This window comes from Amblyomma maculatum, chromosome 8 (genome assembly GCF_055883805.1).
Source record: "Amblyomma maculatum isolate TAMU_Amacu chromosome 8, ASM5588380v1, whole genome shotgun sequence".
Classification (NCBI taxonomy): domain Eukaryota; kingdom Metazoa; phylum Arthropoda; class Arachnida; order Ixodida; family Ixodidae; genus Amblyomma; species Amblyomma maculatum.
This window is the reverse complement of record NC_139351.1, coordinates 91,793,244-91,854,191: the sequence shown is the minus strand read 5'-3', so window position 1 is coordinate 91,854,191 and position 60,948 is coordinate 91,793,244. Positions and strand designations below refer to the sequence as shown.

At 46.5% G+C, this 60,948-nt stretch overlaps 2 protein-coding genes across 4 annotated transcripts; both read right to left on the bottom strand.

Annotated features, from left to right (window-relative positions):
• Positions 1 to 366: 366 nt before the first annotated feature.
• On the bottom strand, positions 367 to 12,165 carry LOC146181801 (uncharacterized). Its single transcript, XM_084575849.1, has 8 exons — positions 12,098 to 12,165; positions 11,025 to 11,406; positions 10,332 to 10,693; positions 8,296 to 8,455; positions 5,213 to 5,442; positions 3,801 to 3,962; positions 2,475 to 2,813; positions 367 to 679 (listed from the first exon to the last, which is right to left on the bottom strand). Exons 1-8 carry the CDS (start codon positions 12,163 to 12,165, stop codon positions 367 to 369), a joined length of 2,016 nt encoding a protein of 671 aa, XP_084431975.1.
• A 25,965-nt stretch (positions 12,166 to 38,130) lies between these two features.
• Positions 38,131 to 57,475, bottom strand: LOC146181800 (uncharacterized). 3 transcript variants are annotated; one of them, XM_084576800.1, is made up of 7 exons: positions 57,412 to 57,475; positions 57,028 to 57,271; positions 56,796 to 56,961; positions 55,815 to 55,871; positions 55,642 to 55,741; positions 42,899 to 44,217; positions 38,132 to 41,496 (listed from the first exon to the last, which is right to left on the bottom strand). In XM_084576800.1, the coding sequence occupies exons 5-7, from the start codon at positions 55,668 to 55,670 to the stop codon at positions 40,832 to 40,834; spliced, it is 2,013 nt and encodes a 670-aa protein (XP_084432926.1). In that variant the 5' UTR covers positions 55,671 to 55,741; positions 55,815 to 55,871; positions 56,796 to 56,961; positions 57,028 to 57,271; positions 57,412 to 57,475; the 3' UTR covers positions 38,132 to 40,831. The 3 variants fall into 3 exon arrangements, with proteins under 3 accessions (XP_084432925.1, XP_084432926.1, XP_084432924.1); XM_084576798.1 differs by having other exon boundaries at positions 38,134 to 41,496; positions 56,803 to 56,961; XM_084576799.1 differs by lacking the exons at positions 56,796 to 56,961; positions 57,028 to 57,271; positions 57,412 to 57,475 and adding an exon at positions 55,967 to 55,980 and having other exon boundaries at positions 38,131 to 41,496.
• Between the last annotated feature and the right edge of the window lie 3,473 nt (positions 57,476 to 60,948).

Sequence of the window (60,948 nt, the reverse complement as noted above, 5' to 3'; positions counted from 1 at the left end):
TGTAGCAGTTGAGAGGGAAAACGTCATGGCTGTTTCTAATGGGCAATTTCCAAGACCCATTGCGCAATATCTGTGGCTCTAGATATATCTGCGAAAGGATAATAAATAGATGATTCAATATCTGCCAACAGGGTAGCGGCTTTCCTTGCCCTTGGTGGACACCCTTTAAGTTACCCCATTTCTTTGACTACAAAACGCTGCATCGTATTGTGGACGCACACTGCTACAACCTGGTTTCGACGTGCACTTTCGAATTCATGCACACAAAGAAAACTCTCCACCACATGACTACCTACCTAACGGTTAGTCACCTTATAGCGATGACGGGTCGCTAATTGACAACACCTGGCCACTTCATGTGATGTCTTAGTTCTTCCACTGTGGGCTCTGCTCAAATGCTAAAATGCCAGGACACCTTAGGTGCCGTGCTGCGGCTGCAACAGGGCAGGTGTGTATATCTACACAACAGATGCGCACCTTAAGACATCCGACCGTGTAAGCCATCCTGTGCGGGCTGAGCGTGGGCAGACGTGGAAGACGAGGCCCGTCGCTTGCGTTGACTGCGACAAGTGCTGACTCGATGCACTCGTACGCCAGGACGTTCTCGACCACGCCGTCGGTAGGTGAACCTGCCGGAGCCCGGCATTCGGCGGGGATGTCGGCATCAGACACCAGGTGCCTGAACCGCGCCGGTTACAATGGCAGCCATTATTAGCGTTCGTCACTGTCACTGTAATTGGCTACAATTACAGTTCTTTAAAGTTTTTTTTTTTTGTTCGAGATAATCGTGTTCTCCGTCTTTGGCTAGAGTAACCACACAACAGAGTTCATTTCTTAGTTGTGTCGTGGACCTCTTTTAAGCCCTAAATCTCTGTAGGGAAAAGCGAACTCTTGTCCTATACCTTTCGAGATCTTGTGGTGTTCAGGTAGGCCCTATATAGGGCTCCACTGCATACTTAATCCTGTCGTGGACTCCTTTTAAGCCCCAAATCTCCGTAGTGTAAAGCGAAATCTTGTCCTTATCTTTCGAGATCTTGTGGTCTTCAGTTGCGCCCTATATAGGGCTCCACTGCATACTGCTGACTCAAAACGGATTGTCTGGGTACTTTTTCTAAAGACGGTTTATACTTTGCGTTTGTGCAGCGGCCGTAATATCCGCGCGAATTTCCTAATATTCTCTGTCCTCTTCACTCTCTGTTACATCCTACTGCCATTATGTCATCCATTCACTGTTGTCACTTAAAGGTTGGTTTGGTTTATGGGGTTCAACGTCCTAACGTGACTGAGGTTATAAGAGACACTGTAGTAGATGGCTCCGAAAATTTCATCACTTGGGCTTCTTCAATTGGTGAAAAAATTGCGTCGATCCATGCAGAACACATAAAAGGAAGAAGACGAGACACAGGCGCTACTCACAACTAGAGTTACATTTTTTTTTTTTCACCAATTCAAGTATGCACCAAATAGCCAGAAAAGAGGTGATAATGGGGTTCCTTAATGTCACCTAAAGGAACCACCCGTTATGTTGCATCCGCGTTCATTATAGATGTCTTTACTACTACATTTCATTTTCTTAATTTCAGCTAAGATGCTGTTGACTCGCGTTTGTTTCATGACTCATTAAGCTATCTTGCTGTGTATTTTATTGCTGAGCGTTCTTTTAATTTTCCTTCCTACAACTCGCTATGCTTAGTTTCTTTTTGTGCATTTTCGTTTCTGCCCCATGTGTGAGCACCAGCAAGGTAAGTACAACACGTACTTGTGTTTAGAAGGATGCTTGTAAACTTCCATTCGTGACTTCCGTTCACAAAGAGACGTCAAGAGAACCTTTTGTGTGGTTCCACGAGCTTCTGTGCATTGTCATTACGAAAGCCCATAGTCTAGATTCCGACTCTATACTTGATGTCACTGACAACGTCAAACAGCTTGCGAATACCGGCATATACCCCACTTCTGGCAGAAAAGAAACGAATCTAAAATACGTTCTGTAAAAAAAGTAAATGTTTATGTATTGAATTCAAGAGGAAGAGGTTGCAAATGCGAACTCCGCTGGGGTTGCGCAGTGGTTACGGCGCTCGACTACTGTTCCCAAGGACGCGGGATCGAATCCCGACATCGGCGGCCGCTTTTCGATGGAGGAAAAAAGCAAGGCGCCCGTGTGCTGTGCGATGTCAGTGCCATTAAAGAACCCCAGGTGGTCGAACTTTCCGGAGTCCTCCACTACGGCGTCTCTCATAGCCTGAGTCGCTTTGGAACGTTAAACCCCACAAACCAACCAGGTTGTAAATGCGACCACATGAATGGCTAGATTGACGCCCAGTACACTAAGGGAAGTATCGGGCAGAGAAACGCGAGGAAAGAAAGGGTCGCCAGTGGCACAGGCACGATCATTGTAATCCAGCAAATCACAACGAGGAAACAGAAACAGAGGGAGAACCGTTTTCGTCATTTCAGACACTCGGGTATGCACGTACCACTGAGCAAGGCGCCTTGCAATGAGGTGACCGAGACCGCCGACGTTGGCGGCCGCGGGCCCGTCCGGCGCATAGAAGGGTACCATGAAAAGCGCCGCCGGAACCACGACAGTGCCGTCGGCGGCCACTTCCACGTCAGAGTCGAGCGGGTCAAAGTGCGCATCTGCAGGAGACATACGCTCCCTCCAGGCGGCCACGGCGTTAAGCCAGTCAGCGAGGAACCGGCCGCGGGGCTTCGGAAAGGACGCGTAGAAGGCGTCTAAGCGCTCGGCGTTCTCAGCGTACGAGGGCAGGCCGACAACCAGCCGAAGCGGCGTCTCGAACCTTGATAGCCGGCGCCTTTAGAGGTGTAAGGGAAACAAATTTAACAGCGGTAGTACTAATAGCTTTACTGTACGTGACGTAAAAGCTATAGCAGGATGTGATCCTCCGTATTGCTAACATTAGCCACCTGGACCGGTGCGCTAAGACACTGGGGCTTCCGCTTAGCTGTCTTTCTTCGTGATACAGAGAAATAGCCAGATAACCACTTTCTACTCGAACATTAGTTATCATGATTTGTCACGAGTGTTGAAGGCACACAAAAGAAAATTTGAACACTATGGTGTCTCCGCAGGGGCTGCGTTTCGGTGGAGAAGATACGCAAACGGGTCTGGTGCTGCGCGAAGATCGCCTGGTGGTCTAATTATTCAATAGCCCTTCGCTATGCTATCTCTCCACTCCCAGCCTCCTCACTTCCCTCACGTCTTTCCCCTCATGGGGCTGGGACAGGTAGGTCACCGCCGCTTGCGGCGGGGGCTAGCCTGTCACCGAATTTTTATCTGTTGTAGGCCGTCATGGCACCCGCAACCGTTTCGGTGGTGAACGACGGCTGTTGTTGCGGCGCACGTATTTCTCTCCCTCTTCCTTTTCTTTCTTCTCTATTTTCTCTTCTGTCTGCAGTGGAGGGCTACGGAGCAACTCCTCTTTCTCTCTCTCCACTTTCACCCCCCCTCCATCCCTTCCCTTATGGCGTGGTTGAGGTGTCCATAGAAAACAAGTGAGACAGTTACTGCGTCTTTCCCTTCCTATAAATAAATCAATCTCACTTCCCTCACGGTGCAGTTCGTGTGTACAAAGAGAAGTGCGACATAGACTACGCGTTTTTTTTTTCTTGTAAACCAATTTACAATTTACATTCTACCGCTCGTGTCTGCTTGCCTATGTCACAGATTTCTAATTGCCGCATATTACAGCAATTTCATCTTGTAATATGAAGCAGACACCGCCAAATTGTCTAAAAAGGGACAGCGGTGTGCTATTCGCGGCGAACTAAGGTGCTCTCACTTTTTGCTAAGGCAACCGGCGATCGCGTTGGTCATGGCGGCCGTCTCGGCTCGAGTCCTGTCCGTGATGCGCGGCAGGTAGACTAGGGCAGCCAGTGCCGGTTCCATGACATGCGCAACCATACGCAGGCAGCCGAAGATGAACGTCTCGAGATTAGGCGTCCTAACGGTTGGTAAAGGAAACGCAAGCACAGTATTAAACGGAACCCGGAAAGATCGACACTTTCTGACACGCTGAATTCATCAGGAAAGCACGCTGCCGGGCTAGTTTCATGGTGTCGCATATTTTGAAGAAGTCAAGGTGAAAACTGTAAGAGGGGCAGAAGAAAGCTCGCAGAGTACACGGAATGATCCCACCCGAGGACTGCGCCCACAGTCGCGGGATGTAATCTTTGCAGCGGACACTGCGTCTGCACGGAGGCGAAATGCTAATACCCATACTTGGAAGAAAAATACAAGGACTCTCAGTAACTGATATATAACATACAAATATTGGAGGACGCTTAAGCGTCGCCTTCAAGAGTTCAGCGCGATAACGTTACCGTGCCCTGTTCGCTGTTCTTAAACCCCAATGCTTTGAAGACGATGAAGAAAGCAAATGCGTCTGGTGTACTGCGATTTTATAGAACCCAAGATGACCGAAATCAATGCGCCACCCTCCACTACCACTTTTCTGTTGCCGACAACGTGTCATATCAAACAGTCGAAGTCATTGGTTGGATATCCTCCTTTGAGCAGCATCCGATTAGCCTCATCACATCGTATAACGCTTACCGCGACCGCTTACAAGAATGTAGCCAAGGATATAAACCTACATATTTGCTAATCTGCTCCTATAAATTAAGCTAATTGGAGTCGCTCACAACACAACACCAAAGCGGCAAATGATCCTCAAAGTAGCTCCCCAACCAAAAGCATCGACCGAGCCTCATGACGTCAAGGTTATTTTGCCGATTCGTGGATAATCTTCGTACAACTGCCAATGCTCTGCGAGATGTCCCACTACAGTGAAAGGTTTGGTTTGGTTTGTGGGGTTTAACGTCCCAAAGCGACTCAGGCTATGAGAGACGCCGTAGTGGAGGACTCCGGAAATTTCGACCACCTGGGGTTCTTTAACGTGCACTGACATCGCACAGCACACGGGCGCCTTGTTTTTCGCCTCCATCGAAAAGCGGCCGCCGAGGCCGGGATTCGATCCGGCCGCATTCTTGGGAACAATACTCGAGCGCCGTAACCACTGCGCTGCAAAGGAGATGAGAACTGAGAACGTCATGAGAACTGGTGGAAGCTATTGGTTGGAAAATCTCCGATAAACGTATTCCGTATACAGTGTTATCGAGTTCTGCCCCGCTGTATACGTGGACATACAACGAAGGGTTCCTTTTTCGTTTTTCAAAGTACTATAGCATTTACCGAGGGGCCTCGGCGAATGTGGGCTCGACGAATGGGACTAGTTCATCCAGCACGTGCCAGCTGGTCCAGAGGAACAGCGTGGGGGCCGCCATGTGCTTCCACACGGACTCCAGCACGGCCTTCAGTAATGGGGACTCGAACACGCTTGCGTTGCGCCTGTACGGAGTCTTCTCTTCGACCGCGTCGCCAAACGCATTTTTACTAACACCCGTAAACGCCAGGTCCTTCACCTGCGGCCGCGGGGAAGAAATTGTGGGGGAAGAACTGAAAATCGCGACTGGTGCCAATCAACTATTGCACGTTACGCACGGCACTTTGCGGTGATAGAGAAAAGCCTGGTGACAATTTTCTGAAATTCTAGCGTAGGGATGGTGCTGTGCGGTGTCAGCGCACGTTAAAGATCCACAGATGGTCGAAATTACTCCGCAGCCCTTCTGTGGCTCCTCTTTCTCTTTCCACTTTCACTTCCACCTTCCTCTCTTTGCTTACTGCGTGGGTCAGGCGCCCACATAAACGTTTAAGTGTGACAGATACCGCAACTTTCCCTTCATGTGAACCAATTATTACTATTATTATAGTTAAGGATGACACTTGACAGAGCCGAATAGGGCAGATGGCTCTCTGATTATCAACGGCGCGTTCGGCACTCTAACAGAGAGCAGGCCATAGATGGAGTCCTACCCGAACGACATTATACTCGCACGGAGAAGTAAACGGCCAACATCGCTCTAGCCTTATAAGAAACGGGCACCATTCTAACAAAGAATAGGACAACCGGCCCTCCACGATGCTGTAGGGCATAGAGACACTATAAAGAATAAGAACAGGACCGCCGTACTGTACAAAATACGTATACGGCCGGCACTTCGCTCAACACCGCAAGAACAAGACCGAAGGCTCTCCACCATTGCCGCAAGGTCCAGAGATCGCCTTTGACGTGTAGGGGTGCAAACGCGTTTTTTATGTGTGAAAACTTTTTTGCCCCTCAGTCACCGCGTGTGGTGCACATTGGCCAAGTTGCCGAAACACTGTCAAGGGGTTTACATGAGACCAACAAAGTCGGGTCGGGGAGGCCTGTCGGGCTGAAAACCGACTATCGGGCTCATGGTATAGGTACGCTAGGGGGTTGAGCTAGATGAACGTCGGGTCGGGTTTCGCCAGCCCGACTGCAGGGGGTGGGTTAGCTAGACTCTACCCTATGGGCGAGGGGCATGTAACCGCTGGCGCGTCGGGCAGGCGCCTCCTCTCTTGCCTCCTGCGCCTGGTTCACTTGCTCGACATACGGTGTAGCAGCGATCTTTGCCCGACAGAAACGAGCTCATGTAAACCCGGACGGGTCGGGCTGACTCAGCTCGACAACCGGCTCCCCCCTACCAGATCCGCTTGCGTCGGGCTCATGTATACAAGGTGTGTGACACGCATAGCGAGGTACCATTAGGTAGTGGATCCAGGCGGTGCATGACGTGCCGCTTAATCTCAGTGAGGTTTATCCAAGATCGCGATAGTTGGCACTTTCAGCGTGACACTGAACAGGAACGACGATAAGTCATGAGCATGACAAATCTGATTATCGTCACCCGCAAAGGCTAAGGTGGCAGGAGACCAGATAAACGAATAGATGGCTTTTCTATACGCGCGGGCCAGCTGTGGACTTCACAGAGCGGAAGATGGGTGTGACGTCACGCCTAGCCCACAAACCAGCGGTCCATTTTGTAGTGCACCTTGCTTCGCCCTCAGTCTTACCTGATATGCGCCTTTGTTACAAGTATATACACTATCGCGCACTCGTCAACGCCTAGCAAGGATAATTTAATGTTCATTTTTAAATCTATGGAATGTTCTTTCGCAGTTTTAAGCAACTGGAACGCAGCGCACGGTCGATGGAAAAGAGCGTGTACGACATCTTCGATAAGAATCTCGTAGCTTCGGATAGATCTGCAAGAGACGCATACCGCCTCTTCAGAAACGAGCGCATGACTTTTCGCTGAGAAAAGGCGCCTGGTCAAGCATTTCTGAAGGTCGCTGACGCAAGAACAGAGTACTGAAAACTAAATATTTTGACAGAATTGGCTGCTTTGCTGTAAATTGAGACATCTCTAACCAAAAGTTTCTTCTTTCTTTACCTTTAAAAGTACCGTCGCTTATAGGGCCAACTCGGCTCCTTCGGAGGTGATGGACAGTGGGGAAAGGAGTTCAGAGTTGTGAAGGGTGCAAATTACGGGAGGGCGCCGACTTGAGGTTTTGCAGCCATGGATCATTGGCTATGCATAGGTGGCTATTGGTGCATGTCTTTTCTTAGCTGCGGAAGAGAGAAGTCCTTGGACATACACGGGTCAAGCGGGAGGTTGTCTTGTGTACGGTTGACATTCTTTTGGGTCGTTTGGATATAGCGGGATTAGTCTAACAAGAGTGTTTCTCGATTATTGGTTTTGGTTCCGAGAACGGTGGTTCATGGCCGACACCGTTACTCCACAAATTCAAATCTACCCCCCCCCTCCCCCCCCCCCCCCCCGTTGTTCAACTTTTCTCAACTATACAAACTCATATCTCCCTCTTTCCATCGCGTACTTTAAGCTGCAAAGCAATCTCATTCCTGAATAAGCCCCGCCGGCGTGGTGCAGTGGTAAGACACCCGACTACTGTGCCGGAGTACCCGGGTTCGAACCCAACCTCGTCGGCTGCGTTTCGATGGAGGCGAAACGAAGTGGCGTCCTTGTGCTGTGCGATGTCAGCGCACGTTAAAGATCCCCAGGTGGTCGAAATTACTCCGTAGCCCTCCACTACGGCTCCTCTTTCTCTCTTTCCACTTTCACTCCCATCTTCCTCCCTTCCCTTACGGCGTGGTTGCGGTGTCCACAGAAAACAAGTGAGACAGTTACCACGCCTTTCCCTTCCTATAATTCAATCATTCCTGAATAAGGAGACGATGCGGCCTCGAAATGTCAGGATATTTAAAGTGAAAAAAGTTTTTTAATTGGGGATGTCTGACTACTGCAGAACAGAGCACCGACCACTGACGCCAAAGGGAGCGCAGCGTTTCGATTTGGTACCCATCGTTGTCCAGCGTCCCCTGGTTGGCGTACCTGCTTTACGGCCCTCCTCGCAGGACGAGTATCCCGTACGTGGTATGTTGCCTTGGCGCTGGCCACTGCCGTCTCAATGGCGCGGTAGAGCGCGTACCTCAGCTGCACGAGCTCGATGCGTTGTTCTACGCCAGCCACGTTCATTAGGCTTACCGCATGCCTGCAGAAAGCGCGACGAGCAATCCAGGGGTTACTTCCATCTCCCTGCTGTTTCCGAACTGAGTGGGCCGGTACTTATTTTGCCTTCTCGCTTTATTCGGGCAGCAGGAGGCGTTTGCACGATATCATTCATTTGAAAGCAAGCGTACGAGCCGAGCAGACTCTAGCACAGAACATCGGCCGAAGCCCGCACATCAGAGTTTTCTCAGACGTTTGGAATAGCGCGCGGGAAAAAAATAGCGTCCATAGATAGTGTTCTAATTGGAAAGACACAAACAAATTACGGAAAAAAGATTACAAAGGTTCAACGCTGCTGAATTAAATATTGAGCAAAAGCAGTAGCTGCGGGTGACCGAGCGTTCTTCTTCTCTTTTTCTTCTTCCTCAGCCCACATATGAAGCCCCGCTTTAACCAAGCCGTATGAACGTCCCTTAGTGGCTTATAGGAGTAACGTGAATGTCAGGGTCCTAGCAGGATGATTCTGACATAAGCGTCCAATGTGAAACGAGAGACCCAAGTTGGCAGCTCCTGCCAGACCGTGTGTCACGTTGGGTGTGATGTCACAGCGTCACGTGGGTAAGACGTGGCTGCCGGCCGCGCTACGCTGAAGACTCGAAACCTAGAGTAGTATTGCTTTCGCAGTAAAACTGAGAATGGAGTGTTTTTAAGACGAAAACCTATAGGCTCATGGAACGAAATCCCGTGCGCGAGAGTTGTGCACGGGATCTGCGCGCTGATGTGTCACTTGCTAATAACGAATGTATGAGGGAAATTAGCTGTCAATCATTTTGATGACGTCATCAGAAAATTAAAAATCCTGTCTCCACCGGAAATCGAACCTCCACTCATCTGATCCCCAGCCGAGCGCTTTAACCAACTACGAAACGCCTGGGACCGTGAAACACACATCGTAATTCTCCTTGGCTGCCGTGAGGATGATAGCAGCGATGACAATGACGCTGTAATTAGCAATAATTACAATGATTACAGTAGAAAATATAATTAGGGTGCATATAGTTTATAATGATAATGATGCACCGTGCGCAGCAGCAACGCTCTAGCTTTCGCATTTCTGCAGTGCAGGTTCCACAGTGCTCTCGGAATTTTAGTTCATGCACTTGTTTGCGCCATTGGAACTAGTTTTCCATTGTCCTTCCTGCTTGGACCTCATGATATTCGCAGCATATATAAACAAATAAAAACATGTCTGATGTCTCTGATGAGAATGTTCTTTTTGGTCGTGGCTGGCTGGACCTTGTTCTTCTGGTTCAGCATTAGCATTGCATAAAGAGCACAATACATCCCCGAGCTTGATCTCATGACATCCCTAATTCCTTCTGCTTGTAACAGTATGCCGGAGGCCTTTGCTGGCCTAATTTCCTTCACAAATCGGGCGAGAGCTGAGCGCTTTGAGCGACTGCCAAGCAGCTGGGCAACCCTCCTGCATAACGAGGCCCTTGATGTGTAGCTTGATGTGTAGCAAAGGCACTATTTCATTCTTGTGTGGCAAATGTCCAGATACTCGGCTGTTAAGGAACGCCCCCATTGTGTGATTCATGTGCATGTGAGAGATATGAGAGCACTTCTATATCTTGTGAGGTAGTCACGTGTAAAACTAGTTGTGTTATGCAGTCATTACCTCAATATATTTCGCTATCGCTTTCATCTCCCCTTCTCGTCTTATCAAAGAACCAGCAGTAGGCCAGATGCGCAATTTACTCCTGCCGGCCTCTCCATATTTGCCCTAATAAATGTCGTCCTTGTTAATGATAAAGTTGGCGAGAAACACGGAGTGTCGCATTGTCGTTTTCCTTCTGTTAATCCACCGTGGACTCGTCAACATCAGATGCAAAATACGACCGCACCGCCCGACTCACCCCATGTCTGTCCTTCTGGACAGCGCCACCTGCAACGCTCCACCGTCAAAATCCACGGCCAGCGAATGCGCCGCGCGAGGACGAATCCTGAGGAGGGCGCTGAGCCCGTAGGCGTAGGCCAGCTCAACGTGCAGCGCCAGCACATTGTCGGCTGCCGTTGGCGCGCCTGGAGGAGGGTTGTACAGAAAGAGGTTGAGGTTCTGCATCAGCTGCCTCAGGACGGCGTGCCGTGACCTCCTTGATCCTCGGATGGCCATGCAGTCTCTTAAGAGCATGGCGGCCTTGATGCGTGCGCCGTCGCCAGGAACGAGGGCATATTTCTCCGCGGTCAGCGCCAGCTTTAGGTAGGAAAGCATAAGCTCCTGGATGCAAGACTGATAGTTAAGGTCCATCTAACCATCAGTCATGTTATCAGCCCTAATGTCACCGATAGTGCTCACATATGACATGACAGTGGGTCCCGTGACCCATGATCAGCGTAACCATCAGAATATTTTAGGTTAATAAGCCACATGACCTGTTCATTGTGATTCATGGTGCCTATTAAACCCCTTTCCATCACCATTTTCCGAATTATTTCTCCACTCAGCGTGGACGTGAATGTCCATTTGTTTTCAAGCCACGTGTAGACGAAAGGATCGAGTGCGTATTCCTTGCCCGCTCGGCACAGCGCCACTTGCATCTTCGACATACCCTGTCCACGACGCTCCCTCCAGGTCCGCTGAAGCGACCGCACACGTAGTCGTCGAAGTTGCGACACGGTTCCACCAGCGGGTTCAGCGAATCGCGGAAGAAGTCCGCTGTGGCCAGGCAGCCCGGCGAGTAGCAGACGCTGCCGTCGTCGCCTTCTGGTGGTGGCAGCGGCAGCGAGGTCACAGGTTCGCTTCCCTTCACCAACGCGAACAGCAGGAACCCCATGAGGCCCACGGCAGCCCCGAACAGGGCGCCAGCACACCATACCGCCGCCGCAGTTGGCGCCGAGAAGTCGTCGCGGATGGCCACGTTTTGCTGATCCTCCTCTTGCTGCTGCTGCTGGAACCGGCGGGTAAAATCGTTCCCAACGCCGATAAGGCAGCTTGCAACATGCAACCAGAAGTGTGCAACTTCATAAAAGCTTTCAACCCAATAAGGTTACCCACAAATAAAACCAGCCATTTCATAGCCTGCCGCAACACAAAGACATTGGACATTTTTCAGTCTTCTGCGCAGTTGTAGCATTCAATGGCGAATAATGGAAACGTCCTTGAAGCTACATTTATAGATACCAAGATGCTTTGTTGGGCGAGTTGGTAAACACCCATTGTTAAACAGCGGGAACAGGAAGACACAGGACAAAATACAAGGAAGCCACAGTACAAGCGCTTGTACTCTGGCTTCTTAGTATTTTGTCCTGTGTCTTCCTGTTCCCGCTGTTTAACAATGGATGTTTACCAACTCACCCAACAAAGCATCTTGGTATCTATAAATGTAGCTTCAAGGACGTTTCCATTATTCGCCATTGAATACTACAACTGCGCAGAAGACAATGGATTTATAGATGCGCAGTGTCGGAACTCTAGATATAGCCACGAGCAGGCGTGGGAAACCTTATGGGGTTTCAAAAGTTCATGAGGTCGCCTGCATCTACATGGAACTAAAAATTTCGCCTAGACACTTGCTAATATGCGATGCAATTCAAGAATGAATTGGCAAACGCCCCGCAATACTGAGGGCCTCCCATTAATGGTATCGATTGATTTTCGAAAAGTTGTGGCCAGCCGCCTTACGGCTGCGAGCGTGAATCTAGCTTTACTAGCTGCTGTGGAACACCTAAGGTGATCAACGGAGAGGTCATGGCAATAGGTTGGCGCCATTGGCTGGAGGGCCTCCTTTGGGGGATATCTGATGCTTTTATGTGCACTGTATTCGTCTATACCATATAGGTAGTGCTAGGCTAGGGAAGTCTTCACGTGCGCATCGGCAGACGCGTCCGCACTTGGTCAACATGTGTGCGCAGGTAATTGACATTTTGCACTATACCTACAACTTATTAAAACTCCGTTATGCTGAACAACCTAATACCTGTCTTCAGAGTCAGAATATACGAGCAATTAAGTGTTGCTATCGGCTCTGTAACTCTGGGGCTATCAACAATATCAGGCATGCAGAAGAATACGGACAAAGCCTGATTTATACCATCACAATAGACCTGAAATATCGCAGCTCCTTTTTGATGCTGCATGGACAGAATATGCGGCTACGACGGTATTTTCAGTCGACTGGTGGCCGTCGACTGATGGAAGACAAGCTGTCGTTTAGGATGAAATAACCTATAGCACTCTGAGAATCATTACGTGAATTACACACTAAAAGAAAAAACTCATTAACCAGAACTTTTAAGCTTTCGTAGTGTTTTTACGTGTTATAGACGACGAGAAGTAATTGATTTCGCTCCCCCTTACTCCTACCTGTCCCCCTTGCTGTCCCTCTACTTTGCGCCGCAGCAGTTCAGGTGCTTCCGCTGGACACTTGCGATAGAAGATACCGGGGCCGGCAAAACTCTTTTTACTTCCTTCTCGGAATTATTTAAAAATTTAAATTATTTAAAGGTCACGCAACAAGAACAGTAAGTGGGATCATATGACCCTGCTGTTATAAACCAGTTCGAGATGTACCACACCCTGAATGAGGCATCCCAAACATCGTCTACTGGAATAAATATTACAACCGGCTGTCTTGGCGCAGATATCAGGGTGACTGAGCAGAATTTAGAAGACACGAAATGATGCCCTGCGATTATTCAGGCCGAATTCAAGAGCCATCGAGCGAGAGAGAAAGTGATGATCTTCAGACTCTTTTAGGGGAATTTCGGGATATATCCGGCACATACCTGAAGAGGATCTGCGGATCCTGCGTCGAACATCGGCTTGTTCTTTTCGTCTTCCTCTTCTTCGCATGAATTGCTGCTGTTACATTTGGGGTCGCGAGTGCCGGGGTAGCGTACCGCTGCGGCGCGCGGCCCCTCGGTAGCGTTGGCCTGGCGGCTCCGTGGACGGCGGACGGCATCAAAGGTGCCAGCAAAGACGAGGCGTCTTTTAACGAAACAACCTTTACTGTAACATCAGGAAGAAACGGGCAGTGAAGCTGACCCGGAGAGATTACAGACACTCTCACACAGCTGGTGTCTAGCGTCGTGCCAACGGCGCGTCAAAGTAGTCTCTGTCCCAGCGGAGTCGGCCGCTGCTTTTTATAGGTTTTCCCGTTCACAGGGAAAGGGTAAACCCTCACAGGAAAGGGAGAGCCAAACATGTTGGTTCACGACGAATGACTCAATCGCAGGTGTTCCGAACTCATCTCCTCCACCTCCTGCAGACAGGAGAGGGCGATGCACTTTCCCTCGAGCTCCAGGCTTGGCCAGCTTTTGCACACACACGCACGCACACACATTTGGCGCGTGGCAGGAACACGCTGAGACTTGTCGGCAGTGTTGCCAATTTAGCGGTTTTCCGGCTAAATTTAGCGGGTTTTTACATTATTTAGCGGGCGAAAGTCTTGTACTGCGGGAGGCGGAATTTTTAGCGGTTTTTAAGCCTTTCTGGCGATTTTTTTGGTGGTTTTTGGTAGTTCTATAGACTTTATTTCTGAACCGGAAACGTGTCTTAAAATTCTAGTCGCGTCTGCGAGAAAACGTCACCACGTGAGCGCATGACGTCGCTGGGATGCCGCTATGCTACAGTGGGGAACATTGGAACACACCATGACTCGATTTCTGCGGCACTTTTGAACCTAATCCTCGAACCTGCAGGGTAAATGCTGCTCAGACTACGAACTGCCACCAAATGTAGTTCAAAAGATCGGCACGATGGAGGCGTACGCTGCCAAAAGCGCAGGAAGCCCACCTGTACCTGGTACCAGCAGTACGAGTGGTCAGTCGCTTGAAGATGAAGCATCTTTCTGTGATTGTGCCTGCAGTCAGGCAGGACTCAGCAGTGTCTAGTCAGTACTTTCCATTTCAGAAACTTAAAAAAAAAGAATAGTTTTTAGAACTTTAACGTATATTATCATGTATGCAGCCTCTAGTCGATTAATAATATATTCAACGGTTTTTAGTCGGAAAAGAAAAAGTGCGTTCTTTGTTTTTATATTATTAGTTATATTTGTTTGCAAACTGAATAAAATGCACAAAAATGAACTTTTTGGCACAAAAATACATTTAGCGGTTTTTAGCGGGTTTTGGGAGTTCCTGTTGCGGGTTTTTTATTTTTGAGTTGGCAACACTGCTTGTCGGCGGGAGGAAGCGTTGCGCGGCTATAGTGCCTAGAATAGCGCGGCCGATGAATGGCGTCGAAATGGCCGATCCGCTCGCGGTTCTGCCTGTTGCTATGCGGTGGCCGCGTCAGCTGTCCCACTTCTCGGTGGAGAAACGTAACACTGCTTTATCGTTTAGGTGGCTGAGCCTCCTCCCATGTTGAAATAGGTCTGGTTTGGTTTGTGGGGTTTAACGTCCCAATTCGACTGAGGCTATGAGAGACGCTGTAGTGGAGGACTCCGGAAATTTCGACCACCTGGGGTTCTTTAACGTGCACTGACATCGCACAGCACACGGGTGCCTTGCTTTTCGTCTCCACCGAAAAGCGGCCGCTCAGGCAGGGATGCGTATTTGGGTTTGCTCGGTACGGTGGCTCCGCAAGGGACAAAACAACAGAAGAGACAAGGAAAGCGGGGTGTTCCGACTAGCATCCACCGCCCCCAGGAGCCGAGCAGCCCAGCGATTAGCGGCGCATGCTTTTTCAATGGGCGTCATGTTGGACGCGGCACTAGCTTGAGAGAGCCTATAATACCATTACTACTACTACTACTACTACTAATACCACTAACACCACTACTACTAGTAAATAATAATAATAATAATAATAATAAAATAATAATAATAATAATAATACACACAGTAATATTTCTCTGCTAAATGAAAATTGTGAAGATAATATTTAGCCAGTTAATTCGGCCGTTACCTACAAACAATTCAGTGCCAACTTCGTGAAACGAGTCTTTCTCTATACTACTACTACTACTACTACTACTACTACTACTACTACTACTACTACTAATAATAATAATAATAATAATAATAATAATAATAATAAAAATAATAATAGTAGTAGTAGTAATAGTAGTATAGTATTATAGGCTTTCTCAAGCTAGTGCCGCCCATTGAAAAAGCATGCGCCGCTAATCGCTAGGCTGCTCGGCTCCTGGGGGCGGTAGATGCTAGTCGGAACAGCCCGCTTTCTTCGTCTCTTCTGTCGTTTTGTCCCTTGCGGAGCCACCGTACCGACCCAAATACGCGGCCGGGATTCGATCCCGCGTCCCTGGGAACAGTAGTCGAGAGCCCTAACCACTGCGACACCCCGGCGGGGTATGTTGAAATAGGTTAGGTTAAGAACGGAGGTCGACGGCCCGCAGTTGCTAGCAAGCACAAATATAAATGTTTAGTTTTGCGTACGTAGAGCGTACGTCGCTGAACTTCCATCTGTGCGAAAAAGCATACACCTCTTCTACCCGTTTTAACCAGGCTAAAGCTGCCATTTTAAAGCGAAATCTTCTCAAACCCCATTAATAAAAAAATAGATGTCCTCAGATATCTCTTAAGAGGAGAATGGCGAAAGCCTACGCTTACTTTCCTATCATTTGCCTCTCATCGGCGTTCGTTGCAGTGCTAGATATAATTATAATTGGTTTACAAGAAAGGAAAGGCGCATTATCTGTCGCACTTCCTCGGGCAAGTGTGTTTGGATGGCACACCAACGCTCCTGTCGCGTGGCGTTCCTTGGCGTGAGTTCAAATGTGGGATTGCAGATGGCAGGAACGCTAGACAAGAACATATCTCGTAGAATCTCGCGGAATATGACAGATCTCGCCCATAAATCCCGCGAACAAATCTCGCACAAAGGATTTCATTACATGAGCCTAGAAAGGTTTTCGCCTTAATGGTGTATATCAGCCGCTGGTGCCTGACAACGCAGTGTAGTGAGCCTAGTGAAAGATCGGGTGAATGCGGCTCGCTTTTACGGGCGATACGTACGAGTCGCTCTGGAGCCACACTGAAATCATCTTCATAAACCAGCGCGTGCAAGTAAGCAATATTAAGGCGAAAGCCTTTAATGGCTCATGCTGTCGTGGACAAAATGTGTCCCGCTTTTGCGGCGGCTCTGATTGGACGAGGCAGGACGACGTCATAGAGGTCTCGACCAATCACAGAGCACCAGCCCAGTATGCGCGAATGCGTGCCTTATATGGCTAATGACAATCAATTAGTAATTAATAATTAATTCAATAATATATAAATAATTATATTTAATTTATTGATTAATTAGTAATGGGTGATAATGAATTGATTAATGACTAATGAATAATTACATAATTATTTTCTGCCAAATTAACGACTAATTATTTAAATACTAATCAGTGTTAGTTGCGTAGCAGAATGCGGCGCTCAGGCTTTCGCCTTTCACTACTTTGGTCGCTAAGTCCCTCGTAATTTTTGTCCAAGCGCCATGTCAGGAATAGGTGCTGAAGGTGGTACCACTGACCCTTGGGTGCTAAGATCCTGTTGCATTTGCTGATGCTGACAGCGAAACCACAAGGAAATGAACTGAACACCCACTGTCGTCCGCTGCCGAAAACGTAGCGGGCCCGTCCACCTAGTGCGAGACAGATTAGTGCGCCTTTTCTTTCCTATCCCGGCCTCGGCGGCCGCTTTTCGATGGAGGCGGAAAGCAAGGCACCCGTGTGCTGTGCGATGTCAGTGCACGTTAAAGAACCCCAGGTGGTCGAAATTTCCGGAGTCCTCCACTACGGCGTCTCTCATAGCCTGAGTTGCTTTGGGACGTTAGACCTCACAAACCAACCAATCAATTTAGAATCTTACAGTATGTTTCGCTAAAGAAGAACAAGACGGCTCGCAGAAGTTCATTATAAGGTAAATCTGCCTCGCTGACTGTTGGCTTCTTCCATTTGGTTAGCACATCATTTCATTTTCCAGCGCGTCTTTAAGAGCTGCAACACTGTAACGTGTGCACTTCTCACATGACTCACCCGATGCGTTCATCTCACTTTCACTATGTTTATACGTATGCCCAGCAGGACGGGACGTTCTCACAAGAACTGCTAGTAGGCTGTGGCTTTGAAAACTTGTCCGAATAAATGAAGTGACATTTATTTATTCAGCATGCTATACATAGAGCCGAGTCTCTTAAATGAAAACCGCAGTTAGCTTCAAAACACTCAAATAAACTCAGGTAGCAACTAGGTGTTAATCTCTGCGTGCAGCTCTTCCATTAAAATGTTCGCATCCAGTATACATATCATTGAACGTATCTTAGAGTGATAGTATAGCACCAATAGACTCGACCTAACTGAAGAAATCACATCCTTGTCCAACTGTAATTCAAAATTTTGTTTGAATTTCTAGTCCTAGACGTTTGTCCAAAATGGTGAAAAAATTGAGTGCATAAAATGTGCTTAAGCAAGCCTGGTCGAACTGACTCAGTTTAAAAGTCACTCCGTAAGGTTACCATACCTGACCTCAATATATGATTTAGTTTACGGTTTATCTGCGTTTAAACTCGCAAATCGACTCGGGTTATGAATGACGCCGTAGTGGAGAGCTCAAACAAATTTAAAACATCCTAGAGTCAAGTGCATACACTGACGTCGGCACGTCTCGTATTTCATCTCCGTCAAAACAACCGCCGCGGCCAGGGTCGAACACCAGTCCCCTGATACAGTGGTCGAGCGCCCTAACAAAGGAGCCAACATGGCGGAGCTCGTGAAAATATGAAGAAAAATGAAAAAAAGAAAAGGTTAGTAAGCTGAACTTAAATGATTACAATTATGAACATGGACGCGTATACTCTATTGGAAGATCTCGCGAAGGTTTGTTGTTGACTGGGAAGCCTCGCGTCATTATAACTCGCCAAAAAGATCAAAGAAACTGTGCCAGATGAGGCAGAAAAGCGAGCTTCAATAGCGAAACAACAGCGGTCTCGTCGTCTGCGCCAACGACAAACATCTGCGTCAGCCTATCGTCGCACACAGGAAGCGCGAAGGCTTTTAGCGAAGAACAAAAGCAACGTAAGCAAATCATGCATGCAAAATCAGCATTGCCTTCGCATGTTGTGCGTATCATATCTGCTGGCTGATTTTTCTTTTTCTCGAGCGTAGAACAAATGTAACTGCGTAATTATTCCTAGCCTTCCAGGCCCTTTATTGTAGATACAGCATTGATAGTTTATGGATAGCGATCGGCTGGCTTGCAGAAAAATTATATATAAATATATAATATAAAAACAATTTTAGCTTGAAGAAGCCCGAACCCGGCATACATAAGGAGCAAGTTTACAAACTACGTAACAAAAGACGAATACAAGAAGAAACACAGAGCAATCATTAAGAACTGTTCTTACATGTTCATTAATACTCTAAACACGCAGTAACACATGTGCATATGACACACATGTCACATTTTAAGACAATGAATAGAGAAGCTTACGAAAAACACTCTGTTAGAGTCCGTGAAAAAGAAACATCAACGGAAACATTCAGAAAAGAGTTATTCAATGATCTTGCAACTGCATGACACATAATTTCTTGAGCATGTTCTGTGGAGTGGAATGATGAGCAGTGGAGTATTACTGTCTTTACTTGTGTCGTCGGCATGTAAAAGATACTTTGGAAAAGTTGCTTACAACTGTTATGTCGTTGATGTACAAAATGATTAACAGCGGTCCTAAAATATTTCCTTGTGGAGCACTAGTCGTTATAGGTTGAAGGTTTGAAAGGCCCTACTCAATTACTGAAACGGCCTTCCCAACTCGCCGTAATCTTCCAGCTTCCAGCTTCACAGCATGACCTTGCCATTTTCGGTTTCATAAGGCCTCCCTATTGCGGCAAACATCAACAGCTCTCGCGCGTTCATCGAATAGACGTTGACGAAGGTGTCGAGGGAAGCGCAGCCCACAAGTAGGTAGGTAAGCCACACTTTTTCAGTATATATTGCCGTTAAGCTGCGTAATACTTTTAGCCTTTTCATGTTATTTAACTCCGGCACGACGCACCACTGCTCTTCAGACGCCAGAGGCGACCGCGCTTATCTGGAGTAGCTGTAGCCGCGCTCAGCTGATTCTACTGCTTTAGAAGGTGTCGTATACGTATTGTGCGCTACCTGCAGTGCCAAGGCGGCGGTTTAATTGTTGACCTGTGCTCTTAAAAACTGCTTCCATATGTCACTTGTTCCGCTGTGAGCATGACACAACATTGCGAGCCATTAAGTTCCGGAACCGGAACGCAGTCCGATGGCAGAGCCGTACGTAACACAGAAGAGCAATCAGCTTATCACACAACCAAAGCGCTTTTCAAATCAGTCGCCGCATTCCATGCACTCTCGAAGCCATTCACAGCGTACGTCCGCGTGTTGGGTTGCGTGACAGAATATATAGGCATGTTATCAGCTAAACGCGAGAATCGACCGGGAGAACCTCAGGGCGAGTTGACTTTCAAACAAAACGGTCGAGAGCGCTGCCCATTTTAACTTCGTAGGTAACAGACCACACTCAGTTCCTATCACTACTATCAAGTATCCTTTTTTCATGCACGAGTTCGACACTCAGTGAACAGGCGGATCTCTGGTCAACTTTTAATGCGAAGGCATTATTGGGTTCACTGACAGAAAAGTTCGCCGGCGGGGCCAGGGAAAAAGTGGTACCAAAAATGCCGGATTGGTCAGGCTGGACTGTGACGTCATCGCCCCTGGCACCAATCAGCAAACGGCGCGAAATTTTGTGGGGCTCCTTGGCCCACCTGAAAAAATTTGTATGTCGTACCGTACCAGCTGGTAGCTTGACCCATAATTGGAAGGTTTCCCCCAAAATATCGGGTTATTCAAGAGCAACCAGCAAAATGCGAGGATCTGTCCTGACAATTAGGACAAACTTGGGCCACCCCAAAAATTTGGAAATTAACCCCTAGGTTTCGGGTTAGCCTTGGCAATCATTTGCGAAAAATTAGGAGTCCGACCAAGAAGTTCGAAGTCAACCTTCGCGCACCCCAAAATTTTCGACTGGACCGAATCATTCCTCATTTGATATTCACCATATATAAGCAGCCTTGAGTGGACCCTAAAGCTATATTTATTGTAATATTCTAACGTAACATATCTGAAGAGGTGGTTCTTATGAGCACCCAAGTAGAATCTATGATATGCGTGGATACTTTAATTTATAAATAATTTTCAAAAAGCGCTCCTGGCAACAGTTTGCTACCGATGAGGGCGACACCTCACTGTGCTTTCGTATCCTCTCCTTCCCGCTGACGTCAGCAGAGCTTTCTAGGTGAGCTATCTTATTGGGCGGGATGCGACGCATTGGGATGACGTCATATCCAGTTTCCTTTATTTTTCCTAACGCGCAGGTGTGAGCTGAGTGGAGGAAAGAGTAGAAAATTCCTCCCGATCGCTGATATCATCGGTGAAGCTAGCTTAACATTTTGCGTTGCAGAGAGAATTGGTGGAATACCGATTGTTCATCTTCCCTTCTTTGAAAAAGAAAACAAAACAAAATGGAAAAAGTATGTACTTCTGGAAATCAGGCTTGCTTCGCTAAGTCTTACTTTCTGGTAATGGATAACGATACGGCTCTTGGTGTATGCGTTCACTCCTACAGAGGCCGCCATTAATTCCGTCCTAAGGCGGGCTACTTGAAGAGGCTTGCCGTGGTGGCTCTGTTTCTTTTGCAGTGGTATGCGCCCCCGAACTTCCGTGGCCCTCAGATGCTCTCTCGTGCGGCGTAACTGCTTACCGCTTTCTGTAGCTGCCACGTACGATAGCGTTAGCCCTTCAAAGCCAACAACTATGGCGCGGACACTACGTTCCGCTGTGTGTCGTACACAGACATCCGGTTTTCGCTGTTAAGGTCTGCTAGATTGCGTGCCGTCCTGTTGTAGTATCAGCGCTGCTTTTGTCTGATTTATTATAGTCGCTAACGAACTGCGTCAGTGGGGACCGGGTGTCTGCGTGCATAACTGTGGCGTTGGCCCCACTTCCAGGCGATGCGTGAGCTGACGAAAGTGGGACAGTGCCACTTCTCCTTTCGTCCTTGTGGACAGTGCCGCCTTTCCCTTCGTCCTTGTGGTTTCGTGCTTTGTAGTCACAATCAAAAAACCACCCCGCCCAACTTTGTTTTAAATGCGGTATGGTGGTTGAAGGTGACAGGGACATGTGCGCGCCTCTTCACTGATCCTAATTCGTTCTATTTGCTCCAGATCTGCCATCCCTGTGCTGTCGATTCCACAAAGTCGTCGTCGAAGTCCACGTTTAGGAAACAGACAGTAGTTGGAATACTTATGGAACTGGAGAAAGAAAGTATGTCAGATGAAGGACGATGTGGGGAATCCGATTATTACGGGACTGCTGCAAGAAGCTGGGATACAGCTAACCCTACGTTCCTAAATGATGCTGGAGATCAGTTACCGATAAAAGTCGAGGCTGAATATATATCGGACACAGAAGGACAATGGTGTCAGTCTGATAACAGTGAGAACGTTCATGGCGGCTATGACACTATTTATCCTACATTTGTAAACGAGGCTGCTGTTAATTCAGCTCTGAAAGTGGAGGAAGAAAACGTGTCAGATGTAGAAGCACCACGCAGTCTGTATGACGGTAACGGGGACGCTGCAGGAGGCAGCGATACAGCGAACGCTATGTCCCTGGACGAAACTTCTCTTGGGTTGTCCGTGAAAGTTGAGGAAGAAATATCAGGTGCAGAAGGACTGTGGGTCGAAGGTGAGAATACTGCAGCCACCTGTGATACAACCAGACCGTTTGTGAACGAGACAGCAGCTGGAGTATTCCTGAAAGTGGAGGAAGAAAACGCGTCAGCCATACAAGGACAAGTGGGTCTAGCTGATGACAGTGGAAGCGCTGCAGACTGCTGTGATGCCACTAATCCTACGGTGCTGAACGAGGCTGCAGTTGAGTCACCCGTGAAAATCGAGGAAGAAAACATTTCGGACGCGGAAGAACAGTGGGAACAGTCTGATGACAGTGAGGACACTTCAGACTGCCGTGATACAGATTCTACTGAAACTGACTCTGAAAGTAAGTATTTGAACAAACTCGCATTTGAAAACCGGAATAGGATTTGCTAACGTGTTCATTACTTGCTTACATTATATTTTATGTGCTGATATGAGTGTGTATTGAAGTTGAGAAGGAAACCAGTCGAAGTTTTCAGATCTATAGGGACCCTAAAATATTACTTGAAGTATAGTCTAATGCAAGAAATCCGTAGAGCTAGTGGAATTTGCGAGTATTCGAGTCAAATCTAAAATCTCGGCGTGGGGCGTATAATTTACAAATATTGTATTTTTAGAACGTGCTTCTCGCAGCCGATTATGGGGGCACACTTTCATACGCAAGCCTCCCCGATTACGCCATCAGGGCTTGCTGGGTGCGCCCATTCAGTGGACGCTAGTTAGACAGACCGAAGGGGTGTGGTGGGGCGTCGTCGCCCCTAGTTCTCTGAATTTTCTGAACCGAAAGCTTCACTACAGGTAGCAACCGAGTTCAACATGGCAGTCCGCTTCATTCAGCGAGCCAGAGGTGCACAGCGAGACTATATAGCTCAACCATGGTACCATCTATGGTGTACCATCACTTCACCTTTGACCATCAACTTCGATGGCTGGTGCAGCACAACGTGTTTCCTCTTGTAGTTGACCGCGTCCTCTACTCTATAGTCTAGGCAATTTAACAGTTGCAAAACCATGTCTGTCCCTGCCTTAACCTAAGCCTAACCAAAGCAAAACCAAGCAAATCGACTCTTTCGCTCCGCCTAACTAGGTTTAGTTAGTAGGGTGAAACCTCAGCCATTTTTTTCTTGCGCGCCGGTGTGCGCTGATAAGAGCCTTTATTGGCCATTTAAGAAGGACCACAGGTAATGCTGCAAAGGGTTGGTTTTCCTTTTTGGTGTCGTTCATTTACGGTGACGTTCATTTAGAATAGACATACATTGTATATGCCATCAGTAGGGACAATCGCTCATCGTTCAGTGGAGTGAAATGAAAGCTATAGAGGGCCCTTGAAACGGAAAATGTGGTAATATAATCCAAGAAATCTGTAGAGGTGGTGTTTGTGCCTGCAATAATAGGCCTTGTAAGATGGGGGTTTATTGAGTAGATCAGCAGGACTCGGTCAGCAGGACTGGGCAGGTCAGCGGCGAACACAGCGGCAGCGGACACAGTCAGGTGCAACACGCGCAGCGATCACGATGCCACTGCCTGGAATGTTTCTCGTGCACTACTTCCTCTTCACAGCCTATAATATAGAAATAATGTTTAAAAACTGCTCCTCACGACTTCTCCCAACCTATTAGGGCGACAACTGCCGCGCGCGCTTCCTCCCCTAAGACGTCATTTTATGGGGGCATCCACTCATTGGACGCATCGAAGTAACGAGGGCGGGACGGGGCGTGGTGGGGAGCCGTCGGGAATTGCTTTCTTCAAATATCTTGGCGCCGCTGTGCGCTGTGTTGAGGGGGAGAGGAGGGGCATCATTTTGGCCAACGATATAGTTCGGTTCTAATGAAGCTAAATTGAAAATTTTTATGTCGCTGCCTTGAAATTGTCTGTTAGCGAATTTCACACATTCTTAGAGGTTGTGTGTATTTGAAAGAGCATTTGTTGCTAAAGAATTATCAGTTCTTTTAATCTCGAATTCTTAAGCCTTAAAGTGTGAATTTGGTGCATTTGTTGAATCAATAATATCCTCTGTATAGTATTTTACATAGGTATATTTTTCACAAAATATCACAAAATGTTTGTGTCATTTTAAGGCTAAAATGAAAGTAGTTTTTTTATTACCTCTCATTACGAGTCTCCTTTCCTGTGTAGAGGTTTTTGGTAGACAGGACCTTGACTGTATTTGCTTTTTCCTCGCGCTGTCACTCATTTTTCCTTATCTTTACATTGACTGATACTTGTAGTTGAAGCAGCGCTAGTTTTCTCGGTTACTTCATCTTCTGAGTGCCATTTTCATATCGAGAATTGCCATTGGTTATCCCCATTGAATCTCGTCTTACATACACTGTTACACCGTTCGAACCAGTTTGCCTTCCACATTCTGTCGCTTGTGAGCGCAGCGATCATGATCTAGGACATGAAGGGGGCTGCATTCTATTGAAAATACCCAATATTTCAGGTGCAGACTTGTTCACCACGCAAGGAAAACAAAGCACCTCTATCGGGAAAGATTCCCGTGATGGAAAGACCAATCCGGAGTGCTCTGCGGGGACCAGTCGCACTACTGCGGGACACCGTCGCTCTAAAACCACCAGCAAGCAGCGGTTCCGGTGCAGCCAGTGCGGCAAGGGCTTCGCGAAAAGGCGCAATCTGACAAGGCACCTCACCATCCACACCAACGACCGTCCCTACCAATGCGACCACTGCGACCGCAGTTTTCCTCGAATGTGCCAGCTAGCGGCACACCTCCGTACTCACACGGGCGAGCGCCCATACTCTTGTGACCAGTGTGGTAAGGGATTTGCTTTGAGGCAGACGCTAATGGTACACCTGCGCTCCCACACTGGTGAACGTCCGTTCCATTGCAAGTACTGTGACCGCAAGTTTGCACTAAAGCACAAACTGGTCGTACACATGCGGATCCACACGGGTGAGAAGCCTTTCCATTGCCAACTTTGCCCAATGGTCTTCACGCAAAGCACGCACCTTGTGAGGCATATGAGGGTTCACCAGCGTGTGAAGCCATACCAGTGTGAGTTCTGTCTGAGGGTGTTTAGAGAGAAGCACCACCTAACACGCCATGAAGACAAAAAACATCCGAAGAAAGCTGCGGCCCCATGAAGTTCCAGTGCCAACTTTACACACCATGAACCAACACAGACTTGTCTAATTGATCGGCCAGTATTTGTGTATGACACGTGGCCCCGTTTGCATGTTATTTATTTAAAATGTTGGTGACTAATGCTTTCAAAGGAAATTAACCCCTACACAAGGTGTCCTCTGCACAAGAAGCACAACCGAGCTATTTTACAGTGACTTTGATGAGAGTGAAATTGTGTCCTGGGCAATCCTATTCATTGCAGTATACCTTTAGGAGTAATAAAAATTCTATAATCAACATGTGTGATGTCGCAATATATTGGCGCTCAGCAAAAACCTTTTGTTCAACAAAAGGTAACCTTAAGCATCCTCATAGTGAGCGCACTTTTGTATATATATCCGTGACTTGCTTCTAAACACATGTGCTTCACAAAAGTCATTACGTTGGTTTGCCAGTTAGTATCTTATTGCATTCGCCTTTAAAATAATCTTTACGTTTCGGCTGTCACTGACATAATTCATTGAATGTTACTTCAACAAATGTTTCATGTGTGAAGCAGCACCACGCAAAACTCAGCATGTAAAGCATTAAGACATTGACATGAATAGACGAAGTATCGGATTGACTGTACGATATAATTTTGGTTTCTTTCCTGTGTACCTACTAACAAAACATTGCCACATAAGCGATTGTGCATGGTGATCTGGTCTAGGCAAGTAATTATTCATAACAGCGACAGCACGTCTATAAAAGTTGATTGCGGCATCAACCTCGCAGGAAACTACAAAATCCCTTCACCGTTTTTTAAGTAAAACGTCCATTATAAAAAAAGGTGGCTTTCATATCATGTTTCCCTCTGTGTATTGAGCATTGTCAGCGCACGTTGCATCGATCCTCGAGCCAGCTGGTAGTGAAGATATTTGGAGCCATCCACAATGGAGTCCTTCGTAGCCCGAGTCACTTTGGAATGCTGAACTCTACACGCCAGATCAGTTTTCACTCTCCATGAGTGCTCAAATCGCTGCTGCTAGTCTGGCACTCGCATAGAAAGTATAACGAAGCACATGTGCAATATTTTGGTGCCCCCACAACAAACTTAAGGCGATGGCAAGGCAGCTGCTATCGCAGAAAAATGGGCCAATGGCCGATGATCGATAAGGCACCAGTGTGAAGAAAATGACTGGCAAACAGCCAACATATTACGGTTTCTTGTCTGCATTTTGCCAGCCATCGGCCAACATGACAAGGCGTGACACTTAAAAATGACAATCGCGATTAGCTTCGAGGCCTGTGTAAAAATAGGTTGCTGAAAGTCGGGGACAGCCGCAACGACTCCTCAGTGCGCTCACGGGACACCGACTCTCGTGAGCACGCCGATAAGTTGTCGCAAGTCGAGTCCCGTACTCGCCTGGCACGCAGGTATCGTCACCATTTCGGTTCGTTCGTGCCCGGTGGACGCGGCAACTAAGCGAAGCAGAAGCCATGACGTCGTGCCTGCAGCAAATGGCAGCCCGAAGCTATCTAGCTGTCACCTATTATGGCATCACCGCGCCATATATGTGACGTATATATAAACAAGAAACGGCCAGTGTACAGGGATCAATTGAAGCTCGAATTTTGAAAACAGTTTGAAAATATCCGGTGTTTTCTGAATATATTGTCACGCGTAGCCGTTTGGACACGTAATTAAAAGGTTTTAACTGGGAGTTGACCCAAAAAGCACCCGAGAGTAAGAGCACCGAGATACGCCCGGCACCCAGCTTCAGCCTTTTCGCATCGGACGTCACTTCCGCTTCGTCAAGTCGGCGCACGAGACTCGCGATGAGCATTCGCCCAGCGGCTGCTGTTGCACACGCTGCAATATATACACCGGGTGACAGCGAATATTTTCAAAAATTTCATAAAATAGTTAGGTCAAATTAAATAATTATTTGCAGGAACAAATTTTCTGACACGGCGGACACAATTTGGTACAAAACGTTTCTAATTACCCAGCTAATGAACTGGAACTCACTAACTTTTTAGCTATCCTAAAGGTGAGCTAGAAGCTGTGAACAAGACAATGCCATATCAGCTTTTGAAACGATGAAAATTTCTTCCAAAACCCTGCAGCGCGAGTAAATTCTATGCCTTTATCCCGCACGAAACCCAAACTACGCGCAAGAGAAGCGCAGGAAGCTCGGTACAGACGTGACGTCCGGTGATGACGTGTGCAGCGCCGATAGCGCGAAATTCGATATGCCTGCTCTAATGTGATGTGTCATGCACCTTATTTCGCACCTTCGCTCTAAAGAATGACCATTCAGTTGGCAGTGACTGGCCTTTACCTTGCATCAAGTTGAGAGGTGAAAGAATGTACGAATATATGACATGGTCGCTGATGGTTCGAACTGAGCGCCGCAATCACTGGCAGTTGAGTCTGCATAAAGCTTCCTGCTTCTCTCTTGACCTCATTAGAGCTTTTGCAGCACATTATATTTGCCACGGCAGAGTTTGTTGTTGCAAATATTTTTGTAGCGAAATCTGCACTGCGCTAGGTTTTCAATCCGTCGGCGTGGCACCGTGCCACGTGACCGTTGCTTAGCAACTGTCACGTGGTATAGACCGAGAGCTGGGCCAGAAATTGGAGGAGGAAAGAAGAAAAAGAAAGAGAAGTAGAAAAAAGTTTTCACATCAGAGGAGGGTGCATTTAGAAATTTTAATTGAACGCTTGGGATTTACGTTGTCGGTCCCGCTTCTACTCTCCTTCAGTGCGAGTGCGAAAGGATTTGCGTTGCCTCAAATTTGTCAGTACTTACATAACTACATCACAGTTACGGACAGATTCCCTTTATTCCAAATTTGTGCTTCGTATTTTTTTCCTTTCAATCAATTTTGCGATCTTAATATTATGTTTTTGTTTGGTGGACAATTACTTTAATGCACTAATTTAGTTTGTGTAGGACATTTGGCAGTCCACACTGAACCCTGGCCAATCCCCCTTCGTGGGTATGTGCCATATATCAAGGCAAAAGAAGAAGAAGACAGATAACTCGGTAGTTGGTATAATTTGGTGGTAAAAAACGTTTAATGACTCAAAGGGGGTGGAGGTATGCATGAATACGAGACCCCAGTGGCGTCAGCCGCTGCCCGGGCGCGCTCGACCAAGGCCTTTTGGGCCTGCAGGTCATAGCAGCCCAGCAGGGTCGCCTCCCTGTCCTCCCGAGTGGGGTTGGGGTGAGGAGGAATAGCTGGGTTGGATGGGCAAGCCCACACCATGTGGTAGATGTCCGAAGACTTCTCCGCACAGTGCGGACAACTAACTGTCCGTGGAGGAAGGATTAAAATATTTGAGTGCTGCCGGGCACAGCAGAGTGTTGGTATAGAGACTTAGTAGAAGCCGCTCCTCCGTCTTAGATAGACCTTTACTCGGGCGAGGGTAAAGGCTATGGCAAGATTGATAATATCGAACAATGTCTTTAAAAGAATACGCGGGTTCGCATTCGAGATCCTGATCCAGGGGGTCGAGATGGGAAGCCCGGAAAGAAAGCGCGCGGGCGGTGGCGTCGGCTGCCTCATTCCCCTCGAGACCCATATGAGCAGGAGCCCATACTATTTTCCGGTGAGCGGGGTCCTCGGTATAGGTGCAATTTTGAAGTAGTCGGTAGGCTACGTATGGAGCCCAGCCTTGCTCGACGTTCCGACAGGCCCCTCGCAAGTCGGAGATAATTATTTTGGAATCAGTGTGGGTAGCTGCCAACGCAATGGCGACCTCCTCCGCGCGCTTCGTCTCAGTGGAATCAGCCTGTCATGACATTTGAATTCATGTTACCTCTATGCCACGGGCAGCAGCTGCCAACTCGGGTCGCTCCTTTCATATGGGAGGATGATATCAGAACCAGCCTGCCAGAACCGTCTGCATTCTCGTTACCCCTATGACACGCAGGCACGTCCATACGGCTTTTTTGAAGCGTGACTTTATATTACGCTCTCGCGTCATACCCTTAAAAGGATGAGCTTTTGTCCCCAATAATGTAGCACCTTACACTGATAGGGCGTGATAGGGGAATAATGTAGCAGGCAAAAGAAGATTCCGCCGTTGCTTTCACAATTCAACTAGGGTTAACCAGAGCTAAACCGCATCCAATTTTTTTTTCTGTTATTTCATTTAAGGACGGCAGAACGCTTTTTTTACAGTCACAGTTTGAAGCTGTGGAGGAGGAGGCGGAATAAATTTTATGTGCTAGAAAATAAATTAGTTCTCATATTCTCCGGAAGGGCTCGGTCCAGGAGTCCTGTGGCCGCCGCTGCACGCCTCGCCCGGGTGACTATTATAATACTAGTTGGTTGATCCGTTCGGTTGATAGCAGAGCGTCCTTCCAAGAAGAACAGGTTGGGCTGAGAATGAGGGTCGACACCTCGAAGTTGCAGGCAGGCCCAAATGTAAAAAAAAAAAAAGGTCTCTCTTAACAGAAGAATGGCGAAATCCTATCCTTCCTCTTCCTATCATTTCTCTTATCGGCGTTCGTAGCAGTTCAACATAATAATAATAGTAATAATAGAAATATTTGGTTCACAGGAAGGGAAGGCCCCAGTGTCTGTCACACTTGTTTCTGTGGACACTTTAACCGCGCCGCATGGAAGAAAGGAAGGTGGAAGTGGAAAGAGAAAGAGGGGTCGTAGTGGAGGGCTACGGAGTAATTTCGACCACCTGGGAATCTGTAACGTGCACTGACATCGGGGAGAGGTGGTTGATGGTGGCTGTTCCTGGCCCTACGGGCTGGGACTGTAGGTAAACGCCGCTTGCGGCGGGGGCTAGCCAGCCACCGAATGTTTATCTGTTGTAGGCCGTCATTGCACCCGCCACCGCTTAGGTGGTGGACGACGGCTGTTACGGCGCGCGTCTTTCTCTTTACTTTCTTCTCTACTTTCCCTTCTACTTTCCCTCTTTTTCTCTATCCACTTTCACTCCCATCTTCCTCCCTTCCCTTACGGCGCGGTTATGGTGTCCACAGAAATCAAGTGAGGCAGTTTCCTCGCCTTTCCCTTCCTATAAATCAATCAATAAATAAATCAGGCAGTGGAGGTACGCCCGACTACTGTGCCGGAGCACCCGGGTTCGAACCCGAACTCGGCGGCTGCGTTTCGATGAAGGCGAAACGAAGAGGCGTCCGTGTGCTGTGCGATGTCAGCGCACGTTAAAGATCCCCAGGTGGTCGAAATTATCCGTAGCCCTCCACTACGGCTCCTCTTTCTCTCTTTACACTTTCACTCCCACCATCCTCCCTTCCCTTACGGCGCGGTTGCGGTGTCCACAGAAAACAAGTGAGACAGTTATCGCGCCTTTCCCTTCCTATAAATAAATCAGATCAGGCAGCGGAGGTCGCTCAGCTACAGAGCCAGCAGCAGGCCCGTGCATTTTAACGCGGTAGCATTAAGGAGCTCGTGTCGCAGAAAAGCCGGTGTCGTCGGCGGCGTTGGCCGTGAGCGATAAATCCCGGCATGCACTTAACTTCCAAGCTGGGCTGGGTGGGAATCGAACCAGGGTCTCCGGAGTGTGAGACGGAGACGCTACCACTTAACCACGAGTTTTTTTTTTCTTTATTGCCGACTTGGACATTCAAAACAAGACGATGAACAATAAAACGTGCCAGCACACACAAAGGCAACACCGCATTCACTAGAAGCGCTTTTGTACCGCTTTCAAGCATCGAACTCGTGGCTGAGTGTGCTGGAACTCAGCCCCGAACCTCACCCCCAAACCCAACTCCACCCGGGAGGATGGGAGGCAGCCCTGCTCGGATGCTCCGATCTGGCAAGCCAGAAGGCCCTGGTTCACCGAGCTCGAGCCGCAGCGGTCGCCAATGGGCTTCTGTAATGAGGAGCCCACCTAGTGTTTGCGTGATGTTGCTCCGGCTACCTCAGGCTTCCTCCGAATAAAGGTTTTACACACACACACACACACACACACACACACACACACACACACACACACACACACACACACACACACACACACACACACACACACACACACACACACACACACACACACACACACACACACACACACACACACACACACACAGCGCACACACAGCGCACACACACACACACACACACACACACACACACACACACACACACACACACACACACACACACACACACACACACACACACACACACACACACACACACAGCCACGGGTTCGATGCTTGAAAGCGGTACAAAAGTGCTTCTAGTGAATGCGGTGTTGCCTTAGAAACGTGCCGTAGAACGTTATACTGCGGTGTATATCGTTAATTATGAGCATGTTACTTACAGAAGTCGCAGTTACACGAGTAGCGAAGTACGTTTCCACTACATTTCTTCTGCGCTCTGCGCACATGCAGAGCCATCTTGCGGCAAACACAGAAGAACCCCTCCTCGCAATGTGCGGCGCTGCCCCGACACGTGGCGTGCCACTCGCCCCTGACGTTTCGCCGTGCACCCTCACAGGTTGTAGAATCAAGCGTCTTTCCTTTCTTTAGATCACTGTCTTCGTTCACCCGCTTCTCCCCTTCGGGCCGCGCGGGTACCGGTGCGAGGATGCCCCAATACCCTTACGTTTAATAAGTTTTCTCGACGAGGTGCAATAACGCTATCGCGTTCCACTCTTGAAGGCGAAGCTTAAGCGTCCTCCAAATTTTCTTTTCCTTGTTCCTACAGCGACAACAGCGCTGACATCGCACAACGCACAGCTACAGAGCCTCGTTTCGTTTCTTCGTTTCGCCACTTCGTTTCGCCTCCATCAAAACGCAGCCGCCGCCGGCCGAGATCGAACCCGTACCCGGGTTCGGCACAGAGTCGTGCAATGAGCGGAGAAGGGCGTGCTTGATTTGCGTACACAAATGGATGAGAAAGGCTGTTTGCTGTGTGGTGCGGCGTTTCCTCGAACGCCGCACCACACAGCAAACAGAAGCAGACCCAGATGTTACGAGAGGGATACTGCAGTACTTTTTGCAGAAATCGAGATTTTAATGGCTTATAACAGTTTCTCACGCCGCGAACTCGACTATCGAATTAAATTTAGGCAGAAACAAGTTAAAATATGCGACCGGCACTGCCGGCATCTCGAGACACGCCGCGGACCACGCCGCCGCCTGCTATTGGTCGAGCTGTCGTGACGCCGTCGTGAGGACCCGAGACGCTGCCGATATGCATCCTGAGCTGCGCGGCATGTAGATCGCAGCTGTCACAGCTCTCTGCGACGTTATAAAAGCTTTTTATTAGCCTAAATTGAATGTATGTGTGGTAGCGTTCAACGAAAAAGCGCTTCTAACATTACTTTCCGACTCGGAGGCAGATTCAGGCGTCCCTAACGCTCTGCCTAGTAGAGAAGTGACAGAATCCGTTGAGGTGTTTGCTTGTTGCCTGGCTAGCCGCGTGCGAACCGAGTACTTAGAGTGTTTTCGATTCCCTCGAGACATGGTGAGACCGATGATTCGGAACTGCATGTTCCAGTTACATATTTTCAACATCGCATCGCTTCCCGAAATGTTTACATACAAATAAGATTCAGTTACCAGCAACATATTGTTGTCGCTGCTGCGCTTGCCGGTATTGAAGCTTGGTCGCACTTTTTTCCTTGAAGGTTTGTGCTACAGCTCCGTGTTCAGCGAAAATTACGCCCAAGATAGCAGAGCACCACCGAAGAGCCGGCCAGCGACGCCAAACTCGACATGTTAAAATGATTCCAGAGCACAAAATAGTGCGCATAGACATCCAGAACTAGCTGTAAGTCGTGAGATCAGGCAGCCAAGCTCCAATAGTCACGAATTTGTAATCGTTAGAACGGCAGCAATGGCCTGTACACGTTAAAACATCAAGCCCCAACCTTATGAATGCGACCATGGCATAACACGCAAAAATGTTTGAAAACTTTCCTTTTTTTTTTTTCAGCGTGGCCGAGCGGTTAGCGTGGAAAGCTTTGGAGCAAGAGGTATACCGAGTTCGAAGCGGACTGGTGCTGCAGTCTTTTTTTTTCTTTAACTTTTTTTTTCAATTTAGCTGAGTTGCTTCGTTACTTTTAAGTTTTACTTTTCATCCGAGGCGTTTTTTTTTTTTCGGGCGACCAGTGCCACCAGTGCGGCGCGTGCCATTATGCCGCGCCCCAGTACGCACAGTCTCCAGCGTCATACAGGGCCCATAATCAGGTATGGCACTGGGGCACAGGGACCCAGCGGCACTGGTTTTTGCAATAGTGATGCGGCAGTGGAATATGCCATTTTAGCTTTCATATGTGCGTTGATCCACAGCAGTATATTCGCAATATTGGTTGGTTGGTTGGTTGGTGGGGTTTAACGTCCCAAAGCAACTCAGGCTATGAGAGACGCCGTAGTGGAGGACTCCGGAAATTTCGACCACCTGGGGTTCTTTAACGTGCACTGACATCGCACAGCACACGGGCGCCTTGCTTTTCGCCTCCATCGAAAAGCTGCCGCCGAGGCCGGGACTTTACATGGTTATGCTCGAATGATAACTGTACGGGAAGCTTGACGCAACAGATAGTCGAGGCTGCTGGTGGAAACCCTCCTTCCGAAAGGGAACTGCCCAAATTCGCTCGTGGTCAATAAAAAAAAAGAAATCGGGTACATGCCCGCTGCTCGTCTGCGATTTTTTTTCGCGAGAATAATCGTATTTTCGCGTAGAGCATTATATTCTTTCACAACAGGTGTTTATATATTGCTATAGAAAATAGTTCTGTCAGGTGCATTGCAACTGCTCTCAGGATACAACATACTGAATTCAGCAATTATTGCAGTTTCCATTGTCTAGTAATATGGTCGGCGTAAACTTGTCGCTTTTCAGAGAAGCGACCCACTGCGCTCGGAGCTTTTTGTCTCGCGGGAACTTAGTGGAAACTGACATCGTCGCGGCCGAAGGTGCTCGTACACCCAAAGGCACAGCAGTACCGCATGTTGGGACGGGTGTTCAACTCAAGCGACACGTTTAACTTCCGCAACCTCGAAACCCGAGCAAAAACACAGGCTAAAAACGCACTCGGGCTGCTGGGAGCGCCTGGCCTATCCTCACGGTGACGTCACGCACGCCGGCGCGGGTGAGGTTTCTCTCTTCACTCTCCTCCTCTCTTGTGCCTTCGCGGGCCGCGGGAAGTTTGAACGATGCGCTTTCAATCGGCGATTGCTCTGGTGTTTTCGCAATAATCGTAAAAATAACTTCACAGACCTGACCGACAATGAGTCTACTTCAGTAATGTGGAAGGTGAGCAAGTTTGAAAGCCACTGCAGTTTCCCTTTAAAGGGACACTGCAGCACTTTTTGCAAAAGTTGGGCTTTCAGCAGAAAGCCAGTTTTTCATGCTACGAACTCGAATATCAGATTAAAATTAGGCAGAAGAAAGCAGAAATGTCATTTTTTCAACAGAAATACGCAGCCCGCGCGACAGGGCTCACCACCGGTCGCGCCGCCGCCTGTGATTGGCCAAGACGTCGCGTGACGACATTCTGAGGACCGGGGAAGCTGCCGATGCGTCTCCTTCGATGCGCTGGGTTTATCGCAGCTCTCTGCGGATTTGTGAATGTCATTATGGCATGCCATTTCCACACGAATGACCATAGGGAGTTTTACCGCATGTATGCCCACAAACGATGCAGCACTTCCGTCGTGGGAAACGTAGATTTGGCATGAAAACTTGCTTCGGTAACAGTGAGGCATTTTGAAAAGTAGTGTGTGTCATTATTAACACAAACTACACGGCCCTCAGCGAAACCTTGGCCCGCATATTCTTGGCAAGGAAGGGCAGCGAAGAGTGCCCTAGCCGACTACCTCCGTCTCAGGCCTCTCGCCCCGCCCGAAAGGTCATTGTTGTGAAAAATGAACCCAAAGCTTGGTGTACCAAATCCTGCTTTAAATGCCAGTCATGGTACCCTGGGGAAACGAAGAATTTTATAGAAAGGGTGAAGCAGTACACAGCTACTACCAGACAAAAGAACAATAAGCGAAGCGCGGTTGCGGAGCTCTGCAATGCATACGAGGCATTGACGGGGTCATTGTGCTGGAGACCAAGTCAAATGCGCGCAGAACGCTGCTAGTCATACGACATTTAGCAGACGTTGAAAGCCAAGCTGCAGCTCCTTTGCACCCATACTTTTATGAGAAAACCGTGTTTCGAAATGTGTTTTCTTACAAGAGCTTCGTTGTTTTCATTTTCAACAAGACAGGACTATGTAAAATGACGAGGCAGCAACGGGTGCAAAATCGCAAGGCCATGTATGAACAACTTTGATGATTGATTGCTTGAACGCACCGAAGGAAACCTCGCTCTTTGCGCTCCTTACCTGAATGCGCCTATACCCAGCTAAGCGGTACACTCCTTATCTTCTAATAATGCTCCCGGAAGGGTTCCATGAACATATCAGGCACGTGCCGTGCTGGAAAAGATCTAGCTGTCTTCACAACCTAGCTTCGACACAGCAGTGGGCTTTTCTTAATCAGCGCGTGCTACTGATGAGTTGTCCATGTTTAGCACAGAAGCCGTTGCGCGAAGCTTTTGCGCAAGAAAAAAAAAACGAGAGTACGCGAATACAACCATGCGCCGATGCTGTCTGACCGGCCCATCATGAGATTGCAGTCCATGATCGGGTCGCAGATGACTGTCCCGACTGTTTTGTACAAGGAAACAGAAGGAACCGCGTCATGGTTCAGCCATGCCTTTTTAACAAATCCCTATAGAAATCGCATTAGAAACAAACTGTATGTAGTCACAGTTACGAAAATGCTTCGAGTAGAATGTTTCCTTTGGTCGGCTTGAATTTATCTCTCTTTTCAGCAACGCCGCATTGCGTTGCGAGCTTTTATTACAATGAACGATTACATCGTTGCGTCCACAGCTGTTCGTGCATTCGAACACATGAAGAGCTGTGTTGTATTAGGTGCACAACACTAAGTTGACGTGTATTGTACGTCCGCAACGCACGCAAAACGAGGAACAGCGCATGCCGAAAACCCCCTCCGTTGGCTCTGAATGCCTCCGGCTCCTCACTGTGACGTCACGACGGACGGAAAAGCGAGGTTTCTCCGTCCGCTTTCCTGCTCTGTAGCCGTCGCGCGGGGCGCGGGAAATTTGAATTGCGCGCTTTCAGTCGACGATTGCGCAGGTGTTTTATACGTAACCGAAAAAATCACTTCACAGGCATGATCAACAAATAATCTACGTCAAAAATCTATAGTATTGGTACATTCAAAAACCCGCTGCAGTGTCCCTTTAAGCAATGTAAGATGAGAACAGATAATATACTACTTAAGGCAGAACTGAGATAAGTTGTAGCAGCTATGTAAGCGCCGATAGAGACGCCGGGACTGATACTGCTCGGTGGAGTAATGGGTCGAGTACTGCTGTTGTAGCGCGAAGTGTGGTAATGACAAGTTGCAGCTGGTGGAGGAATATGACGAGTGTAAAAGGTGAAGGAAGGACACCAACAGAGAACATCCACGAAGATGTGCGAAAATAAATTTGAGGCAACTATAATAATTCGAAGGAAAGAACCGACAACAAACGCAATGTGTGGGGAAGGCAATTTGAGGCACCTGCAAAAGCACACTGCATCTGAAACCAACCAAGGCCTTGGTGGGATGCTCCGGGTAATTTCGGCCATCTGCTTGTGCATGGACACCACATTCTAATACGCGGACGCCTTGTGTTTCTCCTAAGTCGAAACGCTGCTACTGTCCCTAGAGTTGAGCGCATTCCAATACGCGGACGCCTTGTGTTTCCCCTCAGTCGAAACGCTGCTACTGTCCCTAGAGTTGAGCGCCTTAAGGTAAGGCAAAGGGAAAAAACGAGATGGTTAGCAATGCAAGCTGGCAGCATGCAGAGGAGTTTGAGGAGTAAAGCTCCACTCCGCACGTACAGGGCAAATTAAGTTACAGAGGACTGGAGCGAAAGGCGAAGGAAACCGTCGCCAAAGCGCATGACAGGTAGGAAGGATTATGTCACACATTCTAGACAATACTACATCTTCTGAACTTCCTGGAAGTCTGCTGTACTAAGAGCGTTGCGTTCTACTGACTCTCAACAAATCCTCAACCTGTTGTCGACCGTCAACACATCCAAAATATATGGCTTAGAAGAAATATGCCAGAAAATTGTTTAATATGCATATGAGAAATGCTTTATATGTTCACAATAAATATATATTGTAGATTAAAAAACACTGAATATTCGCGGGCCCATTGATCGCTGCATAGCGGCAATTTTTTTCAAAAATGTATGTCACGGCTATGCTGATGTTAGGATAAGTGGCTGCTAAGGATACCCGCGATCACCCCCCCCCCCTTCCCCACCCGTAGGCACGACGTCAAGCCGCACCTTCGGTATGAGGTAAATCTTCTCTTCAATCGTGTCCGCTTCCTCAGAGCACAGTCGAACTGACAGGGTAACGACACCAGTGCGCCAGGCAAGTCCGGAGCTGAACGACTCGTCGGCAGACTCACTAAAATCGAGGGCCACCGGCTTTCAGCAACCGATTTCTACATACGATGTACGTAGGGCTCGAAGGACATCGCGGTGGTCATTCCGAGAACCTGGTCCAGTAATGTTGGACAATGGTTGGCACAAGGTAGGTAACCGACCATAATAGGTTGTAAATGGCTGACGGACGATCATAATAAATTGGCTGTTTGCCTTTGCACAGTCATTTTCCTTGACCAGTTTTCATTTGGCCAACTATTCAACATGACAGTCAGAAAGCAGTGGCCCAACACTGGCCCACATTTCTTCGGAGACGCATTCACTGCCGACTTCAGAACAGTGCCTTATAGATCATAGGCCATTGACCCATTTCTCTGTCGTTGCAGCATTCTTTTCACCCTGCCCTAACATAAGTTTGTTGTGGGATACAGTATAGTTGCAAGAGTTGCACACTAAATATGTTGCACATGTGTTTTGCTATAGTTTCTATGTAAGTGTAAGAGGAGTAGCAGTGAAGGGCTCTGGAAATTTTGATTACCTGGGTTTTTTTAGCGTGTACTGACATTGCACACTACATGGACATAAAATAAAATGAAACCCACTCTTTTATAACAATCGTTTTATTTAGAAGAAATGCCTTTGCAGTTTTCTATGTGGTTGATGCCGTAAGGCTAATCATTATAGATTCGCAGTCGCTGTTAACGATTTTATGTTCTTTCATATTTATTTGAGACAATACAAATTGGCTCAGGAGGCAATAGCAAAAGGCTCGGAATGAGCCTGACTAGGCTATACCACCCTGACAGCATTAGCAGCACGTTTACTTGTGGCTACACCTGTTAATGCGGACCCAAAAGAATACATCAATGTAAACACAGTAAGAGACACATTTTCTTCGGTACTGTTCTAATCAATCTTTCCACGTAAGGACAAGGAAAAAACGTTTTTGTTGTGTAAATACAAATCAACTTCTTTGATAAATGTCTACAAGCACATGTCTTCAGGAGACAAAATTAAATGGAAATGCAAAGTAGTACGCAACACATGCTGACAATACAATGTAACTGACACAACGCATATGACCAAACCGAATATTACAAAAACTCGCATCGAGATTTCACTTGGGGGTTGAACGCACACAACTGCTCTGAAAGAAATATTGCTGCAACTTGCTTTTTTAATGTTTTGGAGGTATTATAGAAATTAGCAAGTTTAATATGTCAGGGTGCTCATTGAGGAGTTCTGGTATTTGTGATAACCTCTGTAAGCCATAGTTAGTGCGTGACCTGGACTTAACTATTATGCTCTGTCGTAGTTCGTACAGAGAATGCTTAACTTGATAGTTTTCCTGAAACTTGGCTCTGTCTGCGCGGTATAGACGTAGCGCTTCCATGGATAGCCTTTGCTTAAACAACTGTTTTATTATAAGTATGCTATAGTATCTGGTAAAGTATGAAGCAATGATTTCCGCGTAGGGCACATTTCCAAAACCCATAGAGCTCGCTTTTGGAATGATAAAAGGTGGTTCAGGTTTGTCTCAGTTGTCGTTGACCCCACCAGAGAACAGGAAGTCAGGCACGAGTGCACAAGTGCATAGTAGATTTTGCGTTTAGCATCAAATGGGAGGAATGATATTCTCAGTTGTCGTTGACCCCACCAGAGAACAGGAAGTCAGGCACGAGTGCACAAGTGCATAGTAGATTTTGCGTTTAGCATCAAATGGGAGGAATGATATTAGCTTATTCAGTAGTTCAATGGCTCTAGATACATTGGTTCTTAAAGGCCCATTGTCCACCCTCCAGTCGAAAATATTTTTTCCCCCGTGACTGTGAAACTTCGCCTCCAGAATGCAAGGCCGCAAAATGCTTTTGAAAAGAGTAATTATTAACGCAGTTCCAGCCACCCCAATCACCCAATTCTGTTGTGTCTTTCCTCCCGTTCCCTCGCAAAGGTTTTTCACTCTCCTGCCTGGTCGTCTAGCCTCCGCAAGACAAATTCCCCTTTCTCCTCCGCATTTGGTGGGAGGCGGGGGGCGTGGTACTCGGCGTGCGCGCAAAAAAACCGGCGAAGGAGCGCGCGACGCTGCATCAAGTCTAGCTGTGGCAAGCGAAAAGCGCGCAGCGAGTGCATGCCCATCCTTCACCCGTCAGACAGCAAGATGGACCAATGGATGTCGTTTTCTACTCCGACGTCAGCCTTGCGGCTTGTAGAGAATGGGAAAGCTGGTTTCCCCGAAGGGAGGATGAGAGAGCTTTGATTTGCATTACTGCTGACTTGTGGCGTGCGTATCGCTGTAGCAGTTTGCACAAACTATCTCCGGTACCTGATCGAAGCACTGGGCTCCTTTACTTAAAAGATCCTTCCCTGGACAGTGGCCCTTTAAGACATCAATATGAGGAGACCATGACAAGTTTTCTTGGAACAAGGTATCTAGAAACCGGATTGCTAATATGTGTTGGATAGGTATTTCCCTGAAGTTCCCTGCAATCTTACTTCGTGTCTAGATCTGTTCGCCATCCACGATGGCCTAGAGGCAACGTATTGTTGCGAGGTGCACACGGCTGAAGCAGAACCGATATCAAATAATAAATCCTATACCTTGTATTCTTCTCATGTCAAGGTCTCAGTGCTTTACTGATATTTGCGACACACTGGTACAGTGTTACACTATAAACAATTCTTATTGATGTAACTGTAAATCATATATGAATGCCAGTGCAGCTGCAATGCAAAGACCATTCTAATAGCACATCAAGAAAAAGATTATTGACTAACTTATGTAATGATTTTTAAGATGCATATGTGCTTAAGCCAGTGACAGGTATAATAAGGGTGCGCTCACTGCGTGACTGTTAAAGGTTGCTTTCTACTGAATACAAAGAAGGCGTCTGTTGAACACCAAGATATTGCATTATTAGACATGCTCATTAAGGAAATTTTATTGCTAAAATGATTAGCATTGCCCAAAACACGACACAATTTCTAAATCATCAATTCACTGTGAAAGTACAGTCATCTTGCGTTTCCTGTGCACAGTGCGACTTGAGTAAGGGTCAGTTTATCTCAAAGGCATGTACTGTTTTTGAATACATAACATGCAAAAAGGAAATGATATAAAAGCAGGTCATTTACCAAAGTCTGTGCTAATACTGGGTCACGTTGGCACTGGAACTCATGGGGCCGCAGTTTTTTTTGGGTGTTTTTTGTCTTCATGGCGTGTTAAGTGGTGCTTCTCTCTGAACTCCCTTAGGCAGAAATCACACTGAAATGGCTTCACACGCTGGTGAACTCTCATATGCCTTGAGAGGCTCGACCGTAGTGCGAAGCCCATGGGGCAAAGCTGGCAACGGAAAGGCTTCTCACCTGTGTGAATGCGCATGTGTGCGACCAGTTTGTGCTTTTGTTTAAACTTGAGGTCGCAGTGCTTGCAATGATACGGGTGCTCGCCAGTGTGGATGCGGAGATGTACCACTAGGTTATGCTCCAAAGTAAACCTTTTGCCACAGTGGTCGCAAGAGTATGGGCGTTCGCCCGTGTGAGTGCGGAGGTGTGCCACTAGGTGGGCTTTTCGGCGAAAGCGGCGCTCGCAGTGGTCACACTGATAAGGGCGGTAGTTGGTGTGGATGGCGAGATGACTCGCAAGGCTGCTTTTTTTGGTGAAGCGCTTGCTGCACTGGCTGCACCGGTACCGCTGCTTGCTTCTGCTGCTTTTAGAGCGGCGATGTCCTGAAGTAGTGTGACTGGTTCCCGTAGAGCCCTCCAAAGAGCACTTTCCATCAAGCGAATCTTTTCCGGAAGACGTCCTTTGTTTGCACTGTGTGGTGACCGAGGCGGCACCTGAAATATTGTGTATTATTAGCAAAGCGCAGCACTTCGCATGTCACAGATCATAAGCGCTACGGTGGCAAGTGGCTAAATTTCAAACAAAATTTACCTATGTCTAAGTCTGGATGTAATTAATGGCAATGAGTTGGCAGTAACTAGGAAATCTAGGGTTCATTTAACCAGAATGAGCTGTCGAGTAAAAAGATTTAAAAAAAATGATTGACAGAGATGCGCATTGAAAAATCACTTCGGGTGCGGCAGATGACATCAAGTAACTAGTGCGCATAACTCACTGTGTTGTCCCCATTTCTGTTAAACATTGCCAGGCTGCGTCTCCTGGCATAACCTGCGGGTGTCGGCGGTGTTCAGCATGCACTGTACGTTATCACTATCTGGTCCACTATGGGGAAACAGAGGAGAGATGGATGAATGCCAGCAAGTAGTTTCGAGTATAGTCGACCATTGTGCCAAGTACTAAGGGCTGATATGCTGGGTGCCCAAGTCTGTTGTATTCGACATTGACTGAAATGTAATATTTCATTTCAGCTTTCTTTCGCCAGCGGCTCAGCCCGCGAAGCTGCAGGTGCTTCGAACACAGGTCTCTTCATTAATTCACATCGCAAGGATAGCCGACCAGGTGGATGGCATTTTGTTCAGATCGCGCAGTCCAGCTGTATGTAGTCGCCGCATGCTCGGGCGAGCAAGCGGCGACAGTCGTGGTGGAAAATAGCCTTGTCTTTTGTAATTCTCCCCCTCCTCTCAGTCACCTTCTCAGAAGCGGTCTAGGAAGCAGCCATTGCTCTTGCGATTGCCTACACGGAAGCTCGATATGTTCTCACGGATTCCAAAACTGCATTACTAAATTTCACATGCGAGCGAGATCATGTCCCTGCTTTTCGCATATTGATTTCACTCGCTGCTAATCCGCCCTGCCAAATAGAGCTCATCTGGGTGCCTAAGCACTCGAAGAGCCCCAGCAACGAGGGCGCCAGCTTAGACCGATGTATGATACGCAGGGCATAGACAACCTCGTGCTGGTGTTGTCCCAGGAGCGCATGCACGCATTCAAAGAGGCGACTCAGCCCTATAGTTCTGAGAGATTGAGGCCCACATCCCTCCTCCCTAGACAGTTACCATCAAACTCTATGGCGCTGCCTAAAGACGCAAACACTCCCATCCTCCGCTCCAATACCACCAAACCCTCAGCAATCCCGGATATGATTCAAGATGGAAAACCAACTATTACCCTTTGCAGTGTTACTTGTTCTGTGTGTTTCTTCTTCGATCAGAAAGCATCGATTGGCTTTCTTCTCAAGTCCAATGCGCCACTTATTCATACATCAAATTTAGGTTAAAGTAATAGTGACCATGCTACCAGAACCTATTTGAGTTTTCAATACAACTTTGTACTTACTTTCACAGTCGCTGCCACTTGCATCTGTATCATAGCTGTCTGCATTGTTCTCACTGTCATCAGATTGGCCATACTGTTCTTCGGCGTCGGAAATACTTTCTTCCTTTACTTTCACATATGAACCAACTGCAGCCTCGTTCACCACCATAGGATTATAGGTATCACAGCCATCTGCAGCACTGCCGCAGTCATGACACTGACCCCTTTGTCCTTGTACGGCTGGCACATTTTCTTCCTTCACTTTCAGAAATACTCCAACTTCAGTCTCGTTCACAAACATCTCTGCATTGTTCTCACTGTCATCAGACTGGCCACACTGCTCTTCTGCGTCGGAAATACTTTCTTCCTTTACTCTCACATATGACCCAACTGCAGCCTTGTTCACCACCATAGGATTAGTGGTATCACAGCCGTCTGCAGCGCTGCCGCAGTCATGACACTGACCCCTTTGTCCTTGTACGGCTGGCACATTTTCTTCCTTCACTTTCAGAAATACTCCAACTTCAGTCTCGTTCACAAGCGCGGGTGTGGTCATATCATAGCAGGCTGCTGTCTTTTCACCTTCAACCCACAGTCCTTCTGCCTCCGAGATATTTTCAACTTTCACGGATAACTCATCTGAGTTATAGTTCAAGATCGTAGGGAGAGCGGTATCATAGTCGCCTGCGGCATTTCCGCTGTCATTACACTGACTCCTTTGTCCTTGTACATCTGTCACATTTTCTTCCTTCACTTTCGAGAATACTCTTGCTGCAGTCTCATTTTGATACAATGGTCTAGTCACATCATAGCATCCTGAACCCTTCTCACTATCATCATAATGTGCTCTTCCGCCTAAGATATATTCTTCCTCAACAGCGGTCTCGTCTGTGTACATAGGTTTCGCTGTATCATAGGCGGCTGTAGTGTTCGAGCTATCGTCAGACTCGCCATAGGGTTCATCTACGTCTGACACGTATTCTTTCTTAACTTTCGGGGCTAATTCAGCTGTGGCCTCGGCCACAGATATCGGACAAGCATTACAATAGCTGCCAGCAGCATTTGATTTGCAATCAGACTCGCAACTTCGCCCTTCGGCATCCGAGGTACATTCTACCTCATACTTCATGGATAACTCAACACCGGCCTCATTCAGGAACGAAGGGTAAGTGGTATCCCTGCCGCCTGCAGTAGTCTCATCGTCGCCAGAGTCACCACATTGCACTTCACCATCTGACGTTTCTTTCTCATGTTCCATAAGTATCCCAACTGCAGTCTGGTTCACAAAGGTTGGCTTCGACGATGACTTGGTGGAAACCATAGCACAGAGACTGTAGCACCTGAAGAAAATAGAACTAATAAGGATCGGCGGAGGGAGGAAAACAAGTCGCTCTCATCTACAACCACCAATAATGCATTTAGGCAGAAAGATGCACGTTATATGGTGCTTGAATTGCGAACACATAATACTAGCACAAAACCGGAAGCACGATTAGAAAGGTTTCACTGTGGGCAAGGAGGAAGGGAGAAGTGGCCACTGGCCCACGTTCACCGGCTCACGCACCACCTTAAAACCATGGCAGATAGAGTCAACACCAGTTTTGCTGATACTGTACCGAACAATAGCAGAATACTCTGCAAAAGGGGTTAGAGATGTCACCGACAAAAGCTTCTATGCTGAACAAAACGTGGTAAGCCGTTTGTTCTGTAGGACGAATGTGGTCCATTGACTTTCATTGTTATGCGGGCAGTGCTACGTCACCCAAACTGATCGCTCTATAAAAGTTCGCCTAATGGAGCACAAGGCAGTTGTCACACCAATATCGTGATCTAAAGACTTGGCAGCATAATGTAAGAGGTGTATGCACGATGAGGAAGGCTGCATGCACACCCCCTTTTGAACAGGCACGTATGTCTGATTTCAGTGTCGACTAGCATCAATGCGCAACATCGGAAGCCTTTCTAAAGTACTTGAAAGGACTGTCATGTGTGAGCAAGTCCAATGTATCTTTTTTTTTCACCAAAGAACTGAACTTCTTGAAGTGCAAGGTGCTGTCGCCTATGAGATTTGTTTGGACAAACGTGCCAGGAACATGCCTTTGCCTGCCAAAGTTAGGGAAACACTCAAGCTTTGCGCTAAGAGTCGATGCGAGGCGTGTTTAATATTGCATTTTCGTTCCATCAATAGCTTTATAATTTGGGTTGGTTTCCGAAGTAAAGAAAGCACAGTATATCAGTTCTCAGTGAACACCTAAACCTAGTAAAGGTGCATGTGTCCTTTCGAATCTTTATCGCAAATCTCGAAAATAGCATCTAATTTGACTAGAAGATGGATGCTAAATGGAAAGATATAATGGTCTGACAGCACTGTGAACGCTTCGCTAACTACGGTTATGTCACTGTTTCAATCCAAAATCGAACGTGCACTTTCTCTGACATTGTTTTTTCTCAATTTCGCCTACGGCATTGGCTTTTCGGCCGAGTAAGGAGTGTAGGAATCGTGTAAAACTAGCTTTCTGGGGTCTTTCTCTTCCGACTGTGATTTCGCGCTATGTACAGACGTTGCTCAGCTTCGTTTCTGGAAATGGACCTGACTGAAGGAAAAGTCCAATTTTGGTAGTGCATTTGGTTGAGGGGCGGATGTGCACATATTCAGACTTCTGTGGTGAGCATTTTCCTAATATGGTCGTGTCGGTCCTGTGCCAATGGATTTGCTCCTGCTTGCTTGGCTTTTAGCATTCTGAAATCGTTCTGAATCTGTTAGCAGTAGTGCCATTCATAGAATCATGCCGCAGTTTCGCGTGCCGTGCCATGGCAACGGATCACCGTACAGTCTTCACGACACGCGCGAGCAGCGTCGTAGGCATCGTAGGTGCTTTGTTCTCTGCAGTGCCAGTTTTCTTCTAGTAGGAATGCATGAAAATAATGCATTTTTGGCCCGCTTGTGCACTATAGTTTCGTTCAATCGCCCACGAACCCGCACATCCAGACACGCTCTAGAACGCTTGAAAATGAGATGAACACGCTAGAATAGTTTTCTTTTTTTTTGCCCTTCCAAAGCACGAACTTAGAGCACTTTGGTAAGGAACTGGAAGCGTGAGACGTATGTGCTGTTGCGGATGCTGCAATGAAGAACGTACTAAATTCGAGTTATTTCACGTGCAAGCGACATCGTATAGCACACGAGCGTTTTTTTATTTTGCATTCGTAAGTATGTGGCAGCCATGGGTGGCAAACCGATTCGACCCGACGGCGAAGCCGCTGAGCCTTCAAGGCAGGTGAGCGTACACGTAGCCAGGCGATGACATGGTACGAGAACAGGACACACAAACAATGGAGTTGAGAGACTTATAGGATGGATGGGGCATGAAAATGAGGTACGCATGCCGCCAAAATATTGCGAGCATCCATACATTCTTTAAGAGTAGTAGTTCGAGTGTACACAGATTAAGCGCGATAATTTCCTTTTTTGAGAACCTGCAATAGCGTTTATTGTAATACATGTATTTGAGCATGTTCTAGAACATTTTGGAAGGCCATGCACTTGCATGTTACATTCACTTAATATTATTTTTGTGCTTTCAATAATTTCTCGAATATGTACTCGTGCCTTCTATTCTGTCAGCACTTCAATAGTATGTGAACGCCCTCTTTCTAAATCTGCACCTTATAAAGCAAACTTAAAGCTAGTTGTTGTATTAGTGTATCCTCATGGTCGGGAATGGTGTGCATTACCAGCACTTGATATTAGCAACAAATTGTATAGGTATAAATGTTCCCAAAACAGAGCACTGAATAATGCAATCCTTATGGTATTTATGGCAAGAGCCAGAGCGGACATGCATACATTTGCCATGTGCTTGAATTGTGCCGTCATGCTGACCATACCCTTCTCTTTCAGCCAAAAAACGTGGAAGTCTCAAAGAACATCACCTTCATGGCAGCTGACTGCAACAAATGAAGGCAAAATGCGCAAGCGGTGCTATTACCCTTGCCCCAATGGGAAGCCTTCAGACATAGAGTCGTTCAGGAGAAAGCTGCAAAATGCAACTCCACGTGCACTGTGGCTGCGCTACAACAAGAAAGCAACAGAGCAGGTTAACTTTTTTTTTGTTTTTCTCAAAGACTTGTACAAATAATCATGACAAGCACGTAATGTGCCACAATTTTTATTGTTACATATCTAACAGACTAGTGTAGCTTCTTACTGGTCCAAAAATGAAGTTCATTTTCAGTTTGTGGACTGTAAGCCATTATTTACATGAGTGCTTACTGTTTTTACTACAAGAAAAAAGGGCTTTTACGGACTTTGACATTTGATTCAGCCTTCATTTTCCAAGGAAAACCAAGACAGGCAACCTACAGAAGACATCACCTCAGGTGTGCTTACATTCGTGTGCACTGGCTGATAGCAAGTCACGGAGGCACAGATTGTGATGTCCAGCCACTGTTTCTCATAAACTTCTTCGTAACAACATGTAAATAAAACTACAGAGCAACGTAACTTCATACAATATATTAGATATTAGCAATCAATTTTGCAGTACATGCTACTTTTGTCATGCAGCATCATCTCGATCGCCATGCCAAGTACAGGAGGCAAACCCAGTCAGTGGAGCCATCCTGACACCAGGAGATACGCATTGAATAGCATGGCAGATATTCATTATTCTGGCTTCCTCCCTGAATCGCCGTGTCATACATTAGCTATATGCAAGTGGCAAGCAGTACATATTTTTTTGCACACAGTGCTACCTCAATCACCACCTTAAAACAATGAGGCCCGTGAATCCATCCAGACATCTGTATGTTGTTATAGATAGCTTGGCAGACACCTATTTTTCTGGCTTCATGTAATGTCATGTTGTGAAACATTAATGGCATGTTCCAAAACGCACTGAACAAGGGTTGAGGGGCAGCCTCAGTTCATATGCTGAGCCAACGTTTCGACAACAGGACTTGTCTTCGTCAGATGAGTCCCCTAATCAAAACATTGGCTCGTCATACGAACTGAGGCTGTCCCTCAACCCTTGTTCAGTGCTCTTTCATACTGTGTAGCCATCTTCTTTCCCTTGGTGTACCATGGATTAGCTGCATGTGAGTGACACATTCCAAAATAAATATTTATACAGCACAGCCACAATCTAAAATTTAAACAATAAAGCCAACAAGGTCAGTGGAGCTATCCAAACACCAAGAGGTACTTAATGGATATAATCCAATTTTCTGGATTCCCTACAAATGTTGCTTATAAAGTTCTGGTTGCAGTATTGGGAACAATCAGCATTGAGCGAACAATTGAAATGTGGAGCATGGGACATACTATATACGAGGGGGTGCTGAGAAGTTCCTGGCTTTCATAAATGTGGAGCCATGTTTCATCCTTAGTCATTAATCTATCCAAAAAGTCGTTTGTAGAATCAAAATGGGTCAAAATAGCTCTGGATGCCTCAGCTCGAGCCTCCTTCTGTTCACTGTTCAAACATTTCGGCAGCCACTTCACTGAAAGCTTGCGCATGTCTAGGATATTGGTACTAATAAAAGCAACATGCTCCCGGGAGACGTCCAGTGTCTGGGCTATCTTTTTGGCGGATATTCGCCGATCCTTAAGAATCGGTTTATGGACAGAATCGCTTGTTGCCGGGTCTGTTGAGGTTGTGGGGCGCCCACTAGGAGGCTCAACTTCAAGAGTGAAATTCTGTCTTGAAGCGAGCAACCCAGGTTTTGACAGTGCTGTAGCAAGGACACTTCTACCCTAGCGTTTCTGACACCTCACTGTGAATGTCCTTTGCAGACTTTCCTTGCAGAAACAAAAACTTCATCGCGACTCATAACTCCACAGGAGTGAAACTTGCTTGTGCCTCTGCCATCTCACATTCTACATGAAATTAAAAATAGTTATAAAAATCACAAACATCTGATACTTACACAGTTACATAACAAGATATCATGCCTTTTTATGGTACAAAACTAATTTTTCAGTTTGACATCAAAAAGGGCAAAGCCAGAAACTTCTCAGCACCCTCTCGTATATTAGCCCCATTACTTTCCTATCAATGCAAGATTAAAACAAGTTCACTGTAGCAACACACTGCAGATAATGTTATCTCTAACAAGTCATTTTGCTAGCAATGCCTATTTGTACAGCTTTCGTCGAAAGTAACGAGACAAAAGGACTTGACTGAGAGTCAAGCTGTGTAACTTGTATGTGTTCCTAGGGTACTGAATGTCTTCCAAGTAGACAAAATTTTTATCCTCTCATTGCCAGTAGCTTGGAATTCTTGTGAGGCTTTACAGACTTTATTACATCGTCTAAAGGAAAATCACCAAGCCTTTAGAGAAAAACTTCCACATATATGCATAAAATATGCATGTTTTTGCCACAGCTTTTGTTTCCCCTACATTTTCTGCAGATCATCAGGGCGTCCCAGCCCTTATGGACTTGGTGAAAGCACACCACCACCTAACGGGAGCTGAATTTCTGGACTTGCTTAAGCAAATCTACACCGAAGAGGACATTGCTGAAGTTCAGCGAAAAACGCAACAGCAGTCACTCTCTCCCACTTGGATGTACTACAGGCAAGGCATGGTCACTACAAGTATTGCCCTGCATGCCTGACCCGTATGCATAGCTTGCACAAGGAACCACGGCCACACAACCTTCGTGGAGTTGTCAATTTAGTTCTGCATGCAGCAACTTTCAAAAGCTCCGCTATGAAACAGGGACTGTGGAAAGAAATGGAGGCCAAGCAGTTCTACATTTCTTCCCTTCAGAATAGTGGCCAAGCTCCATCTATGGCAGATGTGAGGCTGACTACATTTAGGGGCTTCACCTGATGGGATTGTGACATTTGATCGCGAATGTTGCAAAGGCACAGTTTGGGTGCTTGAAGTGGAGTGCCCCTTACAGCTAAAAAATTCGTTTTTAATCAAAAGATCCCGAAACATCTCTATCAAACACAAATGAATGTCACAATGGGTGTTTTGAAAATTCCAGAGTGTGACTTCCTTGTTTAAGGTAGCCAAAGTGAAGCAGAAACCGTCACTATAAAGTTTGATTCAGCAGCAACCACTGAATTCTTGCTGGCTAGCGAAAAGTTGTTTACTGAGTATTCGTACCGTGCATTCCAAATTAATGTACGTAGTGAATTAGATAGTTTATAGTTTAGGCTATGAGAGATACTGTAGTGAAAGGTCTGGAAACTTCGACCACCTGGGGCTCTTTTTACATGTACTGACACTGCACAGTACACAGGTGCCTTGCTTGTCTCCATTGAAAAGCGGCCGCAGCAGCCAAGATTTTATTTCGCGTCCTCAGGCGTAGCAGTCAAACATAATTGACTGTCAAGCTGTGTCACTTGTCGTATTCATATTTGTACAGCTGATAAATTTTATCTGCTTAATATTCTCTTGGAAGAAGGTAGCAGAGCAGGTAACACCAACACAAAGCACAAGAGGCACACACACGCACACAAGGACAACGCTGCACTGACAACTATATTAACTGGAAACCGCACATCTTCTTTCTTCACTTTACGTCTGCAGCCAACTTTTTTCTTGTCGTTAACATCCTGCCGGTTTGCGCAACAATTCTACTTCCTTCTTCAACAAAACCACCGATGTCATGCTAACACATTGGTCTCCCAAGTCACAGATTGCATATGCTTCATAAATCTCTCTGGCTAATTTGTCCTTCATCCTTTTCATAACCTTAACATTATGAAGGTCAGCTGGACATTTTTGGTCTCTACAATCAACGCAGTTTTTGCAGTGCACAGCCAGATTTGTGCCAGACTTGTCCGATACTGCCTTAGCATGCTCTTTAATCCTTTCATTGAGGCATCTTCCTGTCTGTCCAATATATTTATTTCTACAATGCAAGGGAATCTCATAAAAAAAACCCTGAATACACTTAGAGTACCTAGTCCGGTGCGAAGTTTTGCATCCAGAGTTGAAGTCCTGATTATTAACCTGCACACACATCCCTTTAGCCCTGTTTGGTGCCGTCGGAATAATCCGGATGCCATGTCTTTGACCAATCTTCATTAGATTATGGGTGAAGCCATGCATATATGGTGTCACTAACCCCTTGTTTCCTTGAGTAAGGTTTTCTTTTCAAATCCTCCGCTTGTCGGCAGGACCTCAATGAAAGGATTAAAAAGCACGCTAAGGCAATATCGGAAAAATCTGGCACAAATCTGGCTGTGCACTGCAAAGACTGCGTTGATTGTAGAGACCAAAAATGTCCGGCTGACCTTCACAATGTTACGGTTATGAAAAGGATGAAGGACAAGTTAGCCAGAGAGATTTATGAAGCATATGCAATCTGTGACTTGAGAGACCAATGTGTCAGCATGCCATCAGTGGTTTTGTTGAAGAAGGAAGTAGAATTTTTGCGCAAACCGGCAGGATGTTAACGACAAGAAAGAAGTTGGCTGCAGACGTAAAGTGAAGGAAGAAGATGTGCGGTTTCCAGTTAATATAGTTGTCAGTGCAGCGTTGTCCTTGTGTGCGTGTGTGTGCCTCTTGTGCTTTGTGTTGGTGTTACCTGCTCTGCTGCCTTCTTCCAAGAGATGTGTGACCAACTAGCTCATCGTTCGACTTTATTATTACTTAATAGTCATATTTAGATTTGTATTACAGTAAGTCTTCTTTTCCTTCATTCATACAATGTATGCTTCAACTATAATTTCTTTTCCACAATAAGTGTCTCGTCCGGTATTCTCGAGGGTATCTTCAGGACTTCTCTCATAAGATTGATTCTAAGTTTATGTGATGACGGCTGCGTCCTGTACCTTACTACCAGCTGTATGTGTATATGTATGACTAACCCACAAATATACAAAGTACCCCTGAAGGCCCTCATGACAGGATACTACATAGGAGGGGAGAGAAGGTGCCAATCAGAAGTAATAAACATACCAAAATTTCAATAAGAAAACACAAAAACATTATGACATATGACATTAGTTATAATTCATCAATCAAATGTAAAGGAAAAGCAAAAGAAACGAAGCATGAACAGAGTAAAACACAGTGAAAAATTAATACCTGCTATACAAAATCATGGTAACAACGCAAAATGAAGCATGAATCAATATTACTCAAAATACACGGCAAATGGTAATGAAATGATAACAACCAAACCAAGCAAGTTGAGCAGTAGATGCGGATGATATGAGTTCGCAATAATTATCATGATCAATGGAAGCAGTGACAACAGACGGCAGTGCGTACCAGAGAGTTGTAGTGTGTGAAATGGAATAATATGCACAGTTAAAAGTACAACATGACAAGCATGTAATTTTGAAAGGATGGTCACGTCGATCAGACAAAAAAGAGCACAAAGTTGTGAGGTGCTGAGTGATAAGTTATGAAAAAGTGACAAGCACGCTAGTTTTCGGTGGAGCCAATTCCAGAAAACCCGAGTGTCTTCAAGGCTGTGATGCTGGTATGACCTGAATAATCAGCAGAGCACTGCATGTGCTCTAGCTTGCCCAAAAGCCCGGGCTGGGCGGATGAAGCTAAATTTAGCAAATGTCTGGGTCTTATGTTTCAGGTGGTTAACAGGTGGAGGCAATACCAGGTCAAGATAGTGCCTATTCCAGACTGCTAATAACATGTAATATGGCATTTATGCGCTAATGCCATATGACGTTATTGATGCAAAGTGGAAATGAAAAAAAAAAGTAAAAAGCAAATGAGTGCAGAAAAAACAGCACATACAAATTGTTTCCTGAAGCTCATTTGCTTTCTTTGCTTGGCAATCATCTCACATTCTGAAGTGCAGATTTAATATCATAGGCAGCCAGGGGCCAATGTAAGATGGTGAAGAAAAGCAAAGGGGCACTCAGCGAATATTCAATGAGAACAGTTCTGACTGCCATTTTTTAAATGAAAATGTTCATGAAATATGGTCTTAATGGGACACCCATTGTCCACAAACTCCCCGACTGACATAAAATCCACTGCTGTAAACACCCTTCTTTTGCCCTTAGCTCTACAAGAGGCTGGCATGACAGTAAGCATATCAGTGCCAGATCCGCAGGTGGTTTGAAAACACATTTACGTTATTCAGTCTAAAAAGACCGCCTGATAAGGCTGTTAGATTTAATGTACACAGGACGCAGCACCTACTACGACAACACCGTGACACGGATCGCCATCTGGAGTCCTTGGAAAGCAACTGCACCTTAAGAATATGCAAGGCACGAAACCTCTATGCTTGCCACATTGAAGCAGATGGCTCTTCTGAACTTTGTATCCTTAGGTAATGCTGCTTAGTAGTAGATCAGCGGAGGCGCCTAAATAAATTTTGTTATGCGTTCCATAAAACTGAGTTATTTATATTTGCTGTTTTGTTAAAAGCACAAGGAACAAAATTATGGCTTTTTGGTGCATCTTGCTCACTCTCAGAATAATTCAAACTCACAGAGCAACAGGAAACTCGTGCAGCAATTATGAGGAATCAGTTATGTTAATGGAACTTTTTTAAAGCCCAACCAAAGTTCAGGGGAGATTTTCGCATGCGTTTAGCTTCAGTGTGCATTTCCGATGCTTGTGACGGCTTTGGTTTTGAGTTTGGTGATTACTGAAAATGACACCTTTCAGCAACACTCATCGGAGAGCATCAAGCAGGAATCTGGACTTCTGTACACTTCTTTGCTAGTGTTGTCGCATCTCGCGACCTCCAGCGGCAAGCAGATTTTGAAAAGGCACGTGTTTGACATATTTTTCAAAATTGAAAGCCGAAAATATAAGAATGGCAACCGTCTCACGTGACTGCATTACTTCAAAATATTTGTGACCATGGAATGCAAGGCAAGAAAAAAAAAAAAAAAAAAAAAAAAGACTAGCACAACCAGAGCCAACAGAGTTTCATGCTACCATTCTAAAAATGAGGGCCCTTCACTGAAATTTGAAATGACAAGAACATCTGCATTAGCATTAGCAATGTGTGCTTAGCTCATGTTTTTTTGCTTTTTTTAAAGCGAAAAGCTTCACTAGGCTAGTCAACTCCGAGTCTCGCGTGTGCTCCGTCGTTAGAAAAAGCCACAGCTGCACATGCGCAAACCACATGACGTCACAGGAGAAGCGCAGGTGGTCGGAGCCGCCGCCGCGACTCCGTCGGTTGACCTTTAGCCGATGCCGCACGCTACCTGGTCACATCGCCAATAGAACAGACAACACAATGGGGGACAGCCATAGATTTAGCCTATCAGAGACAAAGTGTAAAGTCTGAATACTGTGTCAAAACTGTGGAAACAGCTGCATGTTACTATATGGATCACTGGGCTGTGTTTATGTCTATCCAGAAGTGTAACGGTGATGATGATGTGGAATCAGAATAAAGTTTAATCTTATATGATGTACGGCTGTAGTCAATGCTTCACCGTGATGATAAGCCATGGAATATCTATAAGATGCAACCGTTAACAACAAGATAAGCCGCAACTACGCTAAGGAAACACAAGCTAAGCCATGTCATCGCCGAAGCTTTTCGCTTCTGATATCCAGGCTTAACCAAGCAAAGCCACCACCAATTTCTTTTTTTTTTTAACCTGGTCTGGGTCCCCAACATGGCATGCAAGGCAGGTAGAATGCCCTCAGGCTTGGTATGGGCCCACGCCAATAATTACTGCCCATGCAGTGCTCTAACGTTAAGTGTAAATGAAAGAAACTGCATTCTGTAATGATTGTGTATCCAATTTCATATGCACTTTATTTAACACTCCTGCAAAAGTGCTTATGGGACTGCAGAATGTCTAAATAAAAAATCTCATGTCAAAGTGACTGAACTGTGCCATGTTTCTGTACATCATGATAATGCATTAAACGGCTTGGTAACCATTGGTAACGAGTTAATAAACTTTATGTGGATTGTCTGATGCTACTTTTAATTTTAATGACAACCAGCTTAGTGGTGCAAGGAAAGAATTATCAGAATATCCAGCGTCCAGCTTAGAGAACATTCTCACAGCAACTCAAGTTTACAGAGCGAAGTGAAAGACCAAGGAAACAAGGTAAAACGTGGCAAACTAATCACAGGACAGTTTCTTTTTGCAATTTGCATTCTTTCCCCAAGCAAACGGGTACAGTCACCAGTGTATGCAAGGAGCATGTCGAGTGTTCAAGAGGTGCACGTGAAAAGGTGAAGTTACCGAGGCACTTCCATGATAGGTGGCTGCAAGTTACACAAGAATGCATATACTCTGAAAAGGCTGCTCACTATGTCAAGCATGTTAACAGGAATAAGCTTATCAAAGAAGTAAAATTCCTTAATGCGCCTTACCCCCCTTTCCACACGGATGCGGGCACTTGCTACTTTCCTTGTTACCCTCACCTCTTCAACTGAGAACTGCGGAGCTTTTTTGAATGGTGGCATGTAGAGTTTCCTTCAGCAAGGGAGCTTTCTAAGCGGAAGCCTTTGTCAGCCATTACTCCATCTCCTGGTTGCAAAAGGCTAAGCAAACCATTCTTCAAAACACATTCTGTATTGCTTATATGGCCTCCCCAGTGGTCAGGCATAGTTCCTCTCTTTTTGTGAGCTCCTTTTCTCCGTGTTCTGCAAGCTCACTTGCATCATTACTTTTTTCTGTGCAGTCCCAATACTGCATTTTGATTGCATGATCCAAAATATGGTTATATAAGCCTTCAAACTGCTCTCGGTTTGCAGGCCTAGTGTAAATTTAAATAATGCTGGATCCATGTTGTCAACAGCTACATTTTCCTGCAGCATAAGCTTTTCATTAATTTCTCAGTACCTTTCTTCCAAGGCTCTTGTGTTGCTCATGTCGCCTCTCTTGGCTGCTGTGAAACTTTGCAGATGCAGCAAACCATCCAAAGCGTCTTCTTCATTTTGGTCTGGAAACAATGATTTATCAATACAGCTTAAGTAATACATCACTGGACCTTTGCCAAATAATTAATGACTAACCTGTGTTTGAAGTGCTGTCATGTACAGGATTAATAAAATTCTGTTGGCACTGCGTACCTATAAAAAGGAAAGCCACATTTGTCAAAGCAGTCAACCAAATGCTCATGCTTTGGATACACAGTACACATCATGCAGGTCTCTCTCACTGGTACCATTGATGTCCATGTCATCTGCACAAATAAACAAGACATGAAAAATACTAAACTGAACACAGCTGCAAAAGTGGCAAAACTAAACGTGCCTCCACTATCCTGCACTGCAGAAATATGGCTACCAGATGATGTGTTACCTGGAGAACAAAATAAAGCCATGGATCAACAATATGACACTGCTAAGTGAGGGCCCAAAATAATAATTAAAAAAAAAATCATGGACTAAACATGCTGCTGTTGAAGAATTACACAAGAGTGCATTGCATCCCACCATAGGTCTAGTGCTGTAATGACAACTACGCAAGGTTTTCAATAACATTATTTTAAGTGCATTAATCTGGTGTGCGCGACATTTCCGTACATCAGCACTAATGCCTCTACAAATGGCATGGCTCAATAAGTAACCCCCACGCTTGCCTACGCGCAAGCACGCATACTATGACCATATAGGGACATGACAGCACAACTTGGTGGCAGGAGTGGATGCGTTGGCTGCCGTGCTCGTGAGATACGCAGATGTACTACCTGAGCTGCGGTCGACAGAACTACCGATACGAAGTTACAAGTGTCAGCAGTTTTCACTACCGATTCTTGTGTTCAAGCGCTGCCAGATTGCTACAAGAACTTTAAAGGCACAACCATACTCGTGAAAACGATATTTGACATTATTTTACTCTTCTCCCTAGGCGCAGCCCCTTCATAACAAGCGCGCACATATCTGGGCATCAGACGATCGAGCGCCGATGACGAACGCGGGAGCAGCACGACGAGCCATGCTGGTGCGATCGAATCTCGCAGCTCCTCATGCATATGTTAGGAGTGCACTCACAACGCACCTTCCTCACGCTGCTTTTGCTTCACTGCCCGCTGTGCCACTGCCCGCTGTGCTGCACGCTGAAAACGGTTCAGAGCAGTCGCCCGTTCGGCCTCGTTACTTGAAAAGGTGAATATCGTCGGGACGAAGTCAGGGTGCCGCGGTGACATAGAGGGCCTTCCTGCTCACCAACAAAATGTTTCATTACAACTTGCACAAATATTTAACCTCACTATAAAGTTCGCACCTGTTACAAAGTGCTTCCCGCAGAGTCTTGATGCGTTCGATGGCTTCCAAGGGCGCCCACGATCGTCCTGCCGACGAACAGCTTTTATCCAAGCTTCACGTCGAAGGCGGTCTCGCGAAGCGCTTGGAAACCGAAAAAAGCCGAGACCGCTTCCCTTTAAACATGCTGCACTACACCCAAAAGCTACACAAGTAGTCGGCATTGTCCGCAATGCCGTACTACCGAGAACCGAACGCCAAAACACCTGTAGATGGATGGATGGATGGGGGTCTTTGGGTTATTCTTGGGGGGGGATACCGGACACGGGTTATGCCGGCCTTAATTCGCGGCGGCACTCTTGGTGTCCGGGGGAAGGGGAGATGGGATGTTGGGAGGGGGAGGGACCTGTAGAAATGCAGGCTTTCAGGCAGCAGGCGCTTTGTTTACCCTACCACTTTGCTTCGCGACTATTCCGCTATGGATTGGGCGCATGCGCATCCCGCTCAGTCATCGAAGTAGTTTCGACGGCTGCTACTGGATGCCGCCACCAGTCTGCCGTGCGTACATGGAGGAAGTTTTTTTTTTCCTCCATGCTCACTGTAGACAAGGAGAATTGTAATGATTATAATGTATGTTGCTTAAAGCGCTCGGCTGGGTATCCGAGGGAGGAAGATTCGATTTCCCGGTTGAGACAGGATTTATTTTGTTCAGCTATCTTCGTCACGGTAGACAAGGATAATTATGATGTGCGTTTTACGGTCCCAGCAAAATTTATCCCTAGAATTTAATAACAATCATAATAATTTTAATGAAAAACCTTGAAGAATTTAAAGTAGGGTTAAAATTTAATCTACCTATTGCTATATTGTAATCATGGATAAGTCCACAAATAGTGTCCAACGCAAATCCCTTGGCTTTTGCATGCCTGAACGATTAAAAACGGTAGTGACAAGGGGAGTCCTAACCTAGAGAGCGGAATCTCCAGGTATGTCCTCCTCTGAAGTGTGAACCGCCAGTAAGAGAGGAAAAAGTGATCTACGGATTCCACTTCTCAACATGATGCGCATAGGTTTGTCATTGTCCACGCACATCTGCATAGTATAAATTCAAGTTCGGAATTCTGCACCGCAACAGCGTCATTGATACATCACATTGCCTGTTTTATATGAACGGACATTCCAAACATACAAGTGCATAATCCCTGATAATCCGTGGTATTCAGTAAACAATCGCGTAGCTTGGTAGATATACGCTGGAACAGCTGGAACACAGAAATGGCCAATATGCTAAAATTAGGGACGGGACATATTTCAGACGCATTAAGGCCAGATCTCGCTAAGTAATCAGCCACCCAATTTGAATGAACACCTGCATGACCAGAGACTCAGACAAAACAGACTTCTTTCAGGGCACGTACGGAACAAAAAGAAAACGCAGTAATTCGACTCAAACAATATTTCGTGATGTTTCGAACGAGATACCACTGATAAACAATCAGCAAAGATGATAACTTGTGATGCATGGTATGGAATTTTGTGCAGAGCAAATAAAAAAAAAAGGCTAACTACTTTGCTGAGAATATAGGAATATATAATTTGATATGCGGACGGAATACCTCCATGTCAAATCCTGCGAAAATATGCCAACTGCAGCTTTTTCGTAGCTAACTGAAGCATCTGTAGAGACAAGTGTTATGGGGGTATTGTCTAGGCAGTATGAGAGAAGACTGTTTAAAATGTTTGAAAAAGAGAAAATTTTCATAGCGAAAGTCCACTGCGGCCAGCGTGTCATCAACCTATGCTATTGTAAAAAGAAACTCAGGTCGACACGAATCGGTGCTAAAAGTTTCTGCTTCACTTTAATTTGTGGCTGTTTACAGCGGGGCCGATGGTTAAAAAAAAATGTCTAACTTTCGTTAAGCCTATAGTTGAATTGCGTTAGCAACGGCGGAAGCTTCTTTTGCCTTATTCCCCTATTACGCCCTATCAGTGTAAGAGGGTAAGCTATACCAGCCCACGTATAATTGAGAAGGGTTCAATGCTGCCGAACCGAATGTGGACCGAAAGCATAGCTCATGGTGGCCGAGCGTTCTTGTTCCTCTTTTCTTCTTCCTCTTCTTCTCTTCGTCGTCCTCTTCTTCCTCTTCTTCTCTTCATCGTCCTCTTCTTCTACTTCTTCGTCTTCGCGGCTGTTCAACGTCAAACGTGGCCCTACCCGGGACGACGCGACCGGCCGAAACCTGGCGCATATTGCTATCGCAATAAAAATAGGATCGGATGGATCCAAAAATCGGAAGATTGACTTCAGAGATCGAGTCCAGCGACTTGAAGAAAGTTGGCACCGTGAGTAGTTGTAAGCGGGATTTTAAGTCGGAGACACGGGCTTTCACATAAAGCAGAGCGTTTCAAACAAATATCGGTAGACCAAGACAGAGACGTAGAACATGCCTTTCCAATCACAATAAAGGGTGAAGTTTGTACAAAGTACAACCAAATTAAAGTATCGGTCTCACATTGGCTTTGTAGAGAAAAAATGAAGTGTCGCGACGCATTCCAAACTTTTTATTTGCTAAGTCTTATCAGCCATGCATCCAAGACACGTTCTCCTTTAACCGCGTTGTGTGTGTGTGTGTGTGTGTGTGTGTGTGTGTGTGTGTGTGTGTGTGTGTGTGTGTGTGTGTGTGTGTGTGTGTGTGTGTGTGTGTGTGTGTGTGTGTGTGTGTGTGTGTGTGTGTGTGTGTGTGTGTGTGTGTGTGTGTGTGTGTGTGTGTGTGTTTGGAGTCTCCACAAGTGTGTCCTTAATTTTTTCCTCAAGAAAGGCTATTAAGTTGTACGCAAAGGGCGGATACTGAACTACAGACTTGGTCTCACTCGGGACATCGCTGAGATGTTTGTTTTGTTGAGAAAGGTCGTCGCAATATCACTCTACAGACTTATCGAGGAGCCTGTACTAGATGGTGCAGCAAAGAAAAATCGGCTAGCGCAACGCAACCCGACAACGACGCCAGCTAACTTTAACTCCTTTTCGCGTTCGAAATAACTGCTTTAAATACTCATTCCTTTCACGAACTATTTCCGATTTGAAACACCTCACTACCAATGAAGTGCTGCAGCCATCACTGACGTTGTTCTCGCAACGTATCACCTAGTTTCTTTTTATTGCTTTTGTTATTTCACTGCTTTGTTGTATATGTTTGGTTTTATTCCTAATTGTTCAGAAGAGCTTAAACTTGCACTGTAATTATTGTTTATTTTTGCCTGTTTTTTTAAACTGCTTAGTTTGTATTCCCACCCTGCTAAAATCCCAACACTGGGATTGCAGTATCACTAAATAAATAAATAAAAATAACAACGGTTTATTTACCTGTGCTAACGAGAACCATCCGCATCTCCGACCATCGCGCAAACGAAGCGCGAAGGCTTCCGCGGGGCGCAAGAGGGAAGCATTCATGCAAAAACACCACTGCATGGTTATGCAGGTTTCTTGATGTCTGCTTTCCGATCAATATTTTTTCGTTCAAGGGCAGAAAATGTCGCTTTTGCAAGATTAATTCTATGCGTCGAGACTGTTTATCGAAAGCCGGTATTGGAGACCCTAAATGGAGGGCCTGGAAATAAATTGCATGGCTTTTGTCCAATCGCCGTAACCTTAACACTAGCTTTTTGACTCCACTAACTCGCCATTTTAAGTTTTATTAAGCCTCCGTATTGCGGCAGACATCACCGCATCTCGCGCGTTTATCGAGTAGGCGGCGAAGAAGAAGAGGCCAAGGTGCCGTGGAAGCGCAGCCTAAGGAGACAGGTAAGCCAAAATTTTTTTCGACATATGTTGCCGCGAAGCTTTGCTACACTGCCTTTTCATTTCCCTCTAGCTCCGGCCCGGCACCTATATTTCTATTGAGACGCTAGAGGCGACCACGCTTATCTGGATTAATTTTAGGCG

Excerpts from the sequence above, each read along its gene's own strand:
- LOC146181801 (XM_084575849.1), bottom strand. The coding sequence starts at position 12,165 with ATGACCTCTCCGTTGATCACCTTAGGTGTTCCACAGCAGCTAGTAAAG. Across the intron at positions 10,694-11,024 it reads GAGGGAGCGTCGTGGACAGG|GAGCTTATGCTTTCCTACCT; the intron begins GTATGTCGAAGA and ends TCTTGCATCCAG. Across the intron at positions 680-2,474 it reads GCAAGGCGCCTTGCTCAGTG|GCACCTGGTGTCTGATGCCG; the intron begins GTACGTGCATAC and ends GGCGCGGTTCAG.
- LOC146181800 (XM_084576798.1), bottom strand. The coding sequence starts at position 57,229 with ATGCCGACTACTTGTGTAGCTTTTGGGTGTAGTGCAGCATGTTTAAAG. Across the intron at positions 56,962-57,027 it reads CGGGAAGCACTTTGTAACAG|GAAGGCCCTCTATGTCACCG; the intron begins GTGCGAACTTTA and ends GTTGGTGAGCAG. Across the intron at positions 44,218-55,641 it reads ACAAGAGCCTTGGAAGAAAG|GTGCTACAGTCTCTGTGCTA; the intron begins GTACTGAGAAAT and ends TATTTTCTTCAG.